Source organism: Folsomia candida, unplaced genomic scaffold (assembly GCF_002217175.1).
Source record: "Folsomia candida strain VU population unplaced genomic scaffold, ASM221717v1 Fcan01_Sc015, whole genome shotgun sequence".
In the NCBI taxonomy this organism is placed as follows: domain Eukaryota; kingdom Metazoa; phylum Arthropoda; class Collembola; order Entomobryomorpha; family Isotomidae; genus Folsomia; species Folsomia candida.
Window position 1 is genome coordinate 2,020,530 of NW_019091207.1, and position 69,581 is coordinate 2,090,110.

Below are 69,581 nucleotides of genomic sequence, written 5' to 3' on the forward strand. Positions count from 1 at the left end.
ATTTATATTTTCCAATTATGTAGTGCCGTGAATTTTTTCATTTTTGTGGCCCAATTTCTTTGAGCAAAAAAATCGTCTCACATTGTTGAAATATTTAAAAATATTTGCATTTCAAAAATTCTAAAATGTCACCATATTTTTCAAATAATAAATAGTGGACATATATTTATAAATGTCTGAAAACCTAGAAATAAATATGTAGCAATATGTAAAACTATTTTGAAATGTTTATGCGAGTTGGGAACACACCCAAAAAATTTGACCATCGGTCGTCATCAAATGAAAAAACTCGAAAATAAATACATAGCCGCCCTCTGGCCATCAGTAGCTGTTTGTATTTAGTATTAATTTTAGTTTATTACTCGTTACAAAATTGTTAATATATTATTTGTCACTTATGTAAATGACTACTGTTTGTGTGCTTACATATGTATATAAATAGCTGTAAATGACAATTTCCAAATTAAGAATAAATCTGCAACGTAAAAACTTACTACACTACGCATCCCATCAAGTTGTTTGTTACATATTAATTGGCCAAGACCCCTATTGATGGTCAAGTGGATGCAAACGACACTTGTTCTTGCGACACTACATACAATTATTATTGATTGTTCGATTGCCTATTTCATTGCAGTAGTCATATGATATTTGCGCAAATTATATAATATCCAAATCATGCGTTATTACAATAACAACAAAAATTAAACCTACTGTGTGTCAATCAATACATAAGCAATAGGCCACACAATTAAACAAACACGCATAAGTACATAGTCTCCCAACGTATCCTCTCAAAATTTGACCAAATTAGTATCAGTCCATTACAAATTTAAGCAGTATGAAATTCGCAAAGACGCCTCCTAATGGGTGCGTCTTCTCCTTTTTGGATGTAAATATCGAAATCGTGTCGTTTGTCGATCACAAATTTAATTACTATGAAATGTATCAACGATAGATACTAATTTGGACAAAATCTGAGAGCATACGCTGGGAGACCTCCCTTGTCAGGAGGATATTGTAAAATTGTCTTCTTGCTTCACCGAGTCAATAGTAGAGAAAACACGAACGGCATTCCTGCAATATTCATTAAATTTATTGATTAAACCGATAGAATTAGGGATATAATTAAGCGTTGTATGGTAACTTGTAAATGTACTTACATGTAATTACATGTACAAATCGTCTCAAATGCATCGTCCCGACGCGCAGAAATCCCCCACGACGCAATCCGCCTGTACTTGACACCAGCCATGGCGTCGTTTCTTGAAATAACGGTGGTGGTAATACTGCCCAGATCCTGTCTTATCGTGAAAATTTTTCGACTCTATTTCTACCAGGTAACATACCAGGATCAAAACCACTATCCAAAAAATAAGCGTGCTCCACATTTCTCAGAAGAATCAAATTGAGACACACAGATTTCGATTTCAATCATCAGCGGAACACAGGTTGCGATGAACAGAATCGATTCTTCCAAATTGTTACACCTTTTATACGTCTACATATTTATGTAGCACGGAAAAGGAAAAGTTAACACCATTTTAAAAATTGCCTGTTAATGACGCACTAAATCCTACCACACCGGAAGTTATCTACATTTTCATTTCATATATAACACATCATTCATACGCAGTGGCCGCGGAAGCCGTGGGGACATCTGGGGACATTAACATTGTGGGATAGGGGAGAGAGGGGTTTATGTAAGATGGGCATATGTATGATGGGGAAATCGAATACTCGTGGGGACATTGTCCCTTCGTCCCCACGCTTCCGCGGCCACTGAACATTCCACTTCAATCAAGACTCGATTCGAAACAAAAATGTAAAATAACGTGTTCACACTATTTTTATTTGTAACAAAATCAATCCTGCAAGGTTGTCCCCTAAAACAAAAATACGTACACACAACAAGTTACAAATATATCTATCAAATGTAAATAAATAAATAAATACACATTAAAAAAATGCTATTATTGAGTCTATTCAGCGATATGTAAATAGATTAAGATTTTCATCATGTTTATTTTTCATTCTGGTCGATAACTAACTGTCTCTCTGAGCAAGCCCATTATCGACTAATCAACTTGAACTCTCAAAATAAGCAGGTATATACTCACACGTGTGTACACTCAATCTGCTACATAACCCCATGAAATGAAATGAAAGCAGAAATTATTTACGATCTTATCTTATTATATAACAAACCCAACTTTCAATTTAGCCGAGTTACATATTTATTAATTACGATAAATAATAAAAAAACAGACACATAATTTAATTACTAATTAACTCCTCAAATGCACTCCACATAATGAAATGAAACCAGTCACCAGTATGAAAAATCATAAAAAAAGGGATAATTTATTCAATCTGTTAACACGTGTCATTATTATTTGTTGTAGATTACAAGATGCCCCCTCCCCAAAAATATACAAGATTTATCATCATCCATTCAATAAAGGAACTACTTTCACAGGTAGATGATACATACATATTTCTCATTTTTACCTGCATATCCATACTCATTATTAGCATACGTACTCATTATTATCGATACACAAAATACAATCACTATGCTACACACCACCACAGGATCAGGCCACAACTCATCACGACATTAATAATATTTCTTTCCCAAGAAATCTCTACACATGACATGACACGTACGTACGGGGGGAACACGGGTTTTAATGAAAATGGGTCGGATAAAACCAGAATCGGGTAGCATGCCACGAGTCAGTTCTCATTTCAGCACCCTCCTCCTCGCACAATAAAACCTCTCGTGTTCCTTCCTCCTGTCCAAAGTTTTTCGAAACCCAAAAAACGTATCGTCTTCCAAAAAAATTGTCAAAATGTTATACCCGATTTATAATTTTGCACACTTTTTCGGTCTCAAAATGCTGTAACAATTCCTCATTTTTGAAAACGCCAACAAGAAACATGCATTAACACATATTTTGCAAATCTTTTACCCGATTTCTAATCTTGTACACTTTTTCCATCTAAAAATGCTGTAACAAATTCCTAATTTAAAAAAACGCCAACAAAAAACATATATCAACACACATTTTTTGCACTTAAATGATTACACAAACATGAATTTTGGAACGGCTTCCGTTTCCCCATCCGGCGATTTTAGATTGTTCATTCCACAAGCCCAAAATAGGCGAAGAAAATCCGACCAACGTGAACCTACCAGCATTTTTCTCGAACCAAATCCTCCCCCAAAGTTGAAGTTGCCTTCGAAAAAGAATATTGGGCGGAATGGGAATCAAAGTGACCTTGTCGTGGAATTGGTGCAGAGCCAAAGTCAATTAAATCATAATAATAGCAACAATCCCCACAAGAACAAAAGACCACATTCCTCCACTCCGTATCAGCATTCTCGCTCGTTCGGCAGCGTGGAGGAAGATGTGCATCGGACAAGTAACCAATCCGTCGTCGGAGGGTATTCTGGTGGTACTAAAATGTCAATAAACCAGCCCAGATTGCCCGACATTACGATGATTAACAAATACTATGGGTTAGTCCCGAAAAAATTTACAGTTCATTCCAGACAAGGATACGGGAGTGAAGATTACAGGTAAATAAGGAGGAAATTTATTAGTTTTGCAGTAATTTAACGAAACGTGGGCAAAGTATCTATGTCAAAATACAATATTTTGTGCCTCGTTGTTCTCAGGGTTTGGATTTCTGGGACCGTTACAGCCACAAATAGACGATGAACTGCATGGAGAATACAGCAGTGTTACGAAAATACAGATTTTTTGAACAAATTAACTATTTAGCCCTGTCAAAATACATTATTCTCGCAATTTTTTGCAAGTAAAGTACTTTGACAGGGATAAATAGAAGTTAATTTATTCACAAAACCTATATTTTCATATACATAAATTGCCAATCCATGATTGTGCATGGTCTTCTTCATGCAAATTCTCGTCTTTTTGTGGGTGAAAATCCAAACCCTAGTAAAAATGGAGCTCGAAATACTTCATTTTAGCATAGCCCACCCCTGAATTTTACAGAATTTGCGTATTTAATGATTTTTAATCCCTCTAAATTACCCTAATTCCAGAAAACTCCGAGCCAAAACAGCATTTCGCTCCTCGAAATCCATCCCCACAAAGAACTCTTCTCTCGACGATGGACACTCCGGTTCTGGTGGTTCCGACACAGAGTCCAACGAACCCACGTGGGGTAAAAATGGTCACAGAAAACGGAAGGATGCCGGAAACAGCTTAATAAACTCCAACCTTCGTGACATCAACTCTTCCGAAAACTCAAATCAGAGCCTCCAAACGCGCAAAATATCTGTCGAGCGACAAAACAAACTGTTGAAACATAGAGGACGAAGCTCCTCTCTGCCTTTGACGCCGTCCTCAAAAGGCGAAAATTTCGCCAAAAATGCCAATTCCAGCCCAACCAGAGAAAACCAACGCGTCATTAAAATCGACCTGAGCAACATGAGCTGGGAGGAAACGTACTGCCCGAGCAGTTGTTCCCCAGTGGATGGCACAGATTGTCCCTCCCCCGATTTGCATACAGACAACAGGCTCATAGAAAATAATAATTATGATAACAACGGTAACACGACAAAGAAAACAATAGCTTATCAAGAGTTAAATTTAGCAAAAGCTGACACGAAAAGCGCACAATTTACTGACTCGTTATTATTGTTGGAGGCTGAAAAAACGGCTCAAGTGGTCCAAGTGAGAGCCGCCGGAAGTTGTGAGATTGAGCGTGATAACGATTATGGTCCTCCTCTCAATCGACCTGTCACCTCGATAAACAATCAAGCACAACACCTTTTTGGTCAATCTTATCCAGAAAAAATGAAAACTGACAGCAGTCACAAGGCTGACTTGGAAAAAGACACAGTGCAAAATTCAACCTGCGAGGAGAGCGTGTTCGAAATGGTGAATTCTGGAATTTCAAATAATTCAACCGCAAGGAGAGAAAGGTTACGGAAAAATATTAGTTTTGACGAGCAGATTTTACTTGCTTCGCATGAACTCGGCAGTGGTGCTGGTAAGTCAAATAAAGCCAAGAATAATTATCAGTGGGTGGATAAGTATTTACGGAAAATCGCTTAAATACGTATTTAATATTTACGAAAAAATGCCAAAACATACAAATCAGAATTTCCAGTCATATTGTTTGAATTATTACTTAAAGTTTTTTGTGGCAATTTTTTTGAGCAAATAAAAAAAATCGCCTCAAGTTGTTGAAATATCTACAAAATAAAATATGTAATATATTTTTTATTGTCCAAAATATATACGTGGTTTCCAAAAAACGAAATAATTTGAAATATTTATGTCTGAAAACGTAAAAATATATGTGACAATTTTTGTGAAATTTTTGTCAACTATAAGTGCTAGGGAATACACTCAAAAGTTTGACCTTTTGCCGTCATAAAATTGAAAAGTTGTAAATAAATTCATATCCGCCCTCTGATAATAAACATTTAATTTATATTTACGTACATATGCATATCCTGTTGCATTTACAGAAACCAATCCCCCCAAATCACGCCGACCCACCACCGCCTCCCCATCTTCACAACGTCCCATTCCCCCCACCACCACCAAAACCCCCCTGTCTCAACAACACCTACCCTCCAAAATTCTACCCTGGACGCAAAAATCAGGCAAAACCCTAACTCTGTCCGAACGTCGGGCCAAATTCCAAAAATCCATGTCCATCCATTCCACCGAATCTGCCTCCGCCTCCTCTTTCGACCTTATCGAAGAGTCCTCTGACACAGAAACGTTATCCTCCTCATACCGAACCCCCCCACAAATCGTGCTTCCTCCACCTCCTCATTCGACGACGAGGAAGTCACTCTTCTTCCAACCACCCCCCGAGGTGTCGACCATGGTGGGCCAAATCAGCCCCATCGAGACTCTCGAGATTCAGGTGGAAATCGAGAAAGTTGCCCAGATCCTCAACAACATGCAGAATCAGAATAAAAGTTTTATCGATTTAACCCCCGATGGCTGCTGTGTGGACATTAGTCGTGTTCAGAAAACGGAAACCAACTTGCCTCAAATGACAAATAGTCTTGCGAAAAACTTTGAGACAATTTCGCCAACTAAACCAAAATCCCCAGAAGAAATCAATGATGCCTCTTTCTCCGATTTGAATGGCAATAACTGTTTGCACAAATCAGCAAATTATTTGGCAAATCAAACATTGCTAAAAAAGGAAAGTGGCGATAATAATAATGCAGATTTTAAAGCTAAAAGAGTCCAGGAACCATTAACTTTCACCGAAAAAGTTGGAAACTTTACCGGAAATGGCGTCACTCCTACGACAAAATGTACGAAAAATTCGCCCACTATCACCACCCCAAAGAACCAGTCATGTCCTTGCATCACCTGTAATAACGCGACCCCTGCTGCGGGGTCCTTTGTGACAAATGTAATTCCCACAAAGGTTGTGCAAATTCCTTTCAGACCACCGCTGAAGAAAGCAGTTTCCATTTCATGCGAAAAAGACCTCTTCCCAACATCTGCCAGTGCAAATAATGAGGTTAATGGAATTTCCAACAAAAGTTCCCGACCCAGAACGGCAGTGACTTCAAAGACTTTGACCAGAACCTCATCAACGCCTTTGATTCTTGTTCAAAACAAGACAAACCATCCGTCCAAGAACAGTGGCCAAAATGTAATTCAAATCCAGTCAAGACAGAATAAAGGGAATAAGGATAATAATAAAAGTCAATGTCAACCCACAAATCAAAATCCGGGGTCAAATTATACTACGCGAAAACTCCTTTTGAAGAAAGCCTTGATGGAAATTAATCAGTCGGTGGCTCAACTCGGGAATAAAAAATGGATTTCTTCCATGGGACGACCAAAAACTGCGCCTTCGATTGATCATGGTGGTAATAAAGGGGGAGGAGGTGGAGGGGACGCCACAAAGAAATCCAATGTTTCTCTGGATCAGAGGAGACAACCGTTGAAAACGTAAGGATACTTGCATTCAAAGATAATAAATGTGCATATCAGATCAGGGTTTCGTTGCTTGCGGGTTTGCCACATTTCTTGCACTGCAAAGCAAGAGGCGCAAGAAATGCGAGGTGCAAGAAACTGGGAGAAAGTGCAAGAAATATGGGCCACGCGCCGTATGAAGTATGCGCGGTGGGGCGTCTTTTCTTGCGCCGTGCATTTCTTGCAGGTCAAAATAGCTGCAAGAAATCAATTTCTTGCATTTAGTGATACGTTTCTTGCTGGTTTGTCACATTTCTTGCACTGCAAAGAAAGCAATGCAAGAAATTAAAGGTGCAAGAAACTGGGAGAAAGTGCAAGAAATATGCGCAATCAAGCCACGCGCCCTACGAATTACGGCTACAGGACGTAATTTCTTGCACCTTGCATTTCTTGCAGGTCAAAATACCTGCAAAAAAAACACCCTGCTTTCTTCCCTTTATTTTTTGCAAGTCGTTAATACTTTCCCCCGAAACCCTCCTGCATACAAATATCCATCTTGACTTTGATTTTCAAGGTTCTAATCACAATTTTTGATACACTCCTTCTTTAACTATTCATACATTCATATTTCCGATAATTCAATTGGAAATGTGCATGTGTGCCTGGATTTATTTTATGTGAATGCATTTTCCCACTAATTTCCCTTCAAACACGATAATCCAACATAATGGGATGGGAATGAGGTCGTAAATTATAATGACTGACTGACTGGGAATCGGTCATCAGCCAGCTTTTGTCATCCACGACGACGACGACGACGACACGATATCTCTTCCAAACGTCTCTCGTCTTTTGTCACTGCTGGACTGGACCCAAATTGTCATTCGCATTATTATTATTATTATTATTATGACGGCACAATTATGGGCCATTCGTTGACACACATACACAAATAAATTTGTCCTAATCCACAAAAAAAACTTTGTCTCAAGCTTCCCATAAAATGTGACATTATTATCTCCACAAAGTTTATCTTATCATACTTGTTACAAAACTATTGTACCATCCAAGCAGGTCATAACACACATATTTATGTCTCATCGTGGTTGGTTTGGTAGAGGAGATACATAGAATCTATTATCTTTGACATATTTAAGAAAAAAAGAGTCATCTTAATTGCACTTTGTCACGAAACGAAGGCACTCTCCGTCCCCCACGGTGCATACTTATTAGAAATTCATCTTCTGTAAAGAAAAAAAATAGACAAGATAATTCCATTCAAAAAAGTGTATTTACTTTACTTTTGCAAGAAGGGAAAGCTCTTTTTTATGCCAAAATTTTTATTATATTTTCCATTCTTTATCGGCGTTTTATAGACAATTTCAGTCGCATTTTTTCATACGTATGAAAAAAAAATCATAGCTTGACAAATGAATGAATTTCAATCACTAACCTGGCACGGGTAATGGCATGTCGCCCCGTGTCACCCACCCCCCATTCATGAAGACAAACAAATTACCTCAAATTACTTAGGGAGAAACTTACCCAAAGGAAATGGACGTATGCATGCTCAAGAAGAAAGTTGTATGCAAGTAGGAATCGAATACTGTATCGAAATCGAATACCACGGACTTTCGATTTAATAAAACTTTCAACAGCTCCCATTCTCATTCTTTTATATGTACGTAGGGACACATTATATGCAAATGTATGTATGTACATGTAACTGACATATGATACATACCTAAATATTTGTACATATATTCAGCAAGAAAGGCGTTGAAAATCGTACACATGGCATGCAAATGGTATATAGGCATCACTTTAATAATTCCGGAAAGATTATAAATTATATATTACTGTACCAAGATATATGCAGAAAATATTATGTAAAAGCACATTATCCAAGTTATACATACCCGTGAAAGACTTGCATTACAAGTGCAATGCAAATCAGTGGCCGCGGAAGCTGTGGGGACATGTGGGGACATTACCACTGTAGGAATAGGGGAAGGCGGGGTTTATATAAGATGGGGAGATGATGGGGGCATCGAATAACCGTGGGGACATTGTCCCTCTGTCCCCACGCTTCCGCGGCCACTGCTCTTTTGCTATTATCATTACCATAGAAGAACATGTACATACAGTGGCCGCGGAAGCCGTGGGGACATGTGGGGACATTAACGTAACGGGGGAGGGAGGGGTTTATATAAGATGGGCAGACGATGTGGACAACGAACAACTGTGGGGACATTGTCCCTCTGTCCCCTCACAATCTTCCGCGGCAACTAATACAAATTCATACCCACCATCATTTCGTGACACCCGATATTACTACAACCTGCTTTCTCTTTATCGAACGACAGATCCCCGGCAACATTGACGGGAGCAGGGAACAAACCCGGACAGCTCGTGGGAACCAAAGCCATTCCCAGCACAACCATGGGCCGGAAAACAACGGACCATGCCATCAAACAAACTTCCACCTCCTCCTCCAGCGTGGGACCCGGACATAAAAGTGAGAATGGAGTTGGTGAAAGCAGTGAAAGCGAGAAAATTGGTCCAGCCAAACGCACCCTTCACCGACAAAGTTTCTCCCTCGACGAGGGAATGCTCCTCGGCTTCTCGAACAAGGAGTTTGGCTGGAGTTCAAACTCTTTCGACAAGTTGGTCGATGAATCCAGGATGGACGACGCGTTCCAATCTTCAAAAAAGAGGGAGGAGTGTTTGAAAATTTATCATAAAATGGCAAAGACCGGCGTCACTGTCAAGCTGGATACTATTTTTCGGTAAATATTTTGAATGACTAATTGAAAAAATAGTCTAAGTCATCACATTTTTAATCAGCTCTGGGAATTTATTTAAAAATTCTGAACCACAAATTTGTAGAATATGGAGTTTCAAATTTAAGAAAAATGTACACTCCAGATTTTGACACTTTTTGAAGTAGGAGATTTCAAGTTTCAGAAATCTTCAGAAAAATTGGCACTCGTCAAAACTGGAAACAAATTCACCGGCATTCTATTAATCAATTTACCGACTACAAATTTATCGTCCAGAATTTTAAAATAAATTCCCAGAAGCTTAAAAATGATTTAAAATGTGCTTATTTTAACGATTTTGTCGACACATTTGATCATGTATTGATAATTAATTCACATTTTATCATTTTTTAGCGGAATAATGACGCCCTCCGAATACCGCGCGTTTATCAAGGCTGCCGAAAATGCGGCGAGAGAACTAGCTGAAACGGAAGCAGAAGAAGTAATAAATCCACAAAATGGAAACGTCGATGTTGACGCTGGCGTCGCATCTTCCGTCAAACAGAACAAGACAGCAGAATCTGAAGCCAATAAATAATTACGTACAATGAGAGAATAGAATTAAAATAAGAATCTGCTAAAAATATATCATGTCATTTACTTAAAGTAATCAGATCCAACTGTATTTGTATGATGTTAGAATTTGCTGGTTCAAATCTCATAATTTGTAATATTCTCTATTAGGAAAAAACAGGCTGTGTAGTTCAATTGTCAATTGTGACGGCAAGAATAAACTATTTAATTATTTTAACGAATCAAATTGTGCACCTTGTACTTTGGACAAGAAGATGAAAGGTATATGCTATTATTATAATACTTATGACAATTATTATTAATAATGTACATCAATTGACATAATGCAAATCATGGTGACCTTCAATCTCGCCTGGTCTGTAGCAGAATGACGCTACACAATGTATTTACTTTGCATTATGCAACAACTTATGGAACTTGCTTTATGAATAACGTTTGTTTTCAACGTTTTAACACTGCTGAAATCCCAATCACGCATGGATTCCATGATAAATATTTACATATCATTTTAATGCATTAATAAACCCTCCAAACGAATATAAAAAAGTAGCGTCAGAGCGATCCAAATTTCCATTAGAATTATCCCATATCCCATGACGGCGGACAGACCGACGGACAGACGGACGGACAAAACGATCACAATAAGTAGCTGACGCTACTTAATAACCATTATGATGGTTTGTTACACCTAATTATCTAATTGACTTCTCTGAGGAGAGATAATATTATGCACTTGACCTTTAATGATGTACACACGTGACATGTGTAATGTAAATATGTATACGTGCTACACATAAATACGTTTGGAAGTTGGACTTAATACTGACCAGGTCGGGAATCATCCATGTGATACATCCATCCACAAAAAACTGGAATTCATGGTCAAGCGATTCACCGGCAAGCATATTTATGTATGTACATTTATCTCTGCAGGATAATAATAATAACACCACGTCTGCATAAATAATTCTGCATTTACTCACTGCTGATTTACTTAATACGTGCGGTTGCTGCATTTCAGGAGACATTATCGAATCATAACAAGTAAATAATAATCCTCCAAAATGCGTTCCCTTCCAACAATTTTGTTCCTCTTTTCCGCAATACTTTTACAAATTTCGACCTCCCATAAAATCCTGGTCGTGTCCTTCTTCTCGAGCAAATCCCACAAAATCACGTATTTCCCCCTCCTCGAAGAATTAGCCTCGCGTGGGCACGAAATCACGATAATTTCACCCGTGAAACCCTTCAAAACGGTGCCCAACATTACGGAGATCTTCACCCTGGACTTGGAAGCCATCATGGCTGGAAAATTTGACCCGTACAAACTCAAAAAAGAAGGCAAAGGGATAAACCCATTCCTTATCTTGGAAGAATTTGGCCTGCCCGATATTTGCCGGAGATCCTACAACCTGCCCCAAGTTCAGGGCGTCTTAAAAGAAAGCTATGACCTCGTCTTTATGCAGCCCTTATTTAACGAGTGTGCCCTTGGCATCGTTTACCGCCTTAAGGTCCCCTTGGTCCTCTTTTTTCCGACCAATGTCCCCAATTTCTTGGCGCAGAAGATTGGAAACCACTTTCCTCCGTCCTTTGTGAGCAATGTGTTCCTGGGTTACGGGGATGACATGACCTTTTACCAGAGATTTGTCAGTTTTGGGGCGAACGTGATGATTGACGCTATTCTACGATTTTATTACGAGCCGTACATGTCCTCCATTTACAAGGAGCAGTTGGGACAAGACATACCGGAAGTGACGGAGATCTTGGGGAACGCTTCATTGATATTGAGCAATGGTCACTTTAGCCTTTCTCGACCAAAGCCATTCCTCCCGGATATTGTTGAAGTGGGTGGAATTCATTCCAAACCGGCGGTACCATTGCCAAAGGTATGTACATATCTACATTCTCGTACTTATTCAAAATTCATACTTATTTACTATGTTCGTACTTAGTTACTTGGAAATATCAAAATATTTTAAGCTCCGTTCTTCCCAGGGTTTGGATTTCCAGGGCTGTTACACCCACAAAAAGATAAAAATCTTCGTGGAGAATACGACAGTCATACGAAATTAGTGGTTTTTAAGAAATTAACTTTTTATCCATGTTAAAATACTTTATTGTTTAAAAAAATCGTGAAGACAATGTATTTTGAAAGCGATAAAAAGTTAATTTCTTCACAGAGCTTGTATTTTCAAAGACTGCTGTCTTCCCCATGCAGATTTTCGTCATTTTGTGGGTGTAACGGTCCTGAAAATCTAAACCCTGGAAGAACGGAGCTCAAAATGCATGCTCTATTTTGGCAAAATATGTTCTCCACTTTTGAATTTAAATTGGAAATTTTCCAATACAAATTTTAAAAACATGACTACAACGACGAATAAATAAGTCCAACCTCCCTGATTGTTTTAGGACTTGGAAGAATTTGTCGCCAAAGGTGGCCCCGAAGGCTTCATCTTATTCAGCATGGGATCAGCTATTCCAGGAAATATGATGCCGGAAGCGAAACGCAAACTATTTCTGAACGTCTTTTCCAAGCTGAAACAACAAGTTTTGTGGAAATGGGAGTCCGGCGACATGCCCGATCTCCCAAAAAACGTGCTTCTGAGCAAATGGTTGCCCCAGCAGGACCTCTTGGGTCATAAAAGCATCAAAATGTTTATCACGCACTGCGGTGGGGGCAGGTATACAATTTTCTCATATACCAATCAGCTCTTCGTCTAACAGGAGTTTGAATATTTTAGCACTGAAGAAGCAATTTATCACGGCGTTCCACTTCTCGGGTTAGTGTGCAAATCTTGTCTAAATTAACGTACAATGGAGGTCTCCAACTGTATGTGCCCAGATTTTGAACAAATTAGTGTGAATCGCTCACAAATTTAATTAATCTGTCTGTCTGTCTGTCTGACAGCTCATGTTTGACAGAGTAGAGATATTTCCATCCAAAGAGGAGAAAGCATGCAGTAAATTTGAAAAGTGTCAAATTTGTTAACCTTTTGATGCATTTTCTCCTCTTTGGATGCAAACATTCCAAATGTGAGCATTGGGAGATCTTTTGCATATGCATTGAATTTGTGATGGATTGACACTAACTTGGTCAAAATCGGTGAGCATACACTGGGAGACCTGCATTGTAAGTAGTTCAAAACCTCTAACTGATATGTTAAATAGCATCCCAATGCTGGGAGACCAACCGATGAATGCCAAACAAGCGAAAGGTCACGGATTTCTAGTGCAGCGAGAATGGGACGACTTGACTGAGGAAAGTCTGCTGGAAGGAATCAAAGAAATATTGAATAATAAAAAGTAAGCATTATCTTATCATCTAATTATTATGCAGGTCGACTTATCACGAAAAACTGAATTAACGCAGGTACAAAGAAAACGTGCAACGCCTCTCCGTCGTGTTCAAAGACCAGCCTACCACGCCCCTCGAAAGAGGAGTTTTTTGGGTCGAATACGTCATGAGACACAAAGGTACGCAGATTTAAAATTCAATTAGAAATCTGGTATAGTCAGTCACGCAGGTATTAATTTCTCGGTATTAAAGCTCTTATCGCTTGGTAATAAAATTATGTCGGTTCGTAAAAGTTTGCTACCGACCGATATGGCAAACCTTCAATACCGAGCTACATATTACTTATCAATCCCAGTTTTATGTTCTCTTCACTATTAGAAAAATTCATAATATGTATTTTTTATAAAACATTGTAAAATATGAAACGTCTGCATAGAAAAAGGACCTACAATATTTCCAAGAATTACGAAAAGTCAAAAGATTTATCTACCGGTGTTGAACAGTTCCAATTTTTGCAAACATTACAAAGTTAACAATTGTTTGCATAAGTTCCAACTTGAAAAAAAATAATCATCATTAAGTGTCCACTCCGCACTTCCGTGGTGTCGTGCCGGGACAGTAATAAATAATAAGAATAATGTGATATCTGTAGAGTCTGATACCGCTTGGTATTATTTTAGTACCGAATTTGTACATAAGAGTGTACAAAATCATTCGTCAGAAAACCAGGTATAAATATTTCCTACAAAATTGTAAACTTCAATACAGCCAGAAAAGTGTAAATTTTTCGTACAAAATTATGTTCTTGAAAAAAAAACACTTATAAATCTCGTATAGTCAGGTATACATTAATTTCTCCGTATTAAAGTTGCTACCGTTTGGCATTAAAATTATGAGAATTCCCGTATGCAAACTTTACTACCAACTTATTACTACACGGTATTATTTATCAATACTACTTTGGTAGGGCCATACATTAATACCTGTGAATACCGCTTGGTACTATTTTAATACCGGATTTCTAAGAGTGTATATAAAATGTACACTTTAATTAATCACACTTTATTCCAAATACTTCAGGTGCTCTGCAACTACGAAGTGCGTCTCGAAACCTCAATTTCTTCCAGTACCACTCCATCGACGTTATCGGGGCTTATTTGGCCCTTATAGTCGGACTTGCATATCTGGTCTTCGCTATTTTGAGGTTTATCCTCCGAAAAGTTTGTGCATGTTTCGGAAGCGGTTCAAAACCAGGGGTCAACAAGAACTTGAAGAAAACCCAATAATAATTTTCAAATTTCCAAAAATAACCAAACCACTAATTTTTTAAGAAATCTTTGCCATAATTTTTTCTACGCATTTCTCGATAATGAATTTACATTCCAAATATTATATTGACAAATAAAGTAAAACTTGTCCTCGTTTTCCATTAAAACTTTCCCCTCATACAATTAAGTAACTTTTGAGTCTACAATTAAGTACCCTTTTTATAATTTACATATTACCTTTGCACATGCATAATTAAAATGCATACATATTTATGCAAATATGTATGCGAAAATGCATAAATACCACTTAACTTTTATAATTTATTACCTACATACGTATATTCTGCACGTGCATGCATAACTTAAATGCATGCATATTTATGCAAATATTTATACATGAAAACGCATAAGTATGCACCACTTAACATGAAAATGCACTGTACAGATATTACAAGTTATAATTTATAACATAGTCTGTCTACCTGCATAAGTCATCCCTACCTTTAAAGGGCTCCTGTAAACCTTGAATTACGATTGAACCCTTCCTTATTCCTTCAGGGTTCATTGAATTCAAGGCATTCTTAAAATCAAGGTTGCCTCAATCTGAGTCAGTTTACATATAAACTTATGTATACTCTGTTATTTTACATTTGTTTATATATTTTCTTCCAATTACAAACTCATTCACACAAAAATAAATCATAGATAAATAATACAGAGCAGATTTAATAAAAAAAAAACATAATATTGCGCAATACAAGCATTTGTCTTTACAATGGGTGTTTTTTAACCATGTAACTTGATACATCTCACATTCTACAAGTTTGGCAGATACAAAACATTCCAGTAAAACAGCGTGTTTTATGTTCTCTTCATTATATCAGAAAAATTCATAATACGTATTTTTTTACAAAATATTATAAAATATGAAACTTCTGCTACTCAAGTGCCAAAAAAAAGGATCTACAATATTTACAAGAATTACGAAAAGTCAAAATATTTATCTACCGGCGTTGAACAGTTTCAATTTTTGCAAACATTACAAAGTTAACAATTAATTTGCAGAAATTCCAACTTGAAAAGAATAAAAAAATAATCATCATTAAGTGTCCACTCCGCACCTCCGTGACACCGAATCCGTTCGTGTCATGATTTATACAATCGTGCCGTGACAGTAATAAATAATAAGAATAACGTACGATATCTGTGATTGACAGATAAAATAGTTGACAAAATTCGAGATACACACATGCAATCTCGACTTATGTTATATGTAAATCAGGCTAAACTAACAATTCAATGATTCGCATCACATAATAATACGTAATATTTACTGGAATACTATTGCCTCCTCCTTATAAGTAGTGTAACAACGGAACGAAAGATAAGTACTTATGTACAATCAATGCAGTTCATATGCATGTACTCTACTCATGGTGTTACTTTTATCTCAAAAAAATGTGACAATTGACTTTGACTTATCTTAACTCATACGGCGACTATACACATCCATAAATACCTCATCAATCTATATGCGACTTTTTAATACGTGTCGTGCCCTTCTCCGTCAACTCGTATCGTGTCCTTTCTACCTCTTCCGACGACACTGTTGTAGCCGAAATCATCGTCATAATCTTGCAGACAGCAGGCCCCTCTTGGGACGGTCGAGGACCAGTAATTTATCTGCTGGTGGGGGTCACTGTTTCGACATGGCGTGTTGTGCCTCGGGGGACAAACAGTTCCAAAATGTGTTGCTGTTAAGTATTTCATTCATGCTAATTTTTACGTCATTCCAGACGATGGGAAACATTGAGCAGACCGTGTTGAAAAGTATGGATTTTTTATTCAGAAAATTATATATATTTTTGTAATTGACGTGTTATTAATTTAGACTCTGTATAATTCACAGGTATTCAAAACGACACGCCAGGATTTAATGGGGATGGGTACACTTCATTGTCGATAATTTATGGAGTATTTTCCATATCTAATTGGCTCGCACCGTCAATCGTGGCGTTATTTACGGCAAAGTACATAATTTATTCTTCATTTTCACTGAAGTCTCTTTACTTAAACCCCACTCTGCGAATTACTGATATTATGTAAATGTATGCAGGTATTCCATGATTTTTGGGGCCGTGTTATACACAGCGTTCATCGCCAGGTAAAGTTTGATGAAAATAATAATGTAACATCCGGTGCATACTTATAAAATATTTTGATCCAATTTCGTCCTTAATACATAGTTTCCTTTACCCTTTGACATGGCTGCTATATTTGATGTCGGCCGTGTTAGGATTCGGGGCGGCTGGTAGGTCCACAAAACGTTAATTAAAATGAAAAAGGATGACTTATTTAATTCACACTATATTTTGATTTAGTGATATGGACCGCTCAAGGGAGTTATCTTACCCTGTGTTCAAACGAAATTACAATGTCGCGAAATTCTGGCATGTTTTGGGCCATTTTACAAAGCAGGTATGCACATAGGGACAGAATTCGTAATAAATACCATTATGTAATGATCTTATAGCCATATTTAATGATCTTGATTATCAAATTGTAGTATGTTTTTTGGAAATTCCTTCGTGTTTTGGCAATTCGAGGGCAAGCAAGATATCGACAGATATACTCGCAATCTCGTAAATATTTTATATTTCTGATACAAATAATTTACTTAGAATTTTACACATATTTTCTAAGATTTATTATGAACCGGAAGGTATTCAGCGTCTTAACGGGCGTCGCCGTTGTGGGAGTTGCCGTCATGTGCCTTTTACGAACTCCGCAGTAAGTTTTAAATAATCATGTCCTCGCTACATATTTAATATTTTCAAATGCCTAAAAATCAGTGCAAAAATATTAGATCGGATGATGACCAGGCGGTACGACCCCCTCCTTCCGACGTGCCGCAAGAAGGCGCTCTTACCGCTCTTAAACAAGCCGTCCAGCTCTTCACCCGCCCAAACATGATCCTCCTCGCCTTCACGTTTTTCTACACGGGTACCAATTTAATCCATGATTTAAGACGACCAATCGAGGTCTCCCAGCGTATGCTCTACGATTTGGAGCAAATTAGTGTTAATCGGTTACAAATTTGATACGTATGAAATTTGCAAAAGACACGATCTCCCAATGGGCACGTCTGGCAGAGATATTTGCATCCCAAGAGGAGAAAACGTGCAGTCAATTTCGAAAGTGTAAAGCTTGTCAACCTTAAGTAGAGTTTTCTCCTCTTCGGATGCAAATATCTCTGCAAAACGTCCCCATTGGGAGATCGTGGCTTTTGCAAATTTCACACTAGTTAAATTTGTAATCTAGTGACGCTAGTTTGCTCAATATCGGAGAATGTACGTTGGGAGACCTCCATTGCAAGTAGATAAATTACATAAATATGAATTTTTTCTACAAACCGATCAGGAATCGAGCTGTCTTTCTTCAGCGGCGTTTACTCCACGTCGGTCGGATTTACAAATAGATTTCCGGAAGCGAAGAGATTGGTCGGCCTTTGTGGGATTCTGGTCGGTCTGGGAGAAGTATCAGGTGGAGCGATTTTCGGCCTTTTAGGCTCCAGAACGGTGAAGCATGGACGAGGTATTAATTTATGCAGAATCCCGAGTAAAAATAAAATTGAAAAATTATTGTGCTTATTTTCACAGAAATATTGTTATTTTCGCAGATCCTATAATCTTACTAGGCTTCTTGTCACATACGGTCGCGTATTACTGCGTTTTTATTAATTTGCCGGATTTGTCACCGTTAAACCCTACGGATCAAGTAATTTTTGTTGCATTTCACATTCTTTTTAGCCCGAGTCAGTGCTTACGTACCCATTATGTCTTTACTCTCGTAAAACTTATCTAATCGGCTCGAAATTTTTCACCTAGAATATGCTAATATATAGGAATCAAGATCGAAAATGATCAAGATCTACCCAAAAATGAAAATGTTTTAGTGGGGTACATACCCACTTAAATTACTAATAATAACCTGACTCGGACTAAATGAGGCTGTAATTTTTTTAAATTATAGTATTTAATGCTTTGTTGAACTCTAGGTCTCTTATTTAAGGCCTCCTTCAGTCATCCTTGTAATGCTGTGTGCATTTTTAATGGGTAATTACTTGACTTTATTGACCTTGAAATATTTGCATGGCTAATATGTAAATGAAAGGCTTGAAATCCATTAGGTTTCGGAGACTCATGTTACAATACCCAGATTTACTCCATACTCGGTGGATTATATCCGGACAAATCTGCTCCAGCTTTTGCCTTGTAAGTAATCAATTACTTTAAATAACCTAAATTTCGTTAAAAGAATTTAACATAAAACTAGATGACTTATCGCCAAACTCGTCAAAATCAGAACATTTTTAATACTTCCTCGGCTCTAAATAGGAATTTGTTTTAAAATTCTGAACGGCAAAATTGTAGAGCAGGGAGTTACCAATTAAAAAAGATTTTGAGTTTTTCAAAGGAAAAGATCTCAAGTTTAAAGAAGTCTTTAGAAAAATTCAAACTCCTCGAAAACTCACCGGCATTCAATTAATCTACTCACTGACTACAAATTTTCCGTCCAGAATTTTGTAATAAATTCCTAAAACTGAAAAATGATTAAAACCGTGACGATTTTGGGAATGAGTCACCAAGTCGTACGTTAATTAACGTTAATTAAGTCAATTTTAATGAATTTATGTAACCCAAAAACAGATTTAAATTCACCCAATCCGCCGCTGCTGCGACTTCATTTTACTACAGTTCCATCCTCACGCTCAGAATTCAGTTGGCAATCCTCCAAACATTTTGTGTTTTAGGGACGCTAACGTTTTTCCAGGTGGAGTGGGCTTCCGTCAAAAAAGCGGCGTCCGTCCAAACTCCGGGAGAGTCCTGTGTCGAGGAAGAAGACGAAACTGAAGGATCGACTCGTTACGCAAAAGACTAATCAGAGAAGCAACAATACAGATATCCTAAGTCATAATATTTTATAAATGTGTATGCTGTTAACTAAGTCACTATTTAAATAACTACAATATCTACATGATGCAACATTCCGCATTTTGTATTCCTTATTACCGGAAATAAATAAGATCAAAATAATTTGTAAATAAACACAAACTGAACTACCTGACAAATATTCGCAGTTTTCATCAATTTTTCCATGCAAAATTCCATCTTTTTATAAATAGGTCTGGTTCTTGAGTTCCTCTAGCAAAAATTTCCACATGTTTTTAGCCCGAGTCAGGGCTTATGGAACCGTCATGTCCGTCCGTCCGTCCGTCCGTCTGTCCGGCACGATAGAGCCAAAACGGCTGAACCGATTGACTTGAAATTTTTACCATATGCATATTGGACAAAGTTAGGAAACGAGTTCGAAGATGGGCGAAATCGGTCAAGTGGTTGACCGGTGGGGGTCATCGGAGTGGGTGGGGTATTATGCACCAAATTTCAAAATTGTCGTAGAAGGCTGAAATTGGGTACAGAGGTTGCTAATGGCTCCTAATAGATAAAAATGACTTTAAGTTTGAAAGATTTTCATCTTGAGGGACCCTATGGGATGACCCATACTGATTTTTCAAAATCGTCATAACAAGCTGAAATTTGGTAGAGAGGTTGCTAATGGGTCTTAATAGAAGAATATGACGTGGAATTGGTAAAATTCTTATCAGGAGCGACCCTATGGGGTGACCCATACCGATTTTTAGAAATTACTTTAAAAACATTAAATCCGGCAAGGTCATACCTAATGGCTTCTCATGAAAGGATATGAAGTTAAAAGTGAGCGAATTTTAACCAGAGTGACCCTGGAGGGTAACCCATACCATTTTTTAAGTTTAATTTTTTCCATCTGAAATTTGGTACGAAGGCTAAAAACCACTTCTTGATAGCAAATATAGCTGTGGAAGTTCAAAGTGGTAATATTATGTCGGTCAATTCGGAGAAAAATTTAGAAACAGCTAGGACTCACGGAGTCAGGGACTCTGTCCCTGACTCGGGCTATATGGAGTCTGCACTGTAGGTTTTTTAAATGGGTCGATCTGTAATTCGCATTCATATCAAGTCTAAATTTTCAACAGTCTGTCCTGTGTGTCATCCATTACATATTTTCTCCATACATATTCATAAATATGAGATTCACCTTCGCATTCATGCCAAATTTCGCATTTTGCTACTTTGTGTCACTCTGTCTGTTGACCCTTTTCTCAAGTGAAAAGAAGATATATGGATTTCATGCCTAAGTTGTTCTAGGGGAGACAAGGCAACGCTTTAAATGCTTGGGGCGAGATAATATTGGATGAAAGCTAAAATATTACACAAAGAAGCATCGCATCGATCAAACTCGATAGATTTGTCACAACTTCCTATAAAACCAAACAACTTAACATTACAAATTTGGGGCTGATAGGAATATGGAATTTGCTGGAAGATACGGTTTTCAACATCTTCCCCTCGAGAAGTTCCCTTGCTGGGAGAATAAGGAGATAAAGGAAAAGTTAACCAAGTGGTCCATGCTGGACGGAATTCGGTTGAAGGCGTACTCCTTCACGCGTCCCTTTAAGGACTATTTACACGAGGAATTCATCAAGGTATGTATCAATTATTCATATGGATGCAAATATGTTCATAATTATTTATTAACCGATACAATCAAATAATTAGTCGGTAGCAATGTCATATGGACAGTTTTAGAAATCCAGTATTAAAATAATACCAAGTATTTGTATGACTCTACCAATGTGATATTAACGAGTAATACGGTGTAGTAATAAATAGCTCAGTATTAAAGTTTTACCATATCGGCAGCAAAATTTTATGGTTTAAGACCAAACGGTAGCAACTTTAACGCCGAGAAATCAATATCTGCGTGACTATTCCAGATTTCTTCCAGTGTACATATTTATGGATTTACATATTTACTATTTACGTACATGCGTATAATACATGCTTCTTTATTTGCGCAGAAATTTTTTGCATGTCCAGTCGTCACTTCAACTTTTGAGACGGCGAACAACTTCAAATTCGCACCCATTGGTGACAATCATAAACAATTTATATATACATAAAAACTGATTATGCTATCTTTGTAAACATGCGTGGATATGTACACAGGCACCCCAGCCGAACTCGTCAAATTCAGTAAAGTCTCCTGCACCCACACAACAATGGAATTGTTCGACAAGCTCACCCAAAACGAGGCAATTGTTCGCCAATGTGGAGGAATTGTTCAATGCGCTCCGGAATATGTTCGTCTCCTTGACTTTACCGAAGGCGGTGGTGATCAGCACAGCGATCATTTGGAACTGGAGGTTAACGACAACCTCAGAAAGGTAAACAGGATTACCGTATGTGCACAGTGTTTCGGGTGAAAGTAAGTAAGCATTTGCAAGAAATTAGGGGGAGAAAGGGGTTTCTTGCAGGTAAATATTTTGACCTGCAAGAAATACAAGGCGCTAGAAGCTACGCCCCGCCGATATACTTCGTAAGGCGCGGGGCTATGTAGATGGCACATATTTCTTGCACTTTCTCCCAGTTTCTTGCACCTTGTATTTCCTGCATTTCCAGTGCAAGAAATGTAGAAAACACACTAGAAACGAAACACTGACCGCAAGAAAGTGGCTTCTTGCAGCTATTTCGATTTGCAAGAAATGCAAAGTGCAAAAAACTACGTCGCGCTGCTATTCCTTCATTTGGCGCGTGGCTAGATGCCGCATATTTCTTGCACTTTCTCCCAGTTTCTTGCACCTCGCATTTCTTGCAGTTTCTTGTTTCACAGTGCAAATAATTCAGCAAACCCGCAAGAAACGAAACACTGAACAATAACCTACATACTTTCATTCATTTATTCAAAATAATAATCTCAACTCTTCCCTTTATTCAGACCATTCTGACCACCTTAATCCCACCTCTGGCCAGATCATCAGAATTGGAGATTGAGCCCGATCTCGAAAACGTCTTCAGCTCCGAGGACACAAAAGAATTCCTCTTTCAACTTTTCGCACACTTGGTCCTGGGTGGATCCCTGTGTCAATATGAGGATTACATCACCCAATACTTGGAGGTGACTAAGGTCCTCTACAAAAATCTCGTCTCAGTCATGCTAACCCCCGAGGAAGAGGGGTTGAGTGTGGTCTCATCCATTTTTAAAATCCATTCCATTTCAAACCCGGCTTTTTCAAGGGGTAAAAACCTATTATTTGGCAGACAGCATATCAACAACTTTTGCTACCTCATTGTCAATCCGTATAAACAGATTTGTTTCACTTTTTACCATAATGTTTAGGTCAATATTGTGTAATGTCATTTGCGGCGAATGAGAAATGTGTACAGTAAACAACATAATAAAAAGTACGGTTAAAAATATCTTACTTTTAATTTGAGGATTATTTGAGTCGATGAAATTTCATTTTTAATTCATACCTATTTCAAATTCAGTTTTTTTGCAAGAGGTCAAAACTTATTATCGCAGACAGCATATCAATAACTTTTGCTACCTAATTGTCAATCCGCATAAACAGATTTGTTTCACTTTTTATCATAATGTTTAGGTCAATATTATGTAGCGTTGTTTGCACCGAGTGAAAATGTGTACAGTAAAAAAAAACAAATAAAAACTACGGTTGAAGAGCGTTTCAATTTAAATCCGAGGATTATGTACAGAGGGCGGATATATATTTACTTTTGATTTTTTCATTGGATAACGACCAACGGCCAAACCTTCTGGATGTCCCCCAACTCTTGTAGGACGTTGTATAAACAAAATTTAAAATAAGGTGGTGATTATAACAATTAGTTGATTTTTAGGGGGATACCCCTGGGGGGTTGGACAGACTGGTTTTTGGAGAATTTGTAATTTGACACATTTAATTCTTTTTTTGGAGTCGTGATTTATTAACGTAAACATTAAATTCTCATAATTCTCATGGAGTGAAATAGAGAGTAGTTCAGTGTAAAATTGATGTATATTCGGTCATTGTACAGATAAATTAATCCTTAAAATTAAAATGAATTGACATGTATGGAATGTTTTAATTGTTAATATACGACTTGTTTTGTTTAATGAATTGTGGTTCTATTATCTTGAATCTATAGTCTTTAATTCTGTATGCTGTATTCCCAATGTGAATCACAGGCTGTAATTTGATATCTTTGTCTGTGGAGACGGATACTAACACGCACCTGGATGAGGAGTTGGAAGAAGATAAGCTCTGGGAAGATTTCCTACAAACTTTCCAGCGTCAAGAACTTACATTGTACACAGCCCTGTTCAAAAATTTAGTTTTCATTCAAAAGTCAGTCATCCCGATATCTGATTGATGATTTTCATTCGCATTCAGTCATTTTCGTTCAAATTCATTTCATTTCATTTCATTTCAATTCATCTGACTTCATTCTTACTTTGGCCAATGTATTAAGCATAGGGTGAAAAATGAAAAGAGCGAGAAATCTTTCATTCACAGTCATTCATCTGAAATGACGGAATCTTTCAGTCATTTTCATTAAAATCACGGGAAATTCATTTTCATTCACTTTCACTCACCATCATAATCACTGAAATGAATGAAAATGAACAGGTATGATTGTACCGTGATGATGAAGGGGATTAATACGAATATTCTGGTAAGGAACAACAAATATCTACATATATTGTATCTTGTTCTCCAAGTTGGTAATAGTCCAGTGTTGTTTTGTAGTTTGCCTGAAAATAGTTTTACTAGTTGAAGTTCATTAATTCGTATTTCTTATCTCTTCTACGGCTAATTATGAATTTGAAAAGATTGCTCAGGCGGAAGGAGGTAATCTAAAACCGCCCACCAGTAAGTGCAAAGAAGAGAAGGCGCCAGCTACTTGTGAGGATGATGCCGATGTTTTTACCCAAATCGACTCATCCGATGACGGTACTGCGTCACCACCCCCACCGAAAGTTACAAAATATTATCAAGACACCTATTGCACTAATTTTGCTGGTCTTGTCCTCTACCCTGGTGAGTATGAGACCGAGGATGATGATCCTAAATTTTACCCAGATCATGCTGTCCCCAGCACAGCGCTGTATCCCTATAGGTATTGAACTTGAACTCATTTTTTTTCTACTGAACCCTGAGTTAGGGCTTGTGTAACCGCTATGTCTGTCTGTGCGTTCGACGCATAGTCTTCGTCTGTCGGTAAATATCTTAAACCTCTGGAGCATGACGGGTTGGGATGTGAAGGTCCGAAACCCTGTGCAAGCCACGGAGTTGGATAGGGTATAGGATTAATTTTTGGATCATTAAGTATAGGTTTTTAAACAATTAAGTAATTAAGTATTAAGTAATTTGATTAATTTTAAACTTCGAAATCTTAACTGGGGTAAAGTTTTACCTTCTCGGAACCTCGATTATCCATATTTCTACCTTCTATCTAATTTTGGGCATGTTATTTCCCAGTAAATCCCTTACCTAAATATACAACTCCGTGATAAATACTTCATTCACCCCGAGTCAGGCATTGAGTTCGCTTCTACATTTTTGTCCCAATTGACCTATTACCACTCCCGTGAATTTTTGTTTCAATATTTTCTATTATTTTGAAGTTTACACCAAATTTTCGAATTATTCACAAACAAACAGTCATACCGCTTCCATAAGCCCTGACCCAGATTAAAACCTACACTAGCTACGCAGAGCCAGCTGGGATAAGTAAATCTTCAACTATGCACACTCGTCGGTTGATGTCCCTAATTTGCACATTTTTACCGAATTCCAACCAAATACTAACTTTTAATAATCTTTCCGATATTTGGGGTTGATGCAAATTTTTAGCCCCACCCAGGCCTTATGTAATTCTCATGTCCGTCTGTCTGTCTTTCGATAACTCTCGAACGAGTTGACTGACCGACCGACTTGAAATTTGTATCATGTGCATACTGCATACTGGACAAAGTTAGGAAAAAAGTCGAAATTTTGTACCGAGCTTGCTAATGGCTTCTAGAGGAAAATTAAGATTTCAAACTCATACAATTTTTGTCCAAAGGGACCCGAGGGGGTTACCCATGCCCGTGCCCGTGGTGAAATTTGTCAAATTTTAATTTATATTCTTCCAGAACAGAACAATTAGCAAACACTACCAAATTTCAGTTTTGTACAACAATTACTGAGTTATTGAAATACTGACGGACAGACGGCCACGAATATCTCGCTATATAAGTTTGTCTTGTTGTGGAGGAGATCCCAAAATAGATAGATGACGCATTCCCTCTTTGAACTTTGACAATTCTCTGAAACATTAATGACGTTGCCTTCTTCTCTTCTGTGAGGCCTGTGAATAAATTGCTACAGTAAATGTAATAGTGTTTCTGCCAGAATAATATTTGAATATTAATTTCATGTATGAAAAATCGTGGAAATGTTACTTTCACCCCTAGGCGGATGTTTTATTTTTCAATTTATTAACTTACATTTTATTTTCAGGGGGGTCGAACCGCATTGTCCATCTATGACTGTTATGAAATTCATTTCCGCTTTGGGAGGAAGAAACGAGCGGCAGCAAGTACAATTGCTAGGTGCGCCATGACACGTGACATGACACGAGGGTTAATTGAAGAGGGAAAAAATTAATTGTTAATAAACAATCAGTTACTAGAGGGAAAAATCGCCGAGGACGACATTGGTACGGTTTATTCGTTGCACATAAAAAAGCTCATCGTTAGCAAGATCTTAAATATTGTCGTCTTATGATTCAGGTCGTTTCTGGAAACCTTCCAAATTTAACCGGTCCCCAGGATCAACCAACGGTCATTCCAATTCCACTGCTATCACTTCTGGCGGCCGAGCCCCCAGAAGACGGGGACAGCGAGGCGTCATCATTAACCGGTACTCCAAGCACTGTAATCAGCGGCAGTCGGAAGAGGAAGCAACGCTCCCCCATCGAAAATTGCAAAGAAAACAATGCAAGAAACACGACGTAGAAAGAAAGTTTCTTGTCGTATCCAAGAAATTGGCACCAGTTGACGTTTTAAAGGTAGAACTTTTGTTGCTGGGATTATTACCAGAACGTGTCTAATATGTGGACAATTTTTAAGACACGATTTAATTTTTTTCTGAGTCGTGATTTTGATTTATTAATGTATTTAAACATTAAACTCTCGTAATTCTCATGGAGAGAAATAGTTCAGGATGGTATACTCGAACACTGCACAGGTAAATTAATCCTTAAAATTAAAGTGAATTGATATGTATAGAATGTTTTGATTGTTAATGTGTGGCTTGTATTGTTGATTAATTGTGGTTCTGTTATCTTGAATCTATAGTCTTCAATTCTGTATGCTGTAGTCCCTCGGTCTGTGATTTGATCTTTGTCAGTGGAGATGAGATGGAGACGGATACTGACACGCACCTGGATGAGGAGTTGGAAGAAGATAAGCTCTGGGAAGAAGATTTCCTGCAAACTTTCCAGCACCAAGAAGAACATTGTACAGTGAGGATGAGGGGGTGAAGAATTTGAATGCGAATATTCCTCATCTTCTGGCAACAAATATCTACATATATTGTATCTTGTTCTCCAAGTTGGTAATAGTCCAGCCTCTATAGCGTTTTTTTGTAGTTACCCTGAAATTGTTTTTTTTTTCTAGCTGAAGTTCATTAATTTGTATTTCTTCTTTCTTCTACGGCTATAATTATGAATTTGACAAGTGTATTTTTCTAATGAAAAGAATGTAATTTAGTTTATTTTATTAATGGATGTAATCGAATAATTGTGTGTTAAAAATGTCATTAAAATACATGGTAGTTTTACAGATAAGACAATACATACATTGTATTTAATCAATTATAAGCCCCTAGTCATCTTCCCAACACAGTCTGCCATGAAAGCAGAATATACAAAGAAAGAAATTCACGCATTACTCTTACTCATTTTTATACCTATTATAATTGTTGAGACCACTCAACGTCCTGTCCCCATACACTAAACTATGGGGACAGGAGTGGTTACCTTTCATTCAGTGGCCGCGGAAGCGTGGGGACATACGGACACTGTCCCCATGGAAATTTTGCCGTGGGGACATGCAATTCATTTGTCCCCACGATTTAGAATTACTGAAGTACAAAAACATCGACCTCATACGACAACTTAAACCATAATTTCGAAATTATATTAAAATTCGGTAATAATATTTCCGAATTTAATAATAATTCCCATCCAATTCCAAGATAATTGATTAAGTAAATCTATAACCAGGATACATAATTTGAGTAATGATTATTTTCGAATCACCCAGTTATATTTTTATTTTTCTTAAATTTTCATGAAAATTTATGTCCCCACGGTCCAAATGATCTTCCGCGGCCACTGCTTTCATTAAAGACATGAAGACTGCAAATAATGACCGAGGGGAACGACGATCCACAACTTTCTTCCTCCAGCCACTCAGTATTACAGGCTTCAATTTGAATTTCCCAGCAGGGGAAAAAAACCTAACGAAATTTATTATATTAGAAACTACCATGCATTTCAATAATATTGCTACCAAATAATTATTTTACTGTATCGATTATATACTAATAATATACAGTATTGTAACTTACAATTTGTAAGTACTAATAGTTAATTAATAAATAATACCTCTTTTGGTCTTTCCAGATAGCGAGAACTCTTCTAACGGCGACGAAAGCGGAAGTGGGGACACTGGCTGCGTCTCGTAAGGTTCTGAATATTTTGATGAACTTCCAGGAACATTTTCATATGTGGATTCCGACTCTGATAGTGAGTTAGACCCTGATACTATTGCATACAGTAGCTGGATCAACGGTTGAATGGATTTGCTCCGGAGGTCCAAGTTATCACGCTGGACGATGGCAATGAAGACCATACAGCTGGTAAGGGGCTGTTCTTAAATTACGTAACGCTTGAAGGGGGGAGGGGGTTTAGGCCCCAATGATATCGTGCCTATGTACGCCATGTTAAAGGGGGGAGGGGGGGTCGAGAAAATCAATTTTTAGCGTTACGTAATTTAAGAACGGCCCCTAAGTCAAGAGCATTTCAAACACTCAATATTACCCCAACTCTTGATTCCTATTTAAATAGAGAACGATAGATCTTTTAAAATCAGATATTGATATTTAATATCAATTTATTTTTATTTTGACTGACTTACCTGTGCTCTGAATTAAACGTCATTGTCACAAGTTTCGGTGTGATGACATGTCACGAATTTGCTCGCACAACTTTTACGCCAACATTAAAATAAGTTTATATTCAATATTCATTTATGAATGTTGGATTATCTACTTCCTCACTTATTGTGCAATCATTGATTGACTGCTATATCTACTTTCTTACTAATTGTACACAATTGATTTCTATCTACTTCCTCTCTTATTTGATTGTTTCATTAAATAAATTACATATGATGTACGCATAAAGTTACACACTATTTAGTAATGTACACTTATTGTGGGCACTTGTTACGAATAGGAGACACTGAAATTACATATGTATTTTTTAATAGGAGAATACTCTGTCCCGATTGATCAATTATAAGGCAACGACAACGGTATACAAGGACAAGAATTTATTCGTCCTTCACCGCGACTCGTGGTGAAGCGTCACAGAGGAAAAAATCATTTTGTCTGTCCGACATACTTAAAGCCTTTCGTACAAATAAGTTACTGTTTTGCTCATGAAATCAGACTCCACAATTTGGAGCTGAATTCGTTACAAAATCCAGTATTTATAGAAGCTAATTGGTATCGGGCCATGAAACTGGAATGGGAATTAGAGCAAGAAAAGATTGCTCAGGCGGAAGGAGGTAATCTAAAATCGCCCACCAGTAAGTGCATTTCTATTTGTATTTCTTCTTTCTTCTACGACTAATTATGAATTTGACTAGTGTATTTTTCTAATGAAAATAATGTAATTTAGTTTATTTTATTAATAGATACAATCAAATAATTGTTTGTTAACAATGTCATTAAAATACATGGAAGTTTTATAGATAAGACAATACATACATTGTATTTAATCAGTTGTAAGCCCTAATCATATTTTCACAACACAATCTGCCACCAAAGCAGAATATACAAAGAAAGAAATTTACGCATGTCTCCTACTCATTTTATACCTGTTATAATTGAGACCTTGGGTGTATGGGGTCAGGAGTGGTTACCTTTCATTAAAGACATTACCACTGAGGCTGACGGCAAGGAACGACGATCTACAAATTTCTTCCTCCAGCGAAGACTCAGTCATACAGTTCAACTTTGGCTTCAATTTTGGGAACCCTCCCAGCAGGAAAAAAAACTTAATAAAATTTATTATATTTAAGTAAGACTACTATGCATTTTAATAATATTGTTACCAAATAATTATTTGACTGTTAAAGTACTAATAGTTCATTAATAAATAAGTAATACTTTTTTTGATCTTTTCCGAATTCGAGAACTCTTCTGATGGCGACGAAAGCGAAAGTGGCGATACTGGTTCCGACTCATACGGTTATTACGGTTCTAAATGTTCTGACGACCTTCCAGGAACTTTTCCCTATAATATGGAAAAGTAAGAATCCATATTATGGATTCTGAGTCTGATGATGAGTCAGGTCCTGATGATCAAGATACTATTGCATATTTCCACATTTCAGACATATTTATAAATATGGTAAATATGTAGATGTTTTATTTATGTTTTCAAAAATACAAAAATATATTTTGCAAATATTTCAGTGATGGGTGTCGAAATGGTTTTGCTCAACGAAACTGGACCACACTCAAAATAAGGTAGTAATGAATCATTACTATGCGGAATGACTATGTGTCTCTACCACGTCGGTTACGACTTGTAGTAGAAATGGTAATAATAAGTTGAGGGAAATTCGAATTTAATTCATAATGGTATTAACTTCCTTAATATTTGGTAATGAATTTGAATTTCCCTGAACTTATTCTTACCATTTCTACGACAAATCGTAACCGACGTGGTAGAGACACATAGTCATTCCGCATGGTAATGATTCATTACTACCTTATTTTGAGTGCACAAAAAATACAAAAATACCAATTTTATGAAAATTCTTATTTTCATGGCTTTGCTCGTATGTGCATATTTCCCAAATATATTTTAGCGTTTTTCCAAGGTCCTGAATTTTACTTAGTTACGTGTCTACATAAGGTTAGCTCATTTGATGGTAAATTTTGTGACCGAGAGCTTGGGACGAGTTTGGGATTATTGTGGGGAAAAAATTTGTTGTTACGTGAAGTTAAGGTAATTTTATAAAGTAATGATGATGATTTCTGGTGGTGGTGGTGGGGAAAATTGATGATTTTTTAACACATTTCTTGAGCACGTTGTCGTCTATCGTTTTTAATATAAAAAGACAATGGGGAGAAATTGCGCAATTTCAAGTTGTCCAAACAGAAAAGGAAAGCCTTCTCATAAAGTCCACGCATTTCCCAATGCGAAACATGCTCTCCTCCGGACCACTTGGATTTCCAGAACAATTGGAACATCATCCCTTAAAATTGACAACTTCGGGGTTTGCAGCCGTCATTTCTCTTCAAATGATTATGTAGCAGGTCAGGTCACCGGAATAAAAGCTAAAGGAGGTGCCCCAGTCTTAAAGTCAATTGCAATACCAACTCTGAATCTGTGGAACAGTCCAACTGGTATTATAATTGGATTATTTATTATAATAAAATTACTTATAATTTCGATGCATTAAAGGTGAGACACAACTGCCTGATACGGATCGTATGCGGATTGACATGGGCGCACCCATATGTATTGAATTGGATCGAATGGAAATGGGTGGCACAGAAATTCAACAAACCGTGGCGAACGTCGCAATAAATAGCGATGTCACCTCAAATAATGGTATTTATTACCACTATAAATTATTTTTCGAACTCTAATTTACATAATACATATTTGATGTTAATTACTAGAACTGCAGCTTCATATTGAAATTGCCAGACTAAAATCGGAGATTCAAGAATGTAAAACGGCCCTTGAGTCCAAAAACAAAACCATACGGAGTTTACGTGTCCAGATACAGAGAATAACAACAGAATAACAGAATAACAAGTGCAACTATCCGTTCCCGTCCATCTCAACATTAAAAAGATGGTTGCAAGAGGTCTCAATTATACCTGGGAAAATTATGACTCCAGTCATGGATGTTATGAGAGCTAAGTTTTTGGAAAAGTCAGAAAGGGAGCGAGTTTGCGTCCTAGCCTTAGATGAAGTGGGCATCAATAAGCGTTTCGTGTATGACAAATCCGCAGACAAAGTGTATGGGGGACGAGACTGTGTTCCAGTTATCACTGCAAGAGGCTTATTTTCTTCCTGGAAGCAGATCCTCTACTACGATTTAGAAAACAAGACGACAGGCCAGCACATAACAGAAGCAATTAAAGCATTGTTTGATATTGGACTGATTGTCGCCTTCGTATCAGACTTGGGCACGAAAAATCAAGGACTATGGAAGGAGTTTGGGATAGGAAGAGTAAAAAACGGTGAAATAGGAGCAAATTTCCACATCCGAGCGACCCAACTCGAAATGTGTATGTTTTTGCCGATTTTCCCCATTTAATTAAGCTCTTGAGAAATTTATGAGAAGGCTTTCCTTTTCTGTTTGGACAACTTGAAATTGCGCAATTTCTCCCCATTGTCTTTTTATATTAAAAACGATAGACGACAACGTGCTCAAGAAATGTGTTAAAAAATCATCAATTTTCCCCACCACCACCACCAGAAATCATCATCATTACTTTATAAAATTACCTTAACTTAACGTAACAACAAATTTTTTCCCCACAATAATCCCAAACTCGTCCCAAGCTCTCGGTCACAAAATTTACCATCAATTGAGCTAACCTTATGTAGACACGTAACTAAGTAAAATTCAGGACCTTGCGTTTTTCCATAAATATTAAATACATATTTCAGCGATTTTATACATCCGCCCTCTGATTACGTGGTGTTTGTTTGAGCTGATGAAATTTCCGTCCAAGGACCGAGTGCAACCAACTTTTAGTAGTTTGTGTAGCTTGCATTTTTTAAACGTCTCCAGTAACCCAAGCTTAAATAAATTGTTGCGACGAAATTATTAATTAGCCAACGTTATGCAGATGTCGTGACTTACAAAATAAAATAATTAGCAAGCACTTAGACGAATTGGGTACCTGATGCCCCCAAGTCCCTGCTGCAATAGCCAGTTTCCTTGTGTAACTGTTATAGTTCGGTAGTTATGCATGGTTTCGCCAGCGCTGGTGTTGTTATAACAAAGCAGGTGTGACATTATTTACGTCCTTATTACGTAATTACGTGTCTGGACAACGTTATTTAGGACAGGAAACTATAATCAGCTAAATGACATTTTCCTATCAACCAAATTCTAACAGGAGACAATTAAATAATCCAATCCCTCCTTTCGTGCCAAACCTTTTAGTACAGGATTGCATAGCCCGAGCCAGGATTTATTAGTAAAGGGACGTTCATAAATTGTGTAACTCAACAGGGGGGGTTTAAGGGTCCAATGATATCGTGCCTATGTGATGCATGTTACAGGGGAGAGGGGTAGGGGGGTCGAGAAAATCGCGATTTACATAATTTATGTATAAACGTCCCATAATATTTGGCATTTATTTTCTATAAAATACTTTACTAAATTTCAGCCGAAAATATTAACTTTTACTTTATATAGCTTCACATTCTTCTATTAGAAGCCATTAGGGATCTCCTGCCAAATTTCTGTTTTCTGAAAGTTAATTTCTGAAAATGTTCAACTTTTCCGCTGGATGGATGGACATGACGCTTACATAATCCCTGGTTCGGACTAAAAATTGGAGTATTAATCTACACACTGATACATAACACTCACTCATCGACTGAATTGTAACGAGGTTGTATAACCTATCGCAACAAGAATCTTAGACATGCTACACACATCCTGAATAAATGAGCACCTTCAGCATTTCTCAAATTAAGAACCAACATTACCTCTTAGGTTCTTTGTCACCTACGAAATTTGCATTAATATGCTGCATTCTATTCGAACCGTATATCATTTCCATATCACATGAGACAAATAAGCATCTTATTGTTAATCGAAAATCATACATACAAATAAACCAACACTTAAACCAAATCTTGTCCGATTGGGCATCACATCACTAATGACGAGCATGGGAAACCCGTCCACCATAAAAAATATTTTGCACAATAAAATCTCAATATTACTTATCTATACGATATGGTAATTAAATATACACATACATACATATCTTGGACATAGTATGCAATGTATGTACATATACTTTAGAAGAAGACCTTCATTCTCACAGATTTTTTTCTCCTTTTTGTGTGAATGTATTAGCCAAGTAACGCTCACACAGACAGTCACGAGACCATCGCAATAATGAATGGTTGCATAACGTGTTACTAAATAGTGAGAAAATTAAATAAGTAAATAAATAAACCATCTTTAACACTAACTACAATTTCACTCTTCCAATTTCATAGATTTTAATTTTTTAAAGATTTTGCCCAAACCGAAATGAAGCCTAGTTTAGCATGTTTACTAATAATACTAGTAAATTTCGTCGACTGGGGAGAAGCATTGTAATTATTTTTGCAATTATTATAGTGATTTGCTAATTGACCAACTGATTTGAATTTTGTCCCACCTTCTAGTTCCGTCTCCGTCCCCCCGGTGCGTTCCGTCTGCAAAAACATGCAACCTGGCCACGATAGCTACAAGGCACAGCAGTCTTCCCCCCCATTCAATGTGACCACGGACGTTGCCCAAGTTCGAGGAGGAGAAACGGTCGATGGTAATAAACAACAACTATTAAAAAGCTATAAACTCTTTACAGATCACTTAAAATTTCTGGAATGCATCATGAATTTTATGACATTCTTGTTTACCAACACAGTCACGATCTATGCGAAAAACGGAGAAAAATTCAAGGGCTTTTATGTCCAAGCTAGGGACGAAAAAGGCACCCCGATCGGAACATTTAATGAGAATACTAATGCAAAAACGCACAGTTGCAGTGGAATCAAATCGGTACGATAAAAAACAGATCAGATCAGACCATACACACTGTTCAAATTGTTATGTAACCATTTTATGCACAGAATGCTGCCCATCATGTAAATTCAGAGGACAAAACCAAGGTTCAAGTGTCCTGGACGGCGCCTGCAAGTTACAAGGGAACGGTGCAAATTCAGTACGTTTTTACGGCCACACTTATCATAAATTATGTAACTTGATAAGTATGTGCATGTGAGTATATTTGTCCTTATTTTTATTTCAGGGCCACCGTCGTGCAGCGATTCACGACGTACTGGATGCAAATAAAAGCTAACCCGATTTCCATTGTCAGCTAAAAATTATCACTATCAAATTTAAAATAAAACCAAATCGTCTGTTGCAAAGTCGAGAGAACCACAACCAATGTCTACATGAATTATGCCCTACCATCATGTGCATCATTTTTTGGGGTGCAAGTAAACACACTACCAAGAAATAACGGCAAGAAAGCGTTTTTTTGCAGGTAAAAATTTTTACCTGTAAGAAATCCAAGGCGCAAGAAACTAAATACGTCCCGAGGCTAGATTTCAAATGGCGCATATTTCTTGCACTTGTTACCAGTTTCTGCACCTCGAGTTTCTTGCGTTCTTTGCGAAGCACCGATGTACACATTGTATCATACAATTTGTATGCCAAAAAATCGGTTGGGTGACAAATATGCTGGCAGAAGCATATGTGCAAACGACAAATGCACAGACCTTAAATCCGATAAATCTGCAAATGATGCCGCAAATTTTCCAACAATTATTCCCACAATATATCTTTATCCTAATTTTGTCCTTCATCAGCTAAATTAAGTCAATTTACGAAAATTGCGAATATGCGTAATTGATTGGGGTAGACTTGGGTTGCATGTATGAATGATTATAATCTGTAGTTCTAGAATTACCTATGCACATACCTCAAATTATCTCCGCCCAATTACCCTTAATTGGCTATCAATGTTCCAACTTGTAATTGATAGATTATACTCTATCCAAATATAAATTACATAAAATTTGTGGCGATTTGTGCCTGAATTTTATACTGCATTTTTCTACCTGCATTTATAATTTGTGTTATGCAACGAAAAATAGCAATTTGGGTACAAACAAAGCATTCCAGAAAACTTATTTTTTCAAACTCATTCTCTCCTCTGTACACTAATTGCATGACTGGAGTCACTAAAAATGTGTCGATTTGAATTGAAACAAAGCATCAATCGATACGTTTAAGTTTCTTTTTCGGAAGGGGCCGTTCACAAATTATGTGACCAATTTGAGGCGAGAAGGGGTATGATCAAGAAGGCATTCAACCCTTCCAATGTTAATTATAACATGGGGCATATAGGTCACAACAGAGGTAGGGGGCCAAAATTCCAGTCTGGGATATCCAAGGGGAAGTATGTCTTTTGGAGGAAGTCATTTTAAAGTTTCCAAAAACTTTCGAATAATTATGGGTCGGGGGAAGCTTGGAAGATTTTGCCAGACTAAACTCCCCAAACATTGATCACATCCTTTCCGTCCAGCCCCTTAAACGCAACTTGTTACAAAACCATATCGCCACCCTAATCAAATTAAGCAGAGTTCTTCGATTTTAAATAAATTCTCAACATGAATTAATCAAATCGCCTGCTGTCCCGCAGGTGGCGATGCTTATCTGCCGACATGCAATTGCTTTCTCCTCATTAAAGATATTTTACACGATACGACACTGCACAAATGAAAGTCATTCATTCTCAAAAAGTGGATAAAGACGCACACACACATTCTTCTCGGAGGTCACATATTTACATACATATGTCCACACCTCAAAATAAAAAAATGTCTCACTTTAAAATTATCACCACTCTTCTTCTAATTATTTTTACCGTTTCGTCTAAAAATGTTACCGCTCCACCAAAAAAAATGAATAACAATCTGACCGAATTTCTCGTCCAACTCCTCCAAAACAGATTTACCCCTTGCTCACTGCTACACATTTACATAAATTCCGAGCAAAATCCACACCCAAATCTGTCCCAAAGCTCCGACTTTGATGAAGTATTCGATCAAAGTATTCGCCGTGTTGAGCGTGATGCATTCGTCGTCCAAGTAAACTCCAACTTCGACTCATTTTCAAATGCCCCCAGTCTCATCTCCCCCAATAAATCTGAAGAATCCCTCACCAATCTCGACACTATTTCAGACGTCCACCGATTCCGCGACCCCTGCACAACCGCCATCCTCACCGTCTCCCATCTCTTCCCCGGCCTTTCGAATCGTCTCTACACCGAAATCACAAAATGGTCCAATGTCATAAAAAAAGACGAAGATTACTTCATCTTCATCGTCTCCACGGCATCGACTGATCCCTCCCGTGACCTCGTCTCCAGCCAAATCGGGGCCGGGATCAAGTACAAAGTCCTGCTCCAATCATCCCCCCATAAATCCACCCCAATCGATAACGGGATAACGATGTCCACCACGTGTTTTTATTGCGATTCTGGGAAACCTAAAGCTCTCCTGGTGCCCTGGGGACGCATCCATCCAGCAAACTCAAGTCACATTGACTTTGCTGATTTCTCCACCCTGTTTCCCGATCTTACCGGAAACTTTTACGGGAAACTGCTCGCCGTCGGGACCCCGATGGGGACGCGGTGGTTGAACGAGCTGAGATCCGAGGAGGGGAAATGGGTCGCGAAACGGGGGCTTTATAAAATCGTGATGGACAACCTCATGTCCCGGTACAACTTTAGTTGCGACTTTTTCCCCTCCATGGTCAACGGAGGGACCGGGTCGAAGCTGAAGAATGGGACGTGGATCGGATCCGTGGGCAATATTGTGCACAAAACGGCCGATCTGGGTCACGTGACGGGGCAGACTTTCGCAAGGAATAGGGTGGTCGGATTTACGTATCCAGTTTCGTATGAAATGTTGACCTTTTCGACGGGAGAACCGTTTCCGTACTTTTCGTGGAAAGCGATCCTTTGGCCGTTAGCGACGGATATGTGGATCGGGCTGGGAGCGTCGTTTATGGTGGCGAATATCGTGCTGTATTTGATCATCCAGAGGACCACGGAACAGTTTGATGTGGTGCATATTGTGTCGTATACGATTGCATCGATTGTAGAGCAGGATGTCCCAGCGGCGGAGAGACTCAAGGCGAATGGGATAAGGTAAAAATATGTTAAGGTGGAATTAGATTTGTAGTCTCATTCTACCCCATGTTCAATCTCTTTAAATTCCTATTCCTGAAATGGCATCAATTTCATGAGTTTTGAGATATGTAAATGCTACTTTTCATATATACTTTAATGGTAAGTTAATTTTTGGTACTACAAAATTATCGATTTGAAAAAAATTGAGAAAATTTATCATGAAGTGATAAAGGCATTAACATTTTTTTCAAATAGATAGTTTATCGTATCAAAAATTGCCATTTCATAATAAGTTTCATTAAAAAATTGTTTTAATCGATAGTTTTGCAAAAATTAACTTTACATTAAGTTAAGGTATCAAAAGTAGCTTTATCTCAAAACTCATGAAATTAATGCTAATTTAGAAATTTCCCTTTAAAGACATTGCACAGCTGAGATCCAAAATCTATCCCACATTACACCATCATCCAATACACCCTTAAAATTTTCACTCATATCTCTATCCCAGAGCCTTCGTCTGTTTCTGGTTATTTTTCACCCTCGTAATCTCCACCGCCTACAAATCCAAGCTGGTCTCCCTCCTCTCCTTCCCCAATGCTGAAGAACCCCCCAAAACCTTTGAAGAACTCGCCAGTTCCGATTACGCCTACGCCCTCCAATACCTCTTCGGAGCTGCCTACGTCCTCCTGCAGACCTCACCAAATCCCACTTATCAAAAAATCTTTAACCGCATGGAACTCGAAACCGACGATGTCGCCTGCTTCGAACGCGTCATTGGCAAGAAATTCGTATGCATTTCATGGAGTCGGATTGCCGACTTTGTCTTTAAACGAAACCTGAGTGACCAGTACGGCCGCGTCCCCGTCATCAAAGCCGCCGCGACCACGTGCTTCCTCAGCGTGGGGATCATTATGGAAAAACGGGCCGTTTTCTTGACCAATTTCAATCTGCTTATCATCCGCTCGACGGACAGCGGGCTAATGGAGCGGTGGTGGGATGATGACATGAATTTCGTCTACAATGAGAGGAGGACTTGGGAGAAGGAGGCGAATGTGAGCAAGACCACGGGAGGCGACGTGCAGGGGACGGATGCCCTGACAAATAAGCACTTCCGGGGATCCTATTACCTTCTCGCGTTGGGAAGTGTGCTCGGAATCATAATGTTTGTGTGGGAGCTGATTTTGCACAGAAAGCATACCGTGAAGGAGAAGACGTTTCCTTTACTGGATTGAAAGAGAAGATTGCAATTTTTCGCCAATTTTTTTTTGTCGTGTAAATTGCTTGTGTAATTTAGCTACGTATTACATGCTTACATCTGCAAGAGGAGTGATCAATAAGAACAATTTCACATTATCCCAGAGATAAAATTTCTTGTTCTACCGAAATTCTACTAACAATGGAGGTCTCCCACGGTATGCTCTCAAATTTTGGGCAAAATTAGTGAGATTTTGGACAGACTAGTGTCAGTAAATCACAAATTTAATTAGTATGAAATTTGCAAAGACACGATCTCCCAGTGGGCACTTTTGGCCGAGATATGTACATCCAAAGAGGAGAAAACGCGCTCTAAACTGGGCCAATTTTACATATGTACATTTTCCAAATTCATTGCGTGTTTTCTCCTCTTCGGATGCAAATATCTCTGTCAAACCTGAAGATTGATAGATCGAATCTTTTGCAATTTCATATTGATTAAAGTTGTGATCGATTGACGCTAATGTGCTCAAAATCCTAGAGCATATGCTTGAAGACCTCCATTGTGAGTGCATATACTGCCGTTGTTTAAATAGAAATATTGACAATCCTGCTTGAATAACTGGTATAAAACTAAATTATAATTACATTAAAAATTAAATTATAATATTTACAATAAATACCATGTCGTCAGAATCCATGCATTCTTCTTTAAAGTATCTATACTGTCATGCCGTAATGTGCTGTAGTTAATTACCCTTCAAAATAAATTATTGATTGTATAAAATGTATCATTGTCATTGTTCACCTGCAAATAATTCGCCCAGCAATTAAGGCTGCATTAATTTTAGCAGTCGGAACTAATAAAGCATTGTTGAAGTAATACTTATTAAGTATTACCTAATACTTGCATATGAAGGAAGACAAGTCAAAGTCGTATCCTCCGTTCTGCCCGACCACGCAGAACGATAATGATAACCAGGAAAGATGGTACAACAAATCTGCGGAAATGATGTTAAAAGTTGTGAAGTTATTTTATTTGATATCCTTCACTTGCTTAATATCTTACTTCATAAATGCAGAATGATTAACTTATCAGTGCTTTTTATGCAGCTAATGTTACTATTCGACACTGTATGTACATACAACGTGCCGCTAAAGGTGTACCCTTCTTCTCTTCACGGTCGTGAACAAACCACACATTTAATCGCAATTCGCCTTAAATTGATGTGCATTTAAGTCTTCAATGGCAAGGCCCATTCGAATGCAGCTTAAATTGGCGAGAGTTCAACAAAAAGTATTAAATAATAAAAACATTATGTAATTTGGTGTGTGTGTTTATTATTTGTTACATAATTGGTATGTAATTACTTCTATTTTTATTTGCTGCCCCTTCCGTTTTCATGCACACATCCTGGAAACTTGTCTCGTCTCCCATTAACATCTCGGGAACATGTTAATATATATTTCCTTCTTCCAAGAAAATAATAGTGGTGGTCAAGTTTAACAATTGTGGGGATTTTAAATAAACCGAGTTCGATTATAAACCGGAATTTTGGGCAGATTAATCTCCCCGATCAATTAAGATATATTTTAACTGCTGGAAGTGCATTACACGCATCTTGTGACTCATGTCATTTCGCTTTAAAAGTTTCTTGGAAAACGTGATAATAATCGAGTTATAATCCAAAATGATCGTATACTTGTATTTTTTTCCAAAAAATCCTCCAATAGAGAATTTTGTCCAGATTATCATCGGAAATGATAATAATCGCTAACGAACCTTGCCATGCCTGCGAAATGAATAAGTAACAAAACTCATTGTATTTAAATACTGACGACACACTTTCAACATGCGAAACTTAGGCAAAAATTCCAAGTTTATCCGCAATTAAGTTAAGGATCATTAGAGTAAGTCAAAGTCGTTGTATAAATTCTTAAAATCTGTACGACATCTGCTTCCCCCTTTACATACGTATGCAGAAACACTTTTAATCCATATCTAAACAGGTTTCACCATGAAGTTTGGGCGATTAAAGTGCATGCTTCTTTAATGAAGTGCTTTGCATTGTCCACTAGCACATACATAAATACGATATGATAGTTAACCTTGATTTCACTAGGCACGCAAAAACCCCCATTTTTTGCACATCGTCAGCACATCAAGTCATTCATCCTTATCACAACTGAATTAAGTAGTGTGCAAGGCTCAACATATGTACAAGCCTTCTGTGCTGGCTTAACTATAGTTATTTTTGCAAGTTTATAAATTTGCAAAAATAAGCTCATGATAAAATTTAGCTATATATGTACACCTGTTATAAAACGGTTATGTATATATACTCGTCTAATTTTATAGTTCCGATCCTTCATCGTGCGAATAAAAGTTTGCAATTTTTTCTAAAACTTTTCTAAAACTTATTCACATTACATAATCATTAATTAATTATCTATCTACTCCAAATTATATTAAACTATTTACATGGGAAAATTAACTCCTGATTAATTTGTGTTTGATTCTCTACACAATTAATTTAATATCTGGTCACTCTGACCACAGGATACATTACGCTTCTCCTTCCTTCCTTCCGCCCAATTCGTCTGCCGTGGCAGACTTAATTCAAGCATTCTTGCTGTATGTATATTTGATATAGTCATATTTATCTCATGCAGGCAGAATTTGGAAGGAGCAGGAAGTTGCATACATTAATTACACGTGAGGAAACGCTGAGAAGGTCATTTCGCAGGTTCTTCTTGTCGCGTCATGCAACAATCTTAAATGAAGAGTGGTTACCAGTCCAACACCTGCTCACTCTGAATGAGTGCAGGTTTAGTGCACTGCTTCATTTCAAATTGTGACATGATTTTAAAGTGACATGCAGTGTTTTATAAAACTTGATACAATTAATTGTGTCCATTTGTGGTCACTTTTTAAAATCTCAAAGTGTGAATAATACTGGATTATTAACAGAGTGCAAAATGCCACCGGTTTCAAAGTTATCTTTTCCAGCGAGTGTATTAGGGATTAAAAGTGTGAAAAATTCTTCCTCAGAATCCGATATGGCGCTACCCGGATCAAAACCGGATACAACATATATTCAATCCAGTTTCAAAAAATTGCGGAAAGTTGCCAGTAGAAATGTAGTCGTCACACCGTACAATTGGCTGGACGGTAATAATAACAATAAATTAAATACCTGTTAACTGCAAAGAACCGCAAAAATACTAAAGCTTCAGCCTCGGTTACCGTATGAAAATCGTGTCTATAATTCTGCAGAATTCTGCATAAATCGTCTTCGCAATAATGTCTGCAGGAAATACTTGCATAATTCTGCAGAAAATTTCTGTCGCGTCTAAGTTGCAGAACAATGTGTGCCTAATTCTGCATAATTTATGCGCATGCAATTTTTCTACAGGAAAAACTAGCATAATTCTGTAGAAAATTTCTGTCGGGGTCTATTCTGCAGAACAGTTAGTGCATAATTATGCAGAATTCTAGATAGTTTATGTTTATGCACGTATGATTTTTCTGCAAAAAACGGCCAATTTTTTGCATGAAATGCGTCGATATTTTCATACAGTTACCGCAAAATATGTAAATATGTGCACTAATTATCACAAAAATTAATTACTCTTCAACAGATAAACGACGAGGAGATGCTATCGGAGATTACTGGCGAGTACATGACAAGCTCTACGACCTCACCAACTTTATCGAGAAGCACCCCGGCGGAAGGGACTGGATCGACGTGACGAGGGGGACCGATGTCACCGAGGCCTTTGAGTCCTCTCACATCCTCAACATGAACAAAGTGGAGTCCATCCTGGCAAAATATTACGTCAAGGAAGCCACACACCCCAGAAATTCCCCCTACGAGTTCAAAGACGATGGGTTCTACAAAACTTTGAAACGAAGAGTCGAACCCATTTTAAAGGTGAAATGTTTAAGAATTTCCGTTTTTACAGAGTTCAGGAACTTTGATTCAACCGGAGGAGTGTTTCTGATTAGATTTACTAATCTAATCAGACCTTGACTAGTAAAAGTGTATGTTTTTAGACGTCTTTTATTTATTAATAATTCGACCAACTTTCCGCACTGACCTGTCTTACAGACATATTTGCATAAATTAGTTATGCACACAGGTCGTTAGACCCTTTAAAAAAATGCTCTATTTCGCACATTTTCCGCGATAAAAAATTTATAAATTGGCAAAATACTAGCCCAGAAAGATTGCACCGTTCCTGTATCTGAGAAAGGTCGAAGGTCACATTTTTTTATTCACGCAGTGATTTTTTTCCCTTCCTGGCTTTATTTTTTAGTTGATAGTTCTACTAAATTCAATATGAACATTTTGACGTCTTGAACAGTGCTCCACGAGTGTTTTTTTTAACAAAGTTAAAAGTTTGTGAAGAAGGAAAAATGTAAGAATTTTTAAAAATTCTCCCATATAAGTAGGTTCCTATGAGTTTATACTTATGTGAGAATTTTGAAAAAATATGTAGGTTGTGAGAATGAGCCCATGGGATCTCATAGTCTATGGGACTGTGCAGAAAGTATGTGATCGATTTGAGGGGGGAGGGGGGGGGGGTAGACCTATCCTTCCCATGTTATTTATAACATGGGGAGTATAGGTCAATAAGGGTCGAAATTTCCCGAAAATCGATCACATTCTTTGTGTACGGCCCCTATGAGAATGAGAGGTTTCAAAATGATATGACTTATGTATCGTAATGGGATGGAATAACACGACGATATTTTAGTGCCAAACAAGCCATCACCCTTAATCCGGGAGGGGTTTATCTCTCATTATTTATTGTTCTTTCCAAAAAGTCAATCCATTTTTCGAACCAAGGATAAAAGACGGTTTCTAATATAAGATAATGTATTAATATTTTTCACGTTTTGAGGTTAGATGATGACATTTATTGAAATTTAGGCTAAAAGTATAACACGTCGTTTCCAAATATGAAATGAAAATGTATTTGGCATAAAATATTTATAAGACTACTTTTTTCGTTCAATATCTCAAGTAAAGAGACCAACACTATGTTGGTTTGGTACATAGTTTTCCGAACGTATGAAAAACATCAAGTATCTAATAAGAAGCAGTACATTAATGATTTATTAGAATAAATTATTCGAAAAGTTTAACATTCTTCTGTGCCATAAAATATCAGAGGTGGGCAAAATATGTACTTTGTCAATACTAACCCAACCTAGTAAAGAAATTACCTTTTCATCGTTGTCAAAATCAATTCGTGAAAAAATGTAATTTGGCAGCGACGAAAACTAAATTTCTTCAGAAATCCTATTTTCATAAGAATTTTATATTCTCGTCGTTTTGTGGGTGTAACAGCCCTGAAAATCCAAACCTGGGAATAACGGAGATCAAAATCCTGTATTTTCACAACCCGTAAATTAAATCATGCAAAAATCGCGATTTTCTAGATCCCCTCCTCCCCCTTTAACATGTGTCACATGTGCACAACCTCCGTCTATTTTAGGGTAACTGACTGTTCATACTAAAAACTTTTTGCACTTAATGACTTCGATTTTACAGCTAACCCTAGGCACAATATCATTGAAGCCTTAGACCACCCCCTCCCCCCTCTCGCGTGACATAATTTATGGATCGTCCCAAAGTATTTTGCCCACCTCTGTAAAATATTGAAGAAATGTTTGTACATAAATACCAATATTTTTGCTTGTCTTGTTGAGTACACAAACTTTTTACCAGACCAGAAATATGTCCATGCCGTACCAAACTCTAACTTTCTTTTCATGATTCATTCCATGCTTCAACTTATCATAATTATTCATCTAAATATATTTTCAGAAAGTTGGGACGGGTCCTACAAAAAGGCTGCTGCTTACCCAAGACCTCCTCGCATCTCTCTACGTCTTCACATCCTGTTTGGGAGCATGGTCGGGATCCTGGCTGCTACAAATTTTGGCAGGCATAATTTTAGGCATGGTGGTCGTCGGGGCGCATAACTTTCTTCACTTAAAGGACACGTGGCGACGCTTCTACTTTGACCTTTGCCCCATGACCTCGTTCGAATTTAGGATCACACACGGGCTCAGCCACCACCTCTTTCCAAACACGATTCTTGTGAGAACACAAAACTTTTATGGAATTTGATTCATTCATAGCAATTTCTCAGTTTATTAAGTTTCAGTTTATTAAGTATCCTTCAAACTAGTTGAGGCAGATTTAATGGAAAGATTTACCCAATCTTGCGAAAGTCGGTGTGTGCAATTGGAACAACTTTATTTCTCCGTTTTATTTGAAAAGTAAAGTTTCCCTTCATGGATTAAAAACCCTGGAAATACTGAGCTCAGCATTTTACCACCCAGTGTTTCGTTTCTTACGGGTTTGCCACATTTCTTACATTGCAATGTGCAGTCTGCAAAGCAACAAATGCAAAAATGCGAGGTGCCAGAAACTGGGAGAAAGTGCAAGAAATGTGCACCATTTAGTCGCGCGCCGCATGAAGTACAGCGGCGGGACGTAGTTTCTTGCACCTTGAATTTCTTGCAGGTCAAAATATCTGCAAGAAATCAGTTTTTTTGCGGTTTTTTTACATTTCTTGAAACCGAAAAACTGAAGAAATGCGTGGTGCAAGAAACTGCAAGAAATGAGTGCCATCAACCCACGCGCCATATGAAGAAATAGCGGCGGGGCGTAGTTTCTTGCGCCTTGCAGGTCAAAATACCTGCAAGAAAACCACTTTCTCCCCGTTATTTCTTGCAAGTTTCACCCGAAACACTGATTTACTTCTGATCTCTCTCTTTCCGTAACTATTATGAATGAGTTCAAAACTACTTACGGAATATTTTTGACTTCGCAAAAATCCCATAATCCCAACAAATGCACCATGTAATTGGTCCAAGTTCTCAAGAATTTTTCCCCATCTTCCGATAATCCTTCCCTACCTGCGACTATTTCTCTTGGTACATAAGTATTGTATACAAATAATTATTATTATGTATGTTTCTTTATATCGACAGGATTACGAAGTCATCGCTCTCCAACCGATATTTGAGTTGTTACCGAGCCGTCCAAAGAATTTGCTGAATCGTTACGGCTCCTTGATTTACTCGCATTTTGTATACAGCCAAATCATGGGACAGGACATTCTCAGACGTGTCCTGGCAATTTATTCCGGCCAGGCAAAAATTCGTCCCGAGAACTTTCTCATTTTCATCCAGCTAGCAATCTTCATCTTTTTATCTTCAAGTCTAATCGTAAGCCGGCATTTATTCAGGATCAGAGGGCGGCTATGTATCTATCTATTTTCAACTTTTTCAATTGATGACGACCAACGTCAGTGTGATGCCTAACTCGCATAGATCACAACAATTTCAAATTTTTTTTTTTTTTATTTTTTTTTTTACATATTATCCCATATTTCTAAGTTTCAGGATCAGAGGGCGGATATGTATCTATTTTCAACTATTTTAATTCATGACGACCAACGTCAGCGTGTTGCCTAACTTTCAAAGAACACAAAAAGTTTAAAATATTTTTTTACATATTGCCCCATATTTCTAGGTTTTCAGATATATCAATATTTCCGTTAGTGTTTGATAAATATGTAACTATTTTTAAAATACTTACATATACTTAGCCTGTAAATATTTCAACGATTTGAGACAATTTTTTTCCTCAAAGAAATTTGGCCACAAAAATTTCTGAGCATTACCTTCAAAAATACAAATTTTATGAAAATTCCTATTTTCATGTTATTCTCCCGTCCCATAAATATTTGGAATTTTTTCCATAAATATTATATAAGTTCAGATTTCAAAGATTCTTCGTAAATATATACACATCCGGCCTCTGATCATAATATCTAAATTATAAATTTGTACTTATTACACGATTTAAATTATCAGAACGGAACGCTTTGTTGGCTGATCATCTACTCTGCTGCGTCCTACTGGCTCGCAATTGTTGGTAAATAAATATGCGTCGAATTTAGTCTTATAATTAACACTTAATTAATAATAACAATAATTAATTATAATTAATTATAAACAAATTAACAACAATTTATCCACCAATTTAAAAATGCAAGGATTAAACGCTGCTCATCATCACCCAGCCTGTGAGACAAAATATCCTCTTATAAAAAGAAGAAAAAAACTAAACTAATCAAACATTTGATACACAATTATTTCCAGGTTTTCATGATGGCGACGAAGCCAGACATGATCCCGATTTCGGGTCAGTTTTTACCCCCAATTATTTATTTATCTTGTCTGGAAGAAACTATAAATAAGTAATAATCTCACCTTATTTATTATTTTAGGCTGTGTCAATTAGACTCGACGCTGGACAAGGCGGACGACTTTCATAAGACTGAGCTCGCCGTTTTGACAACTTTCGGAGAACATCCGTTACATCACCTTTTCCCTTCGGTTTGAATTTTAATGACTAAAATCCAACTCTCTTCCTTATGTAATTCTCATTCATTACTCATCCCCCGTTTCGGTGTTTTTTAGGTGTGTCACTCCAAGCTGCCTCTGCTCAAACCGATTTTCGAACAAGTGCTTCACGAATTCTTGGAGAATAATCGATACGCGTCTCAACTCGAGCTTTTCATTGGGACGCACCGACAATACGCCAGGGTCACCAAGTGGTCTCGCAAAAGACAGTTGGGCTACCAGTTTGGCGAATACTGATTTATGCATATAAATCCGATCCATATTTAAATCCATATTTATTATTTATTTTTATTTTAATTCCGCTACCGTTATAAAAATCCAGACAAGTGTAACGTTTAAAACGAGGCTCAACGAATAAAATAAGTCGATTAAGACGTGCAATACTTAGAATGGAGGTTTCCCAGCGTGTGCTCTCAGATTTTGTGCAAATTTGGGTTAATGTATCACAAATTTAATTAGTATGAAATTTGCAAAAGATACACGTTTTACAGAGATATTTGCATCCGTAGAGGAGAAAACGTGCCCTTAAAGTCGATAAACTTTACACTTTCCAAATTTACTGCGCGTTTTCTATTTGGGTTAATCGATCGCAAATTTAATGAAATTTGCAGAAGAAAAGACACACGTTTGGCAGAGATATTTGCATCCCAAGAGGAGAAAACGCGCCCTTAAAGTCCACAAATTTTACACTTTCCAATTTTACTGCGCACTTTCTCCTCTTTGAATGCAAATATCCCTGCCAAACGTGCCCATTGGGAGATCGTGTCTTTTGCAAACTTCATACTAATCAAATTTGTGATCGAATTTGCACAATTTTCCCCAAAATCTGCGAGCATTCGCTGCGAGACCTCCATCCTTACTATGCAATGGTATATTTTTATTGCCAGCAAAATCAATCTCGAACCCGTATGTTTGTAGTTACCTACTATAAGATTCCCTTTAATCGATTTTAGGACCATGCTGGCTCCGCATTTTATTACTAATCCCGAAGCCATATTATACATACGGATCTGGATCCTTACATATTCCCGAATTTGTTCTTGATATTTTTCTCCTCGTCCAATAAGTTCAGTGAAAAGAAAAGTTTTCCCATTAATTTATCTTTTCCTCCTCCTCCTCCTCCTCCTACGTAAAATACATACAAATAGTGAACACAAGTCAACAGTAAAACACGTCTCAAACATGCATGGTCGTCATACGTTTCATGTCACCTGAGAACAGTGGCCGCGGAAGGTGTGGGGTCATCTGGGGACATTAACAGGGGAGGGAGGGGATTATATAAGATGGGAGATGATGGGGACATCGAATAACCGTGGGGATATTGTCCCTCTGTCCCACCCTGCTTCCGCGGCCACTGTATCCATCCATAAAGGGCTTTCTCCAATGAAATGGAAACAGTCCAGAGCAGCACAAGAGTAGGGTTGGGTTACGGAGAGCAGAATTTGATCTCTGAAATCCTACTAGCAAGCGAGCGAGGAGGACTATGTTTTATGATGTGATTGTTTTATAATTAAGGAATCAAGCCAAGTTCCTCCACAACATTCTTATGCAAACGAAAAAGGTCGAGAAAAAATTAAGATTTATGATCACTTACAGTCGAGGTCTCGCAACGTATGCTCTCCGATTTTGGACAAATTAGTGTTAATCGGTCATAAATTTGAGTAATATGAAATTTGCAATAGCCAAAGTGTAAAATTTGTCAACTCTAGGGCGCGTTTTCTCCTCTTCGGATGCAAATATCTCGGTCAAACGTGCCCATTGGGAGATGATACCCTTTGCAATTTTCATACTAATTAAATTTGTCATCGGTTGTCACTAATTTGCTCAAAATCGGAGAGCATTCGTTGTGAGACCTCCACTCTTACAACATTAGAAATAACTCTGCTTTCATTTCAAACTGCATAACCACGTTTTTCCCTTTAACTAGGTCACGTACAGTAAAAACGAGCTAATTACCAAACTATTATTAGAACACCTGCAGTAAACCTCCCGACATAATTCGTTACACACCCTTTTTAAGGCAACCTAACCATCTAACAATATCCAACGAGGAGATATGTATGCATGCATGCAGTAAAACCAAGCCGTAACAAAATTGCGGGCTTTCTTCCTCCTCCTCGTCTTTGCTTTCTCTTTGCTTTCTCTTTCTTCTTTTTGAGGTTGAAACGACCCTCTTTTTCTCTTTCTCACACAAGGAAAGTCATCGTTCGCTGCGCGTGACTCTTCCTCCGTCAGTGGGAAATTGGAGAAAAGCAGATTCACGAAATTGTGCCACGCCAAACCAAATTGCACGGGATAAAACGCCACCACCAAGGAGAAAGCAAACGACGTCCTTATAACGGAACGGAAACGCGAAAATTACATGAGTTGTGCTCTCCTCAGTCACATCAGATCCAGAAGAAGGTCGGAATACAATGGGAGAAATAATGTCCTTCTTCCCACTGCTTCACCTTCGCCTGAAAGCGATATCGAATCACCAATGATCCCATTTATTCCGGAGGGTTTATCCGCAGGCGAAAAGTCATCATTTTTTCATAGCCTACTCCTCTCATCTAATTTGTTTTGTCTGATTCCAAGATTGCCAGTCAGTCGGGCTGAAGATAAATTTCTTTATGTGCGCAATTTCAGGCATTATTTTTTTTCTTTTACTTAAAGGGAAATATTCAGCCTAAATTTTCACAGGGTACATACATATTTAAATATGTAAATATGCATTTGGTACCAGCCATGTCTTTTAAAGGACATTGGAATTTTTGGGGAAATTATACCAAGAAAAACAACAATACTTAATCATTCGACCAAGGTCACAAACAATATTACTTAAAAAGTGTCAGCTAGAGACATTGGCGGTGGAAGTTGGGGGGACATAGGGGGACGTTAATATTGGAGGATAGGAGGAAGAGGGACTTATTAACATGGGAAAGATAAGATTTCTGGGGGACAATGTTCCCACATGTCCCCCCCCAACTTCCGCCGCCACTGAATTCTAAAGACATTCATTGCACTTCGGAAACTACAATTTTGGTAAAATTATATACCCAGAAAAAAAGAACACTAATCATTCCCCCAGGGTCACAAAGAATATTAAAAAGTGTCATCTGGAGATATGTATTGATGGAAACTTTGCCTGCCCTAGAATATTCCCAGGCATAACAAAGACATCTACACATAAGCTGCACGTGGGCTGTATTGTAACCCACTTTTGCAAGGAAGGATGCTATTGACTGAGCGCATTACCCTTTTGTCAAGAATTATTACTAGAAAATCTTGTATTACGGGGCACAATGGCAGGCAGAAAGTGGTGTCAATATCATCCCGTGCCATGCATCCATTCTAAAAAATTGACTGTGGATACATGAATAAATATTTCAGAATTATATTTAACGTAGAACTTCAAAATCACCATATTTCTCGGCTCTGGGAATTTATTTTAAAATTCTGAAAGACAAATTCGTAGAGCAGCAAAATTATCAATTTTTTTAAATTCCATATTTTGAGTTTTTGAAGGAGGAGATCCCAATTTTACGCAGCCTTCAGAAAAATCAGAATTCGGCTTAAAAAGCTCAACGCCATATTCAATTAATCAACTCACTGACTACAAATTTGTCGTCCAGAATTTTAAAATAAATTCCCACAGTCGAGAAACGATTAAAAATGTGCTGATTTTAGTGATGACTCATCAAATCCTACGTTAAATATGAATAAATAAATATTTCGGAACCATATTTAAATTTCGTTTCTCTTTTAACCCTGATTTGATATTCATGCACATGGTTTTCCAATTGCCACGAGTGCCCCTATTTCCTCCACATTTCGGGATTAATTTCATATTCATTGTCATCACATGTCCATGTAAAACGATATTTCATTCCCTCCCAGTCACACTAATGGAATGGATGCAGGTCGTCTCATGAATATGGATGTGCTTCCTGTCTCACCAGATGAATTTTTAAAAGACATTGGCACAGAATCGCGTGCATATTATGCAGTGCCCGCGGAAGGGTGTGGACAGAGGGACAATGTCCCCGCCATACATCTTCAAAAAATATTTATTCATTCAAAGTTCATTCATTCAAAGCCTTGAAAAAAAATATTCATTCCTTATTCACTTATTCATAATTTGTAAAAAAATACTCATTAATTATTCACCATTCCTTCATTGTTCATTTTATTCAAAATTCACAGTATTAGATGAATTTCTCAACTTTCCTTATGTATTAAGCATTGAATTCAAAATGAATAATGAAAAAAATATTCGTTCATTATTCATTCACACGAATTGAATAGATATTCGATCAATATTAATTTATTCAAAAATCAGAATAAAATATTCATTCAATATTCATTCAAATTTTGAATATTGAACGAATAATTTATTAATACATCTTTAAATGAATGAATGTGAACATGTATGGTCCCCACGGTTATTCGATGTCCGCATCATCTCCCCATCTTATATATCCTTCCCTCCCCCTGTCCTACAATGTTAATGTCCCCACATGTCCCCACGGCTTCCGCGGCCACTGATATTAGCGGTACGAACGAGCTTGGCTGCCGTAGCGTCGTATTGATTGAAGATGTGAAATATTTCTCCATAAAAAGAAAGAAGGCATATCTCAGCAATTTTCCGAGTGGGATAATGGTCTCCTCAGTTCAGCCAGAACCCTTTATGCTAATGTGGCCTCCATTTGTGTATGTACATACATAAACGGACGGACATAAACGATGACGATGTGACGATATTTAAATTATAGCGAATTTCTCCATGAATCTGCAACTTTCTCTTTTATTTTCACACTTAAAGGACGTGCTACATTCATTCATATAAATATTTCCTTTACCAGAATGACCGAAATGGCATGATGTATTCGTATCCAGTGACCGCGGAAGGGTGGGGACAGACGGACGACAATGTCCCCACGGTTGTTCAATGTCCCCTTAATCTGCCCATGTTATACATATACATAAATCCCTCCCTCCCCTATCCTACAATATTTATGTCCCCTGATGTCCCCCACGGCGTCCGCGGCCCCTGTTCCTATCTCTCTTTTTATGTCCTTACTTATGGGAACAGACAAAGGGGAATATTTCATCAACCGTTTTTTAGTCCGATTGTCAAATCATTCAGAACATGGGAGAGGCGGACTGAGAAATGGAGGATGGCATAAAACTCAGCCTATCCAGCCGCACGAACAAAGAATATGTATCCCTACATCAGGCCTGCAAAATTGTCACAACGAGACCAAGTGGAACAAAGGGTTCTTAATTCTTGTCAATAATGCAAGAAAACTACTAGTTTTCGTACATTATTCAATGTAGGACTCGATGCCTCATCGCCAAAATCGCCAAAATCAGCACATTTTAATCCTTTCTCCGCTCTGGGAATTTATTTTAAAATTCTGTACGACAAATTTGCCGTCAGTGAGTTGATTAATGGAATGCCGGTGAGTTTTTCAAGCCAGGTTCGAGCAGTTCTAAATTTTCTGAAGGCTTCTTAAACTTGAGATCTCCTCCTTCAAAAAGTGTCAAAATCTGGAGTGTATATATTTTTCTAAAATTGGCAACTCCCTTCTCTACAAATTTGTCGTCCAGAATTTTAAAATAAATTCCCAGAGCAGAGAAATGATTAAAAAATGTGCTGATTTCGACGATGAATCGTACGTTTTATTAAATTACGCACAAAGGTTAAATAAAGGTGCCGAAATACTTACATTTACAGTGGCATCAAGATAAACTTACCCCGCCGAATCTCAAGGCGGTGCGCGCACAATGACAGGCTCAATCCCGCACAAATCGCCTAAAAAACAGGGTCTCGTTTTTACTCTAGTGACCTTAATATTTGACTTTTTGAGGTCAAACTTGGCACACACACTCACAACCATATTCCCCAGGGTGGTTCTCAAGGATTTTGACCTAGGCCCCTTGAGTGACCTTCCAGAAATCACCAAACTTGTTGCATGATATTTGGTTTTTACACTCTAGTAACCGTACTTTTTGACCCCTTGAGGTCTTATTTGGCACACTGACTCGCAACCATATTCCCTAGGGCGGTTTTCAAGGAGATTGAGCTAGGTCACTTCAGTGACCCCACAGAGGTAATTCACGTTTTACGACATCTGCGGGGTCACTGAAGTGGCCTAGGTCAAAGTTCTTGAAACCCACCCTGGGGAATATGATAACTAGTTTGTGTGCCGAGTTTGAGATCAAAAGGTCGAAAAGTACGGTGACTAAAGTGCAAAAACGGTCCAACGTCATAAAACTTGAATGACCTCTGCGGGGTCAGTGCAGTGACCTAGCTCAAAATCCTTGAAAAACCCCTGGGGAATATGGTTGCGAGTCCGTGTCCCAAGTTTGACCTCATAAGGTCAAGAAGTACGGTCAGTAGGGTGTAAAAACCAAATATTATACAAAAAGTTTGCTGATTTCTGCAAGGTCACGCAGGTGACCTAGGTCAAGATCGTTGAAAACCACCCTGGGGAATGTGCTTGGCAATATGTGTGCCAAGTATGACCTCAAAAGGTCAAAAAGTACGGTCAGTAGAGTGTAAAAACCAAATATTATGCAAAAATTTTGGTGATTTCTGGAAGGTCACTGAAGTGACCTTTATCAAAATCCTTGAAAACCACCCTGGGGAATATGGTTGTGAGTGTGTGTGCCAAGTTTGACCTCAAAAGGTCAAGTATTACGGTCACTAGAGTGTAAAAACCAAATATCATGCCACAAGTTTAGTGATTTGTTGAAAGTCACTGAAGTGACCTAGGTCAAAATCCTTGAAAACAACCCTGGGGAATATGATTTGCAATGTGTGTGCCAAGTTTGACCTCAAAAGGTCAACTATTACGGTCACTAGAGTGTAAAAACCAAATATTATGCAAAAAGTTTGGTAATTTCTGGAAGGTCACTCAAGGGGCCTAGGTCAAAATCCTTGAGAACCACCCTGGGGAATATGGTTGTGAGTGTGTGTGCCAAGTTTGACCTCAAAAAGTCAAATATTAAGGTCACTAGAGTAAAAACGAGACCCTGTTTTTTAGGCGATTTGTGCGGGATTGAGCCTGTCATTGTGCGCGCACCGCCTTGAGATTCGGCGGGGTAAGGTTATCTTGATGCCACTGTAAACCTTAATGCTACTCGTGTTGTGTGGGTTTAAAATGACAAACTGAACGTATTATAGAATTATTGCAGTCGCAGAAAAAAAAAACTTTCAATGAGCCCACATACGTACGCCTAAACTTGAGCACATGTTGCTGAAGGTAATCTTATTTCTCTCTGCTCTCTCTTTGTCGACGACCTTTATTCTTTTCAAAGAAAGTAGTACAAGCTGGCTGCCATTATTTTTCCTTCATTCTTCTGAAAAAAAACTGTCATAAATTTACTTTTGTTACCTTCCAGCTTCCACTTAACTTGCTGCGCTGACTTGAAAGTTATAGTCGATCGGTAGAAAGAAGTATATAAATGTACGTATAATAATATTCCAGAGTTTCTCAGTGTTTCGTTTCTGTCGGATTTTGCTACATACATTTCTTGCACTGGAAAGCAAAGCATGCAAGAAATGCAGGGTGCAAGAAACTGGGAGAAAGTGCAAGAAATATGCCCCATCTAACCGCGCGCTGTATGAAATATGCACGGCGAGGCGTATTTAGTTTCTTGCGCCTTGTATTTCTTGCAGGACAAAATGCCTGCGAAAAAAACACTTTCTTACCGTTATTTCCAGTGTTTGGTTTCTTGCGAGTTTGCAAAATTTTTTGCCCTGAAAAGCAGGAAGCGTAAGAAATGCGAGGTGCAAGAAACTGGGAGAAAGTGCATGAAATATGCGACATCCAGTCAGGCGCCATATGAACTATGCGCGGCGTGGAGTAGTTTCTTGCACCTTGCATTTCTTGCAGGTCAAAACCGTTCCAAAAACCCCTATTTATCCCCCTCATTCCCTGCAACTCGTTACTTTCACCCGAAACACTGCCTTTCATTTTCCAGGAAACATAACGCAGAACAGAAGGGAAAAATTTGTGGGAAATTGTGCCCCGTCCGTCCGTTGTGTGGTCTTCTGGCTGCAGACAGAATTGAACAAATTCATCACGCAGTGAGTGAGTGGGTTTGTCAGAAAGCAGGGCGGGTGGAAAACCGTCGTGGTCGTTGCAAATACATTTTTGCAGGCAGCAAAAGACGAAAAGTTTTGGCTAGATAAACGTGACCAAGATTTTGTCTAACCGTGCGGACCACCAGGCCCACTCCAGTTTTGTGGGCTCTGCTCCTTCATAAAACTCGAGGGCCAACTTAAAAATGTCTTTATCCAGTATTCATGCTCATTGTTCTGTTCCATGAAAGAATCAAGAAATCCATGTTTCCGCAATCTCCCATCCACTCATGCAGCACGGACCGCGGAAGCTGTGGGGACATTAGGATAGTAGGGGAGGGAGGGGTTTTATATAAGATGGGGACATCGAACAACCGTGGGTGGAGACATTGCCCCTCTGTCCCCACCCACGCTTCCGCGGCGACTGCCCTCCCAGGCTGCGTTGCTTTCTCCTGGTTGGAGCCACGTCTAGAATTTTAATTCCTTTCTCCTTGTATTCTCCTCCTCACTTTTATGGCGGACTTTCTCCAGCAGCCGAAGTCGTTATAAATATGCGGATAAATACTCCGCCCCAGTTTTTGGATTCGTTTTATTTGTAAATCTCAAAATGGACGTTTCCAAATGTTCGTTCCTCGATTTTGACCAGATTTGATCACAAATTTAATCAATATGAAATTTACAAAATGCCCCATCTCCCATTGCCCACCAGAGATATTTACATCCAAAGAGGAGAAAACACGCGTTCGCTTCCCGATTTTGACCAAATTAGTGGCAATTGATTACAAATTTAATTAATACGAAATTTGCAAGGGACACGATCTCCCAATGGACACGTTGCGTTGCGTTTGGCAGAGATATTTGCATCCAAAGAGGAGAAAATGCGCAGTAAATTTGGAAACTGTAAAATTTGTCAACTTTTTATCACATTTTCTTCTCTTTGGATGCAAATATCTCGTTCTAAAGTTATCGAAAGGCAGATAAACGGACGGACAGACGTGGCGACTGCATAAGCCGTAGTTTAAACATTTTCATAGAGAAACAGCCAACTTAAAACAAAGTCGCATTGATGCAGAACAATTGTACCCACATACGTATAAGGATCTAAACGTAATTAATGAGTTCACTTGAGGTCCATGAATTAAAGACCATATTTTATGTCTACTCATTATTATTAATGACAAAACATGTAGGACAAAGACGTCCATCAAACTTATTGTTACGTCGCTGTGATAAACTTCTTAAGTGAGGATAAACCTCACTCCCAGTCCTAATTCCTTTGTTGCCAAATACACAAGCAGAATACTGCCGAATAAGCCTACGCATTTTGTCTCATTGTTTCACGGAAGACAGAACAAATTATAAGCATTGTTACGAAAACAACGCGCTGAATTAAGAACCCAGAACAATCGCTAACTCGTCCAAAAACAGAGGCAACAAAATTCCATTCCATAGTCATTTCAACTCGATTTATTATACAGCAAAACACTATTAAGTGAAGACTTTGTCTGTCTGTCCGTCCGTCCGACAGAAGGATAAGGGGAGAACGGATCGAGATAATCGAGATCGGTTTGTGGCATCATACAAACGACCCCTGGGGGAGGATCTTATCAACTTTAAGGGTCGATTGGGCCACCCCTCCCAAGGTCGGGGGTCTCGATTTTCTAGACACCCCCCCCCTCCTCCCTTCCCCCTTTAACATGTGTAACATACGCATGATATCATTGGAGCCTTAGACAACCCCCTCCCGATTTACGTAATTTATGGACGGCCCCTTATTATAATTACTTCCATCAGTAGTACGAACCTTCCAAAGTAAAGTATTTCCAACAAGTGAAATCATAAAAATAAAAATTTACAAATGATTTCACCTCCTATTTCATTTTTACTTTACGTAATCCTCATCATACTAAACGATTCGTTTAATAAGTGTGCATTAAAGGGGATTAAAATCATATGTAATCCACTCTTCACTAGAAATGTACTTATTTGAGAGAAAGCTCTTTTAACTTTTCCACATAACTTTCGAGTTTAGGATCATTCCTGGCATAAAACTTGTTTCTCTGCTTTCTTTTACTTTCACTCTCCCAGCACATTCGTACCGACACGTTGTATAACAAATAGGTACATGTAATCGCAAAAATAAGTATGTACCTCCGGCACTTCCTCTCTCATATAAGTTGCTTTGTTTTTCTCTGAGTTAAGACCAGAAAGTGATACGTAGTGCCCAATTATAGAAATATATTTTAATAGAATTTTATAAAGTTTTAAGTATTAGTTTACGAATTAAAGTCTAGTACTCAGGACGGATTATTCACGTGAAACGGCAAGTTATTCTCTTCGTATTAAATTAAATTACTCTTTCCCTGGAATTACTTTAATTTCACTACAAGTCGTACACTGTTAGAAATCTGGTATAGTCACGCAGGTATTAATATTTCTCGGTATTAAAGTTGCTACCTCTTGGTATTAAAATTATACCTGTCCGTAGAAATTTCCTAAATACCGCATCATTACTACACCGAATACCGCGTGGGCTTAATTTAATACTGGATTTCTAAGAGTGTACCAAATGGGAGTATTTCTTCAAATCAAGTACAAATTGTTACTTAAATTTCTATTTTCCCCGTTTTGTTAAACTTTTTCATGTAAAAAATCCGTCCTGAGTACTAGGCTTAAATACGAATATAAATACAATTAAATCAGCAATATACACATAACCGTGTGAAAACACATAATAATTAAAGTTAATACACCTTATCTGCATACTTATCATTTTTACACATCCTCACAAAATAATTGATCCTCCTTCAAATACATCCATACATTTTTACGAGTTGCTTTCTCTTTCTCTTATCAAGAAAAGAGTATGCAAGTAAGATAAGTATATATCTCGCCATGAAAAAAATTGCGAAATGAGCGTGGTGCTTTCTCCATCACATGGCTCAATTTATTTCTGAGATGGATGCTGTCTCCCTGACTCGACGGAGGAGTTGCCTTTTTCTCAATTTATTTATTTGTACGTACCCCAACATCAACAACTACGCGATGCGGTGTGGTGGAATGCTGTGGGCTGCTGTAATCACCAGAAAGAGAAAGCGAATGAGGAACATTAGTTCGAGTTCCAACCGGTGAAAGCTTTTTATTTCCATTACTTTTTCTCGCTTTCTATTGCCTAACATCACATTCTCGTCTGCCCTCCTGCCAAAACTTGCCTGCTTTCTCCCAATTGCAGAGGGAAAAGTTGGTTGCTGAAATTGTTGCGGTGGCTGCAGACTTTTTCGCAGAACGAGTCCAAAATATTTTTCATGATGCAAATTCTTCTTCTTCTTCCAAAGGGTTGCTGCTGGTTGTTGTGGTTTAGCGAAATTCATAGCGGCGATGACGGTCATTCCTTTCTATGTTATTGTGTCATAAAGTGAACCAAATTTCATTTTGGTTGGGGGGAAATGAGGGCAATAATTTTGTTACGGTTCTTTTTTTTTACTATTTTACATAATTTAACTTCAATTTTCTGTAAGCCGTGTGGATAGTAGAGATATTTTGGAGAAAGTACGATTCTAAAATGGATGGACGGTTAGAAATCTAGTATAGTCGGTCAGGCAGGTATTGCTTTCTCGGTATTAAAGTTGCTACCATTTAGTATTAAAATTATGCTAGTGATATGGTAAAACTTTACTACCGAGATATAACTAGACAGTGTTACTTATCGACACCACTTTGGCAGGGTCATATATGAATGAATACCGCTTGGTATTATTTGAATTAATTCTTGAAGCATATAGATTTGATAAATTTGGCCCATTTTCCTAGTTTCAGTTCGTCCATATCTGTACACGGTTAAAAACCTGGTAGAGTAGTCAGATACATACTCCGTTTTAATTTACTTTCTCCCCGATTGGTAGTAGTTTGTTTCTGAATGGTAAATTTCTCATTAGTAATGAGTCATTACCAAAACATTACTAAACGGTAATGCCCCTTATTATCAGTGCCGGTGGAGTCATATACGTACGTACTCCGGTCAGTAATTATTTAATACCGATTTTCTAAGAGCGTATGTTAATTTTGACGCATTTATCGTCACATTTTACCATTTACTTCCAGTCCATGTATATCTAAAGCCTGATGTCAACCCCTTCCCAAATATGTTTACCGTGTCAGATTTATACTTCATTAACACAATAGAGTCCTAATTGTATATGCATGACCCGATATCTCGACCAGGACGAGGCAGAGAAAGCTGCAACCACCGCAAGACACGGACAGGTTTTGGTGGTGGAAAATCTCTCGGAATCGGTGAAAGCGACCTTGCTTATCTCCCCGCCTGCTGAAGTTTCCTTCCCATCCAGCCGCCCTCAGTTTTCCGAGCCTTTCACCAAACTTCTCCTCCTCTAATAATGGCCATATCAATTGTCCACGTTCACTCCACATTCCAATTCACAGACAGATTCCGTTCAAAGATTGGGCACACAGTCGGACCTGAATTTATTTAAAACGAGGAAATTGAACGTCATTACGTAGACCTTAAACAAAATCTGACAACGCGATGTTTCATAAGTGCCAATAGTCACAAAATTGTAATCGTTATCCTGCATCACAAAAACCCAGAGTGCAATAGCCCGAGTCAGGGTGTTATCAATATAATATGATCACTGTAACTTATTTATGATTCGACGGATTTTTCGAACATCCTTCATAATTTTGAATGTTCTCCAAAATTTCAAATCGATTAGACAAGTTTTACCAGCATAATCGACACACCGACAGACAACCATGCCGACTACATAAGCCCTAACTCTGGCCAAAACGTCATAATCCCGAATTTATGCATACATTGCGTAAATCACGACTGAAAACTTTACAATCATAATCGATACACAGACAGACAGACACACAACCATGCCGTGTACATAAGCCCATAAAAAGTCATGACCCTCAATTTACACATTTATTTTTCACCTTGTGCCCATCTTGAGTCAAAATTATCACTCGAAATCATAAGTATCTCTTAAAATTTGCTTTACGTCCCCACCTTAACGGCCCCTCGTACGTACACACTGCACTGCAGCTCTCTCTTTTAATTTGCTGTTTCACATGGCTACTCAGGAGTAGAAGGTCACTACTTGTCGGGCCCCGATTTTGATGTCGTTTGGGTATGTTGTAGTACATGAGTGTAGAAAAAGTGAAGGAGGGTTAGACTCCATGAGCCCATTTACGCCCGCCACACCCCCTCAAACAGGGTATGCTACCCCGGGTTTTGGGGGTATTGGGGTATTGCGGGTTTTGGTGGGTTTTGGGGTAGCAAATTTGAGCAATACCCACGGGTAGTCGGGGTAGTCGGGGTTTTCAAATTTTACAAAATATGATAACAGGGCATTACTAGCAATTCAACAAATTATTTACTTATTAAAATATAATTAATAAGCAGTTTTGTTGCGAAATTACTGAAAAACTGATTTTTTTATTAATTTCTAAACTTAATACATGAGACACTGACTCAGTTTACCCCCAAAACCCCGACTACCCCGACTACCCCGACTACCCGCAAAACCCAGGTAAAACCCCGGGGTATGGGTTTTCAATAGCAAAACCCCGGGGTTTTCCTTACCCTGCCCTCAAAGGCGTCCAAACCCCCAGAGTTGCCGCACTAAATTCATCGCCAAAAATCGAGTTTTGGTCAGATTTTCAAGAAATTTACATTTTTGTGATCCCAGATAGTTGCTCTATCATATCCAATAGCAAACTCAACTTTTTTGAAATTTTCAATTTTTTCAATACATACCCTTGGTCAGAAAATCTTCGAAAATATTGAAAATTTCAAAAAAGTTGAGTTTGCTATTGGATATGATAGAGCAACTATCTGGGATCACAAAAATGTAAATTTCTTGAAAATCTGACCAAAACTCGATTTTTGGCGATGAATTTAGTGCGGCAACTCTGGGGGTTTGGACGCCTTTGAGGGGGTGTGGCGGGCGTAAATGGGCTCATGGAGTCTAACCCTCCTTCACTTTTTCTACACTCATGTACTACAACATACCCAAACGACATCAAAATCGGGGCCCGACAAGTAGTGACCTTCTACTCCTCAGAGAAAATATTTTCCTGCTTGCCTAGCTGGCAGTGAGGAAAAAGCCGTAAAATCCTCTCCTTCCAATCTCACCAAACTTTACTAGGTGGGAATGAAAGTGAAGTGATATTTTACTTGCTGCTGCTCCTGCTACAGAAACTTTAGTCCAAGAGGAATTTAGTGGAGCAGGAATAGAAGAACACAGAACGCTAAAAACATTTCAAGCAAAAGCAAAACCGATTCCACCACCAGCACCAGCAGAACAAGAGCAGTAGGAGCATCAGCATGCCCACTTTCTCTCCACTTTCTCTCCAGTCAGTCTCTTCTCTTTACCTCCAGCAGATCTCCGATTTCTGGATCAGTACCCGAGTTGCCACCCGCATGGAAGGAAGCAAAGTAGTCTCCTCTCCTCTTCCATATTATTAGTTTTTCGCCTTGGATCGAATTTTCTGTGTGGATCATCTACTTCATATTTTATTTAAGTTACATTTATCGCGTCAAGTGACACTGACAATGAGTGAGTATCGGGCTGGATAAGCGCCCCATACGTATAAAAGTATGTACTTAGTCACATTTTCCGACTTGTGTGCACTTTTGAAATAAATGGCTGAGTGAAAGTCGGCCTGGGTGAATTGTCAAAAGTTGGAAATAATCAAAATGGTGTCGTCCCCCGAGATGTGGATGGATGAAGACTAACTTTATTCACACACTTTTCGGTTTGTCTTTCACTCGCGTTTATCTACTTCTTTTTTTTGTAACCTAACTCGTCCCTTTGTAACTTTACTGGGCGTACATCGATCTATTTATAAGTGAAAGCAAGGGGGGAGAAACGATAACGAGAGAGGGAGAGAGAAAGAAAGCAGACTTTCTCCGAGAGCAAGTATTACATACTTTTGTTACAAAATGAAAAAAAAGTGCATGAAATTCATGTTAGTTCCTCTTGCCGTAAATTTCTGGCTTCTTTAAACCAATAATAATAGTTAATTTCTCAAAAGATAAAATTTACAGTAATTCCTTTTCTTAACCCATTCTTTTACCGTAAATTTCTTTAAATTTCTATAACTTTCTGACTTCTTTCAAGCAATAATAATGCTTAATTTCTCACAAAACGAAAAATAAATGCATAAAATTCACAGTATTCCATTTCTCAATTTCTTTTACAGTTTTCTGCAAATTCCTGTAAATTTCCAATTTCTTCCAAGCAACACGAATGCTTAACTTCTCACAAAATGAAACTCACGAAAACATGAAATTCACCGTAATTCCGTTCACTCTGGTAAATTTCTTCCAAGTAGTAATAACGGTTACGCAATGATACGTGTTGTGAAATTGTGCTCAAAGTTTATTTTTTTCTCTCGTGTGGGATGAAGTGCACACACATAAGACAAAGTTTTGTGGTCCTGTTTGTCTCTATGTGCCAATAACGCGGCTCTCTGTTTTCTCCTCTTTCGAAAGTTGGCAAAAGGTAGTTGGTCGTAGAGAGAGGCCGCCTGATATTCTGTCCATTTGAGGAGAAAGCAGCCTCCATTTGGCGTCCATCGCGGATCTATTCGACATTTATTTCTTCTTGCTCAATTCTCCCAGAAATGATCACTTCACTTTCAATTTTCCAATCCTCGTGGGCTTTACTTCCCCATTAGCGAGGAGAAAGTTAGCCCGTGCCAAAGTACAGATGGGAAAACATGACGTATACCAAAGTACGTAGTGCATCCTCTTTTAACCTAGGACTCGATGACTCATCCCCAAAATTCAACATATTTTTAATCATTTCTCGCCTCTGGGAATTTATTTCAAAATTCTGAACGACTAATTTGTAGAGCAGGAAGTTCCCAATTTTTGGAAATATACCCTCCAGATTTTGACACTTTTTGAAGGAGGAAATCTCAAGTTTAAGAAGCCTTCAGAAAAATTAGAACGCATCGAAACTCACTCAAAAAACTCACCGACATTCAATTTATCAACTCAAATTCTCCGTTCTGGGAATTTATTTTAAAATTCTGAACAACAAATTTATAGAGAAAGTCGTTCCCAATTTAAAAAAAAATATACCCTCCAGATTTTGACACTTTTTGAAGGAGGAAATCTCAAGTTTAAGAAGCCTTCAAATAAACTGGAACTCATCGAAACTGGTTAAAAAAACTCACCTCTATTGCATTCCATTAATCAACTCACTCACTACAAATTCCTCGTTCAGAATTTTAAAATAAATTCCCAGAGGCGAGAAATGATTATTAAAAATGTGCTGATTTAGGTGACAAGTTAAACATCAACTCATAGACATCTTAAAAAGAAAGCATGCATTTTGTTCCCCATTTCATAAGACTTTCTCCAAGATTTCCACCTTCTTGTTTGGATGATCTCTTTAATTCGTCGTCGTCCTAATCTAATTTGGCTGGCACGGGCGGCTGGAGCCCCGCCGTGTGATAGAGTGCAGGAGGAAATCAAATATTTACACGATTACTCAGATCAGTATGTTCAATTGAATGAAAGTGTTTATGCTCCAGGTGTCTGGGGATTTCGCGATAAAAAGAAATTAAATTGCTTGTTTCGACATTGCAAAAAGTAGACGGAATCCGATGCACACATGGCGGAACGAAATCCAACTAATAAACCTACCAAAATATTTATACACGGATCCAGTGGCCGCGGAAGCCTGGGGACAAAGGGACACGGATATTCGATGTCCCCGTCGTCTATCAATGTTATATAAACCCGTCCCGCAATATTAATGTCCCCACGGCTTCCGCAGCCACTGCACTAATTCGCACCAGTTCTTCGGTATCATTCAAACAACAGGGTCGGATTTAACAGTCTTTTACTTTCACGCAGTGGCCGCGGAAGCGTTGGGACAGAGGGACAATACCCCCAAGTTATTCTATGTCCCCATGCTATATAAACTCCTCCTTCCCCCATCCTACAATGTTAACGTCCCCAGATGTCCCCACGGCTTCCGCGGCCACTGCACTAATTAGCAACAGTTCTTCGGTTTCACCCAGTGGCCGCGGACGCGTGGGGACAGAGGGACAATGTCCCCACCGTTATTCGATGGCCCCATCGTCTCCCCATGTTATATAAACGTCTCCCTCCCCCCATCCTACATTGTTAACGTCCCCACCACTTCCGCAGCCACTGCACCACTAATTCTCTCCAGTTCATCCAGAAAACAACAGAATCGGATTTAACCGTCTTTTACCTTCACGGATAAAATAATACCTTTAATCTTAATGCGCAATCACACCCCTGCTGGGCATGATTATAACCTTGAACTCTTCACTTTTCTTTATGGGTTGCGTTTCCCCATTTTTGTAGATTTTGTGTAGATTGGATACACATATTTATGCACACACATTTCTAAAAATCTATAAACCACTATACATATTTACATAATTACTTTCACAAGACGACGGGATTATAACCTTGAAGTTTTAACTTTTATGGGTTGCGTTTCCCCATATTTTGGTACACAAACTACAAATGCGTACCTACATATGTACATTCCTAGAAATCTATGCTATTTATATTTACAAACATGCATACTATCGCAAGACGACGGGAACATTTGTCTCGATACGCTACGCTACCCATGACCCAGAAAGAAAGAAAGAAAGAAAGAGAGAAAGTTATTTTGTGCGTTCCACTTGAGAGAAGTATGTACATACACAAGGTTGACAAATTGTACCAGTTGTTTACCTACAATGTGAACTTATCCTTATAGCATTGTACACAAACCGGGTTAACATTCTGCACTTTTGTCGAACCGATCTGGATTAAATAAATAAGCACAAAAAATATATCTTACTATCAAAATCAAGCCCACGCAGACGGTTAACCAACTTAGAATGGAGGTCTCCCAGCGTATGCTCTCCGATTTTGTTCAAATTCGCGTCAATCAGTCACATATTTAATTAATACAAAATTCGCAAATGACACCATCTCCCAATGGGCACGTTTTGCAGAGATATTTACAATCAAATAGAAGAAAAACTGTACTAAAGCTGACAAATTTTGCACACTTTCCAAATTTACCCCTCGCTTTCTCCTCTCCGGATGCAAATATCTCTGCCAATCGTGCCCATTCGGAGATCGTATCTTTCCCAAATTCCATACTAACTAAATTTCTGACAGATTCAGACTAGTTTTTTTGCTCAAAATCTGTTGGCATACGCTGCAAGACCTCCATTCTGAGGATGCATGTCATCTGTGTAAAGCCGTAATAAACACGCATACATATTTTCTGGAATCAATCGTGTCGTAATTCCATCACTGGCTAAAGGCCAGAAGGACATGTAGTTGTTTCTACAATTGCTTGATGAATGTGTTGCAGCAGGCACCTCACTCGCTTTTTTGTCTGACTGGAATTTCATAGCATTCACTCCTTACATATACCCACGAACGAATACATAAAATCCAGTTCGAGAGAATAGACTGACTTGCTTTATTAGCTCTCTCTCTCACAAGATGTATTGCTTTCACTTTGGGCGACGACTTGTTCCACTTTTTCCTTTACAAAGTTGGCCAACATCCTGCCTTCCATGTACATACTCGTATGTCGACAGTGGCCGCGGAATCGTGGGGACAGGGGGCAATCTTATCCCCCCCCCCAGTTAGGGTTGGTCCCATCCAACCCGATAATATCCGATCCGTTGGATCGGATCCGATATTTTTATCCGACCATTCGCTACAACATGGTCGGATAATATCCGATCCGATCCGACGGATCGGATACATGTTATAGTAAGTGGTAGGATAATCTCGGATAATCCGATCGGATCGGATCGGATGACCAACCCTTCCCCCAGTTATTCGATGTCCGCATCACCTCCCCATCTTATATAAACAATGGAAATACCCCCACATGCCCCCCCGGCTTCCGCGGCCACTGCTTGTCGAATAGAGATCAAGCCACTCAAACATTTCTCTCCTTCTTGATTCCAGATTTCACTCTTTTCTTGCTGCCGAAATGAAGTGAAGTTTAACTTTTCGACTCACTCTTCACTTTCTCCCCACTAAGAAACTTTAAGAAATGTGTGTGTATAAAGAGTTGAATCCGAATAGCTGCCTAATTTGCATAAATAAATAAGTACTTGCCATGCCTTACTGGATCAAACTTCAGACCGGATTAGACCAACACATCCCTGCACAATAATAACAACAAGGAGAACTTTTCAATTCCGGCTGCTACATTAATTATTGAAAGACATTGCCATCTTAATCTTGTTTATAGCAAGATTAACAATCAGCCAGAGTTGCAGTTTCATCAATTCGGAACTTACTTGATTAAGATGAGAAATATACATAAATCTGAAAGAGATGACCTGTGTGGTGACTAAAGAAGTTAAAAAATTCAGTGACCAGTGCTCAAAATGGAGACGCCACACTTAAAATTGACATAAAACTTGGGTACAAATCTTATGAACACTGCAATTTCCTATATTTTTAATGTAGGACTCGATACCGCATCCTCAAAATCAGCACATTTTTAATCATTTCTCGGCTCTGGGGAATTTATTTTAAAAATCCGGACGACAAATTTGTAGAGAAAGTCGTTCCCAATTAAAAAAAAATATACACTCCAGATTTTAACACTTTTTGAATGAGGAGCTCTCAAGTTTAAGAAACCCTCAGAAAAATTGGAACTGTTCGAAATTGGGTGAACAAACTCACAGCCATTTCATTAATCAACTTACTGACTACAAAATTTGTCGTCCAGAATTTAAAAAAATAAATTCCCAGATGCGAGAAACTACAAAAAAAGTATTGATTTTAACGATTTAAAAAAATCCCAGAACCGAGAAATGATTAAAAATGCGCCGATTTTGTCTATCCCTCACCCAGTCCTACATTAAACCATATTTACCTAACCGTCAACTAATAATTCCGTTGCAAAGATAAGATAATTATGGATTCACAGGAAGCCCGGCGACATTTCGGGTGAAAGGAGGACGTCTTCTTCTTCTCATCCGACCACCGAAAATAGCTTTTGCCATGGAGCAACGTGTACGTCCACGTCGTTGTGAAGACATTTTCCTGCTCTGCCCACGACGATCTCTTCTCAGGATCCATTAAATTATCTCCTCTCCGCCCTTATCAGAGGCAACTTTTTCCCTCCTCTCGCTCTCTCTCTGGCTGATGATAATCAGAGCACTTCTTGCTCCGCTTATTTGGCTGAGAGAAAGTTGGGGACAGGGCAGAATTGAGTGGTGGATCTGACAAGCTGTCACGTTGGAGGGAGGACGACGAGTCGTCGTGTCGTCGTCCGATTACTCGTCACATCAACCGCCGACCGCCGCTGAAACTTTTCTCATTGTGTTTAACTTGGGAGTGAAGAGACGTTTCAACAATTCCTTTATTCATATTTTTCGACATGGAGTATCAAGCCATCCGACTCCGCAATAGGAAGCATGTCAGGTTCATCTCCTGGGTAGACATGGTAAGCTCCCTCCTTTCACTAAATACGGTTATTTTATGCATCCACAGTGGCGGCGGAAGTTGAAGGGGGGGATATGTGGGGACATTAGCATTGTTAGGATAGGGGAGGGAGGGGTTTATATGTATAAGATGGGCAGGTGAGGGGACATGAATAACCGGGGGGATATTGTCCCCACGCTTCCGCGGCCACTGATACTTTCACTACTTTCATGTTCAACCCATCCTGCACGGTAATCCTGTTATGCGTGCAGATTAAGCCTGTTTGATACACTATCAGTCCACATTGCAGAAAAAGTTACATGACATGACCTCCAGCGCTGGATGGACATTATGCAAATAATAAAACATTAAATTATCCGACTGGAAATTTTTTTAAAATTAACCCGTACCGAAATCCGTACCGCAATCCGCATCAGTGGTGCACCTAAATAGGGGCCATGTGCCTTTTTCTGCAATTGATAGTGTGTCAAACAGGCTTTGGTATATATCGCGGATATTGCCAAAATCTTATACATGCAGAATTTTATAATCAAACTAATCCCCCAGCGTATCCTCTCCGATTTTGAGCAAATTAGTATCAATCAATAACAAATTTAATTGACATAGAATTTGCAAAAAACACGATCTTCCAATGGGCACATTTGGCGGAGAAAGTGCGCCGTAAATTTAGAAAGTGTAAAATTCGTCAAATTTATGGCCCACTTTCTCCTCTTTGGATGCAAATATCTCTGCCAAACCAGAGGATTGGAAGTTTGTGTCTTTGCAAATTTCATGCCAACTAAATTTGCGATAGATTGACACTAATTTGCTAAAAATCTGAGCGCATACGCTTGTAGACCTTATTAAAAAAATAATATTTAATCTTTCAATTTCAGCTAATTGCGGTAATTATGGTGTCGTATTTTGCCTATAAATTCATCTTCAGCGATCTCAATGACGTCACGAGGCCTCCGTTCAGTCCTGGCAAATGTAAGTGTACTCAATTCCTAAAAATATTCCATTCAAAATAAAGAAAAGTTTTGCATTAAAAAACCCATACTTTGTTTGTTAATTTTGAAGGGCGTGGATTCGCAGAGTTCTTATTCAGCTCAATCTGTATTGTGTACAGCACACAATTTTTTATTGCCTTGCTCCTGCTTTCATCAACCAGTCGGGTGAGCAACACAGAAGTTGGTAACACGGAATTATAAGTAGCAAGTCGTGGTGGGTGGAAGTTAAGTAACGAAATGAGCTGCCTGCTAAAAGATTAAGAACTGCGTTGTGTTTTCCTCCATGAGCAATTGAGTGAGGACGGCACAAGAACAAAGTAAAGCACAAGAAACCACCAGGGTT

The 69,581-nt window shown here is 38.3% G+C and overlaps 10 protein-coding genes and 2 long non-coding RNA genes across 16 annotated transcripts in view; 10 read left to right on the top strand and 2 right to left on the bottom strand.

Moving 5' to 3' along the window:
• Positions 1-313: 313 nt before the first annotated feature.
• LOC110856268 lies at positions 314-1,487 on the bottom strand. Its single transcript, XR_002548558.2, has 2 exons — positions 1,164-1,487; positions 314-1,077 (listed from the first exon to the last, which is right to left on the bottom strand). It is a non-coding gene; the product is annotated as an uncharacterized LOC110856268 (long non-coding RNA).
• Positions 1,488-2,757: 1,270 nt separating this feature from the next.
• LOC118437698 lies at positions 2,758-10,512 on the top strand. The gene is made up of 5 exons (XM_035856992.1): positions 2,758-3,586; positions 4,079-5,031; positions 5,516-6,974; positions 9,305-9,727; positions 10,115-10,512. The coding sequence occupies exons 1-5, from the start codon at positions 3,099-3,101 to the stop codon at positions 10,296-10,298; spliced, it is 3,507 nt and encodes a 1,168-aa protein (XP_035712885.1). The 5' UTR covers positions 2,758-3,098; the 3' UTR covers positions 10,299-10,512.
• Positions 10,513-11,251: 739 nt separating this feature from the next.
• LOC110856218 (UDP-glucuronosyltransferase 2A3) lies at positions 11,252-15,117 on the top strand. The gene is made up of 6 exons (XM_022104688.2): positions 11,252-12,180; positions 12,704-12,975; positions 13,036-13,074; positions 13,463-13,597; positions 13,665-13,768; positions 14,670-15,117. Exons 1-6 carry the CDS (start codon positions 11,359-11,361, stop codon positions 14,873-14,875), a joined length of 1,578 nt encoding a protein of 525 aa, XP_021960380.1. The 5' UTR covers positions 11,252-11,358; the 3' UTR covers positions 14,876-15,117.
• An 820-nt stretch (positions 15,118-15,937) lies between these two features.
• LOC110856280 (UNC93-like protein MFSD11) lies at positions 15,938-19,984 on the top strand. The gene is made up of 13 exons (XM_022104759.2): positions 15,938-16,687; positions 16,767-16,887; positions 16,974-17,021; positions 17,104-17,168; positions 17,239-17,335; positions 17,424-17,499; positions 17,580-17,647; positions 17,724-17,860; positions 18,278-18,451; positions 18,537-18,634; positions 18,915-18,972; positions 19,047-19,131; positions 19,567-19,984. The coding sequence occupies exons 1-13, from the start codon at positions 16,390-16,392 to the stop codon at positions 19,796-19,798; spliced, it is 1,557 nt and encodes a 518-aa protein (XP_021960451.1). The 5' UTR covers positions 15,938-16,389; the 3' UTR covers positions 19,799-19,984.
• A 1,247-nt stretch (positions 19,985-21,231) lies between these two features.
• Positions 21,232-23,199, top strand: LOC110856421 (cilia- and flagella-associated protein 300-like). Its single transcript, XM_035856979.1, has 4 exons — positions 21,232-21,440; positions 21,816-21,885; positions 21,964-22,181; positions 22,733-23,199. Exons 1-4 carry the CDS (start codon positions 21,264-21,266, stop codon positions 23,132-23,134), a joined length of 867 nt encoding a protein of 288 aa, XP_035712872.1. The 5' UTR covers positions 21,232-21,263; the 3' UTR covers positions 23,135-23,199.
• A 3,107-nt stretch (positions 23,200-26,306) lies between these two features.
• Positions 26,307-27,428, top strand: LOC118437733. Its single transcript, XR_004836312.1, has 3 exons — positions 26,307-26,499; positions 26,573-27,029; positions 27,140-27,428. It is a non-coding gene; the product is annotated as an uncharacterized LOC118437733 (long non-coding RNA).
• A 115-nt stretch (positions 27,429-27,543) lies between these two features.
• On the bottom strand, positions 27,544-30,559 carry LOC118437732. The gene is made up of 4 exons (XM_035857051.1): positions 28,985-30,559; positions 28,888-28,902; positions 28,453-28,703; positions 27,544-28,304 (listed from the first exon to the last, which is right to left on the bottom strand). The coding sequence occupies exons 1-4, from the start codon at positions 29,005-29,007 to the stop codon at positions 28,273-28,275; spliced, it is 321 nt and encodes a 106-aa protein (XP_035712944.1). The 5' UTR covers positions 29,008-30,559; the 3' UTR covers positions 27,544-28,272.
• Positions 30,560-30,964: 405 nt separating this feature from the next.
• On the top strand, positions 30,965-32,598 carry LOC118437679. The gene is made up of 3 exons (XM_035856955.1): positions 30,965-31,490; positions 31,549-31,698; positions 31,770-32,598. Exons 1-3 carry the CDS (start codon positions 31,205-31,207, stop codon positions 31,895-31,897), a joined length of 564 nt encoding a protein of 187 aa, XP_035712848.1. The 5' UTR covers positions 30,965-31,204; the 3' UTR covers positions 31,898-32,598.
• A 1,570-nt stretch (positions 32,599-34,168) lies between these two features.
• LOC110856269 (putative ferric-chelate reductase 1) lies at positions 34,169-35,281 on the top strand. The gene is made up of 6 exons (XM_022104744.2): positions 34,169-34,290; positions 34,365-34,446; positions 34,519-34,658; positions 34,761-34,894; positions 34,966-35,057; positions 35,145-35,281. Exons 2-6 carry the CDS (start codon positions 34,382-34,384, stop codon positions 35,215-35,217), a joined length of 504 nt encoding a protein of 167 aa, XP_021960436.1. The 5' UTR covers positions 34,169-34,290; positions 34,365-34,381; the 3' UTR covers positions 35,218-35,281.
• A 1,412-nt stretch (positions 35,282-36,693) lies between these two features.
• Positions 36,694-40,024, top strand: LOC118437658. Its single transcript, XM_035856851.1, has 2 exons — positions 36,694-38,057; positions 38,548-40,024. The coding sequence occupies exons 1-2, from the start codon at positions 36,700-36,702 to the stop codon at positions 39,269-39,271; spliced, it is 2,082 nt and encodes a 693-aa protein (XP_035712744.1). The 5' UTR covers positions 36,694-36,699; the 3' UTR covers positions 39,272-40,024.
• Positions 40,025-41,447: 1,423 nt separating this feature from the next.
• On the top strand, positions 41,448-48,072 carry LOC110856209 (cytochrome b5-related protein). The gene is made up of 9 exons (XM_022104675.2): positions 41,448-42,405; positions 42,876-43,168; positions 45,071-45,346; positions 46,246-46,482; positions 47,134-47,194; positions 47,316-47,345; positions 47,422-47,464; positions 47,550-47,658; positions 47,743-48,072. The coding sequence occupies exons 1-9, from the start codon at positions 42,213-42,215 to the stop codon at positions 47,920-47,922; spliced, it is 1,422 nt and encodes a 473-aa protein (XP_021960367.1). The 5' UTR covers positions 41,448-42,212; the 3' UTR covers positions 47,923-48,072.
• A 14,099-nt stretch (positions 48,073-62,171) lies between these two features.
• The window catches only part of LOC110856362, an 11,719-nt gene continuing 4,309 nt past the window's right edge, over positions 62,172-69,581 (top strand). Inside the window, exons 1-6 of one of the 5 annotated variants that reach the window (XM_035856951.1) lie at positions 62,172-62,536; positions 64,972-66,354; positions 66,756-67,220; positions 67,732-68,250; positions 69,125-69,218; positions 69,309-69,403. In XM_035856951.1, coding sequence (XP_035712844.1) covers positions 68,185-68,250; positions 69,125-69,218; positions 69,309-69,403 — 255 coding nt within the window. In that variant the 5' untranslated portion in view covers positions 62,172-62,536; positions 64,972-66,354; positions 66,756-67,220; positions 67,732-68,184. The remainder of the gene's footprint in view (positions 62,537-64,971; positions 66,355-66,755; positions 67,221-67,731; positions 68,251-69,124; positions 69,219-69,308; positions 69,404-69,581) is intronic. The other 4 variants (XM_035856950.1, XM_035856953.1, XM_035856952.1 and 1 more) reach the window with 4 other exon arrangements.

Coding starts and splice junctions, on each gene's coding strand:
- LOC118437732 (XM_035857051.1), bottom strand. CDS start 29,007: ATGACGTTTAATTCAGAGCACAG. Junction 28,305..28,452: donor ATCTGGAAAGACCAAAAGAG/GTATTATTTATT, acceptor AAATTTCGTTAG/GTTTTTTTCCCCTGCTGGGA.
- LOC118437679 (XM_035856955.1), top strand. CDS start 31,205: ATGGGGAGAAATTGCGCAATTTCAAGTTGTCCAAACAGAAAAGGAAAG. Junction 31,491..31,548: donor TCTGTGGAACAGTCCAACTG/GTATTATAATTG, acceptor GATGCATTAAAG/GTGAGACACAACTGCCTGAT. Junction 31,699..31,769: donor CGATGTCACCTCAAATAATG/GTATTTATTACC, acceptor GTTAATTACTAG/AACTGCAGCTTCATATTGAA.
- LOC110856209 (XM_022104675.2), top strand. CDS start 42,213: ATGCCACCGGTTTCAAAGTTATCTTTTCCAGCGAGTGTATTAGGGATT. Junction 46,483..47,133: donor TTTTATCTTCAAGTCTAATC/GTAAGCCGGCAT, acceptor TTAAATTATCAG/AACGGAACGCTTTGTTGGCT. Junction 47,346..47,421: donor TGCTCATCATCACCCAGCCT/GTGAGACAAAAT, acceptor AATTATTTCCAG/GTTTTCATGATGGCGACGAA.
- LOC118437658 (XM_035856851.1), top strand. CDS start 36,700: ATGTCCACACCTCAAAATAAAAAAATGTCTCACTTTAAAATTATCACC. Junction 38,058..38,547: donor CTCAAGGCGAATGGGATAAG/GTAAAAATATGT, acceptor TCTCTATCCCAG/AGCCTTCGTCTGTTTCTGGT.
- LOC118437698 (XM_035856992.1), top strand. CDS start 3,099: ATGAATTTTGGAACGGCTTCCGTTTCCCCATCCGGCGATTTTAGATTG. Junction 3,587..4,078: donor TACGGGAGTGAAGATTACAG/GTAAATAAGGAG, acceptor CCCTAATTCCAG/AAAACTCCGAGCCAAAACAG. Junction 6,975..9,304: donor AGGAGACAACCGTTGAAAAC/GTAAGGATACTT, acceptor ATCGAACGACAG/ATCCCCGGCAACATTGACGG.
- LOC110856269 (XM_022104744.2), top strand. CDS start 34,382: ATGAAGCCTAGTTTAGCATGTTTACTAATAATACTAGTAAATTTCGTC. Junction 34,895..34,965: donor GTTGCAGTGGAATCAAATCG/GTACGATAAAAA, acceptor TTTTATGCACAG/AATGCTGCCCATCATGTAAA. Junction 35,058..35,144: donor AAGGGAACGGTGCAAATTCA/GTACGTTTTTAC, acceptor TTTTTATTTCAG/GGCCACCGTCGTGCAGCGAT.
- LOC110856280 (XM_022104759.2), top strand. CDS start 16,390: ATGCGACTTTTTAATACGTGTCGTGCCCTTCTCCGTCAACTCGTATCG. Junction 16,688..16,766: donor TGAGCAGACCGTGTTGAAAA/GTATGGATTTTT, acceptor TATAATTCACAG/GTATTCAAAACGACACGCCA. Junction 18,635..18,914: donor CGTTAAACCCTACGGATCAA/GTAATTTTTGTT, acceptor GTTGAACTCTAG/GTCTCTTATTTAAGGCCTCC.
- LOC110856421 (XM_035856979.1), top strand. CDS start 21,264: ATGGAATTTGCTGGAAGATACGGTTTTCAACATCTTCCCCTCGAGAAG. Junction 21,441..21,815: donor TACACGAGGAATTCATCAAG/GTATGTATCAAT, acceptor TTATTTGCGCAG/AAATTTTTTGCATGTCCAGT. Junction 21,886..21,963: donor CTTCAAATTCGCACCCATTG/GTGACAATCATA, acceptor ATATGTACACAG/GCACCCCAGCCGAACTCGTC.
- LOC110856218 (XM_022104688.2), top strand. CDS start 11,359: ATGCGTTCCCTTCCAACAATTTTGTTCCTCTTTTCCGCAATACTTTTA. Junction 13,598..13,664: donor GAAATATTGAATAATAAAAA/GTAAGCATTATC, acceptor GAATTAACGCAG/GTACAAAGAAAACGTGCAAC. Junction 13,769..14,669: donor ATACGTCATGAGACACAAAG/GTACGCAGATTT, acceptor CAAATACTTCAG/GTGCTCTGCAACTACGAAGT.